General features: G+C 34.3%; 6 protein-coding genes across 6 annotated transcripts; 3 read left to right on the top strand and 3 right to left on the bottom strand.

The window, feature by feature from the left end:
* Positions 1 to 3,488: 3,488 nt before the first annotated feature.
* On the bottom strand, positions 3,489 to 10,888 carry LOC109152715 (MND1-interacting protein 1-like). The gene is made up of 4 exons (XM_019300366.1): positions 9,656 to 10,888; positions 6,890 to 7,335; positions 4,073 to 4,075; positions 3,489 to 3,522 (listed from the first exon to the last, which is right to left on the bottom strand). Exons 1-4 carry the CDS (start codon positions 10,397 to 10,399, stop codon positions 3,489 to 3,491), a joined length of 1,227 nt encoding a protein of 408 aa, XP_019155911.1. The 5' UTR covers positions 10,400 to 10,888.
* On the top strand, positions 3,679 to 14,547 carry LOC109153062. The gene is made up of 10 exons (XM_019300813.1): positions 3,679 to 3,819; positions 11,804 to 11,942; positions 12,054 to 12,152; positions 12,675 to 12,720; positions 13,034 to 13,082; positions 13,156 to 13,251; positions 13,384 to 13,437; positions 13,520 to 13,585; positions 14,046 to 14,124; positions 14,219 to 14,547. Exons 2-10 carry the CDS (start codon positions 11,856 to 11,858, stop codon positions 14,294 to 14,296), a joined length of 654 nt encoding a protein of 217 aa, XP_019156358.1. The 5' UTR covers positions 3,679 to 3,819; positions 11,804 to 11,855; the 3' UTR covers positions 14,297 to 14,547.
* An 89-nt stretch (positions 14,548 to 14,636) lies between these two features.
* LOC109153063 lies at positions 14,637 to 17,223 on the bottom strand. Its single transcript, XM_019300814.1, has 2 exons — positions 16,716 to 17,223; positions 14,637 to 15,087 (listed from the first exon to the last, which is right to left on the bottom strand). Exons 1-2 carry the CDS (start codon positions 16,962 to 16,964, stop codon positions 14,857 to 14,859), a joined length of 480 nt encoding a protein of 159 aa, XP_019156359.1. The 5' UTR covers positions 16,965 to 17,223; the 3' UTR covers positions 14,637 to 14,856.
* Positions 17,224 to 22,970: 5,747 nt separating this feature from the next.
* LOC109153345 (AP-2 complex subunit mu-like) lies at positions 22,971 to 28,337 on the top strand. The gene is made up of 14 exons (XM_019301252.1): positions 22,971 to 23,139; positions 23,226 to 23,414; positions 23,904 to 24,081; positions 24,593 to 24,683; positions 25,052 to 25,146; positions 25,303 to 25,392; positions 25,483 to 25,531; positions 25,620 to 25,758; positions 25,936 to 26,052; positions 26,464 to 26,554; positions 26,672 to 26,814; positions 27,716 to 27,830; positions 27,958 to 28,002; positions 28,087 to 28,337. The coding sequence occupies exons 2-14, from the start codon at positions 23,332 to 23,334 to the stop codon at positions 28,165 to 28,167; spliced, it is 1,317 nt and encodes a 438-aa protein (XP_019156797.1). The 5' UTR covers positions 22,971 to 23,139; positions 23,226 to 23,331; the 3' UTR covers positions 28,168 to 28,337.
* Positions 28,338 to 29,822: 1,485 nt separating this feature from the next.
* LOC109152666 (AT-hook motif nuclear-localized protein 8) lies at positions 29,823 to 33,856 on the top strand. The gene is made up of 5 exons (XM_019300314.1): positions 29,823 to 30,593; positions 30,782 to 30,834; positions 32,409 to 32,540; positions 32,930 to 33,091; positions 33,235 to 33,856. Exons 1-5 carry the CDS (start codon positions 30,059 to 30,061, stop codon positions 33,538 to 33,540), a joined length of 1,188 nt encoding a protein of 395 aa, XP_019155859.1. The 5' UTR covers positions 29,823 to 30,058; the 3' UTR covers positions 33,541 to 33,856.
* Positions 33,857 to 38,586: 4,730 nt separating this feature from the next.
* On the bottom strand, positions 38,587 to 39,888 carry LOC109152639 (AT-hook motif nuclear-localized protein 23-like). Its single transcript, XM_019300281.1, has one exon. The coding sequence runs from the start codon at positions 39,628 to 39,630 to the stop codon at positions 38,893 to 38,895; it is 738 nt and encodes a 245-aa protein (XP_019155826.1). The 5' UTR covers positions 39,631 to 39,888; the 3' UTR covers positions 38,587 to 38,892.
* Between the last annotated feature and the right edge of the window lie 32,201 nt (positions 39,889 to 72,089).

Consider the following 72,089-nt stretch of genomic DNA (forward strand, 5'->3'; position numbering starts at 1 on the left):
TTCATAATTTATGAATGTCCGAAACTCCGAAATTATGAATGTAATGAAAATTCATAATCTCATAACAGAAAATTCATAATCGCATAACAGAAAATTCATAATCTCATAACAGAAAATTCATAATCTCATAACAGAAAATTCATAATCTCAGGGTTCCAAAGTGAATGTGTAGGCATGGTTCCAAAGTGAATGTGTAGGCAGTCACGTAATTAAAAAAAAAAAAAAAAAAAAAAAAAAAGATAACGGTGCACTAACACCGTTGGAACCGTGTTCACCATGAATGGTGAACACGGTTCCATGGCATAACGTCTGATTTATTAAAATTGCAAACCAAAATTGCCTATTCTAGTTCAAAATCAGTAAGTTCTGATTCTGAACCGAAATAATAATAATAATAATAATAATAATAATAAAGTGCAAACACAAAATTATTTTTATTTTTCAGTTTAACTTAAATATTTGATATAACCATTTAAAAAAGGAAAAAGGGTCAAATAGACCCTTGAACTATAGGCAAAAGAGCAATTAGGCCCTTCAACTTTAAAAAGGTGCAATTAAGCCCTTCAACTTGTTATTTTGAGTCAAATAAGTCCAATAACAAGTTTTTCACCTGGAATAACCGGTCAAAAAATTCCGGCGACATTTCCGATCAAAAATCCGGTGACAACAAATTTTTTAAAAAAAAAAAACTGCCGGAGAAGGCTTGGTCGCCTTCTCCATTGGAGAGGACGCTGGTCGTCCTCTCCAGTGGAGAGGGCGACCAGACTGGGTGCCCTCTCCACTGGAGAGGGCGACCGGACTGGTCGTCCTCTCCAGTGGAGAAGGCGACCAGATCTGGCCGCCCTCTCCAGTGGAGAGGGCGACCGGACTGGCCGCCCTCTCCAATGGAGAAGGCGACCAGGCCTTCTCCACCGGAGAAGACAACGGTTGTTTTCTCTGGCAGTTTTTTTTTTTTTTTAAAAAAAATTTGTTGTCGCCGAAATATTTTGACCGGTTATTTCAGGTGAAAAACTTGTTATTGGACTTATTTGACTCAAAATAATAAGTTGAAGGGTTTAATTGCATCTTTTTAAAGTTGAAGGGCCTAATTACTCTTTTGCCTATAGTTCAAGGGTCTATTTGACCCTTTTATAGAATGAACAAATTCTTTTAAAAAATTTAATTGTAAAATTCGGATTATTTTCAAAATAGGAAATAGATTTAATAAAAAGGTTTGAACCAACCGTCAAACCGGAACCTTCTTAAAAGGTCTCGGTTCCAATTTTATCAGAATCGTGAATCAGCAATTTGGAACCGAAACCAAACCGCGATCTTATTTAATTATGATAATACTTAGACAAAAGCTAATTGTGTGTACAAAACCTGACATGTGTTGAACCGTGCCCATTCACTTTGCAAAGTTATATCACCAATTAACATGGATAGAAATTAATAAGTGACAAATGTATCTTAGGCTATAGGTGTCTATAAGTTAACTTCTTGTAACTTGTACTAAAGAGTTAACTTTACCTTTCAAAAACTCATGAGAGACAACTTTGTATGAGATATAAAAGAAGGAAATATTACAATATACGCATTTGACCTTCACAACCAATCACATACTTTATTGTTGCACAAAATTCATTTGAGTGTTATCACTTTGAATCGTACTAAGAAGATTCTATTTGACGAGCTTAATCAAGAGGCAGTAACAAAAATATAATTGAATTTACTGAGATATTTATCACCCTAATCTGCACATAATTTGCACATTCCTCCAGTCCTTTCTCTGCCTCTCAAGATCCTTGGTTTGATAGATCAAACTCACAATAATCTCATCTTCTTTATCCATCTGGGGATGCCCATGCTCTGTACTCTCATCAAGATTTAAATCACCAAATCTACTTAACACATAGTTGACAACATCTTGGGTTTTTGAATTCTGAGATTCGGAATACCCAGAACCAGAAGGCAAAAGGCTTGAGAGTTGAGGCTGCCTGTGAATGATTTTGTATATTTTTGTAGTTTGACCTAAATCCAACATCAAAAGTTGCAACATTCTTCTTCAACAATGAATTCATTAAAGGACTAGGAACCTCTTCGAGCATTCAACCTCAGGCAGCCTCTTTGAACCGTCGTTCTTTCTCTGCTTGTGTGAGAGCTACCTCCTTGGCTGCCTGTTCCTTGCACCACTTTTCCTGTCAGCTTAGGCTGCACAGGATTTGCACAAAATATGCACAAAATCAACTTAAAATCACCAAAACAAGCAAGTCACAACAACTATAAGAAAATCACGAGAAAACTAAAGAGTATATAAAGCTAAATTGGCACGGTCCGCTTCACCACTTGCTTTACGGAGAGCATTCTCCATTTCTGTGAGCTTCTTCATGAAATTGTCTTCAATGGTCTACTTACCCTTCTTCACACTTTGGGTCTCCTCCATATCCATCCCCAGCATCTTAAGCTCAGTTAAGTCATTGATAAATTTTCTTGCAGCTTGAATTGCTTTTTGATGTGCCCATTCGTCCTGCTTCTTTCTCTGCCTCTCAAGATCCTTGATTTGATGGATCAAACTCACGATACTCTCATCTTCTTTATCCATCTGGGGATGTCCATGCTCTGTACGCTCATCAAGATGTAAATAAGGAAATCTACTTAACACATTGTTGACAACATCTTGGTTTTCTGAGTTCTAGGATTCGGAATACCCAGAAGGTAAAAGGCTTGAGGTTGCCTGTGACTGATTTTGTATATTTCTCCTGTAGTTTAACCTAAATCCAGCATCCAAAGTTGCAACATTCCTCTTCAAGAGTGATTTCATTGAAGGACTGAGATTAAACCTCTTCGAGCATTCAACCACAGGCAGCCTCTTTGAATCGTCGTTCTTCCACTGTTCCTTGCACCACTTTTCCTGTCAAACAGAAACAGATAGAAAATTTACTTAGATATTTGTCAGCTTAGGCTGCACAGAATTTGCACAGAATGTGCACAAAATCAACTTAAAATCACCAAAACAGGCAAGTCACAGCAACTATAAAAAAATCACGAGAAAACTAAAGAGTATATAAAGCTGAATTGGCACGGTCCGCTTCACCACTTGCTTTACGGAGAACATTCTCCATTTCTGTGAGCTTCTTCATGAAATTGTCCTCCATGGTCTGCTTACCCTTCTTCACACTTTGGGTCTCCTCCCTATCCATCCTCAGAATCTTAAGCTCAGTTAAGTCATTGATAAATTTTCTTGCAGCTTGAATTGCTTTTTGATGTGCCCATTCCTCCTGCTCCTTTCTCTGCCTCTCAAGATCTTTGATTTGATGGATCAAACTCACAATAATCTCATCTTCTTTATCCATCTGGGGGTGCTCATGCTCTGTACTCTCATCAAGATGTAAATAACAAAATCTACTTAACACATAGGCTTGAAGCGGCCTGTGACTGATTTTGTATATTTTTATAGTTTGACCTAAATCCAACATCCAAAGTCGCAACATTCTTCTTCAAGAGTGAATTCATTGAAGCTGCCTGTTTCTTGCACCACTTTTCCTGTCAAACAGAAACAGGTACAAAACTTACTGAGATATTTATCAGCTTAGGCCGCACAGAATTTGCACAGGTAAAAGTGATAATATAATAACTTGATGTAGTAAATAGGCAAACTGGCAGAATAAGGCTTTTTTTTTAGTACTAGGGACGTTTAAATAAAAGAATCATGTTTCACATGTTCGACCGTTCATTTCGGGATAAGATGACAATGTTTGTTGTACTTAAAAGTTATACCTAACAACTCTTGTGAGGGAATACAAGAATAGTAAGGATGTTGATGAAATCATGAAAGTAGAAATAAACTATGCTAGAAATTTGTATTGGTTTAATTTATCTCTAAAAAATTACTCCTTTTTTCCCTTGAATTGGGATTCATGTCTTCGGCTCTGAGGTTCACGGCGCCACGGTCACTGCTACACTATGCAGCTTCTCATCCTCTTCCTCGTAATCAGGCAAGAGTCTCTTCCTTGGTCTGCAATTACCTAGCTTTCTTTTCCTGTTTTCACATTACATTTGCAACAAACTAATAAGCAACCTTCCTTCGAATTACATGCTCAGAAAGCTGGCATTCCCGGCACAGTCAACACTAGTTGGAAGAAGCTGTTGTATGGGAATCATTTGCAGGCTTCGCTGCTATGTAGACATTGATAACAGTGTAAAGTTTTCAATTTTTTGACTGTTCTTGAGTTAGTTTGTTTAGGGTCGATTTCAATTGTGCTTTCTTCAGATCAACAAGAAGCAGGGAACGATGTTAGGAGGTCATGCCAAAGACACGAATTCTCTATTCAATAGGGAGTCCTTAAATCAACATACGAATATAGGATACCCTTCATGTTTACAAACACCATAAACAAACAAAACCAGGATCAAACCGATCAAAGAATAACCTAAATGTCACATTTTACCAACTAAATCAATTAGCATATATAACTTACTTCTGGCAAAAAACCAAAACTTTTTATCAAGGTTAAAGGTCCGAAAAAGAGCGCGGTTGGAAGGCTTCTCAGAATTCCAAACAAAAATGATTTTAGATGTTAGCAAAACAAAATTTCCAATTTCACGCCCTAACATCTTCATCCTAGCTTGTCTTCCTAAAAGACATTCAGTATTCCAAACAAAAATGATTTTAGATGTTAGCAAAACAAAATTCCCAATTTCACGCCCTAACATCTTCATCCTAGCTTGTCTTCCTAAAAGACATTCAGTTAATTCCTAGTTTTTTGGTAAATAACGGTTAGCTGATAACTGTTTAGGTTAGCTAATAATTAATAATTGGTTGATTATAGAAAAGTGTTTGGTAAATTAGTTGTTTATTGTTGACTGATTGCATGTAAAATGATATTTAAGAGCATGGATGTATTATGTTGTTTTAAGCTTTAAATATACATTTATAAATAATTTACATTTATAAATTGTTGTTATTATTATTACATAGTTTTTGTTTTATTAAGAATTAAGAATAACATAATAATAAAATAAGTTAATAAAAATAAAATAAGCATATTTTTCAAGATAAAATAAGCATAAAGTAGTTAATAATAATTAAAGATACCAATTAATGCAATTATGTTTAAAAAAAAAAAAAAAAAGTAACTCATAAATCTACACATAAGTTCACATCCTACTCGAAGGCATCAAACCATACTTGGTTTCTAAATCTACACATAAATACATAATTGGCGAAATGTATCCGGATTCATTCTAAATGCATTAAAACACCCTTTTTCATTACCATGTAGTAATTCTTACATCCACCTTTCTCCTGTTAAATAAGATGTCATGCATGGCTCCTTGTAGATATGATTCAAATAATACACACACATAGCCGGTCGTACAAGCCACCAAATCCCAAAAGTCATCTTCTTCTTCCAAGTACTCATTAATTAGGAGAATTTTCTTAATTTGTGTATCAATATTGTCCATACCTACACACAAACAAATATATGTGTTAATGGGGAAGCACAGTACCTAAACTACCACTCCAAATTGTAGTTTATAACAATGCAGTACAAACACATAATAGAACCACATAAATTGCCTTTTGCAGAAATTCCTTATTGCAGAAAATGGGGAAAATCACACCAAATGGTGGTGAAGGATGATCCCTTCCAGCAATACTCGCACCAAATTCCATAGGCAATGGGGAAAATCAAACTTGGAAGGTATTTGCGGGCACATCAGGCGTATCACTTCCCATGGTAAAAACTCATTCAAATATAGCATTTACATAAACGCATATCACTTCCCATGGTAAAAGCTCATTCAAATATAGCATTTACATAAATGCATATCAAATTCCCATGGTAAAAGCTCATTCAAATATAGCATTTACATAAGCACATATCACTTCCCATGGTAAAAGCTCATTCAAATATAGCAGCTTAAGATATATATTCTACTCACAATCTAATATCTATTTTGACAACTTATACACCAGAAATAGAAAAAAATTTGCACAGCACAGTAAATGCAGTGTAGCTTAAAGCTTTTTAAACTCTACACAACACATCAAAGATATGATCTTTTTACCTTACCTGTAAGTAAAAATGTGAGCTTTTGCTTTCCTTGTAGTAGGTAAAAATGGCAGCTTTAGTTTAAAAGAGCAGAATTCTATACAATGCCCACAAAGGCGAAATCCCTCGCCCCAAAAGCCCCCGCACCCCAACCCAATAGGGTTGTGAAGGGGTAAATCACGGTGACTCACTGCAGCCTGGCCCATCTGAAACTCCCACGCTGGAGTCACCAGGCCCGGCCCATTAGGCAAGAGGACCACAAGAAGCCACCCTCTTGCATTGAAGCCAATTAGACTCGATCCTGTGCCCCCGTGCACCACTCAAGAACTAACTGAGCTCGGGGAACCAACTAAGATATCCATGCGGGTAGCAGAATTCTATACTATGACTGACGAGAATCATGAGATAAAGCTAAGGTTACCTCTACTGAGTTCACTGTGATTACATGCAGTGTGAAACCAACTCCTGCAGAGCCTGCAATTGAGAAGCAACCAAAAAAATTTAAATATATGTAATAATAAAAAAATAATAATTATAATAATATGTAAAGGTGGTGAATTTAGGATAATCTTGAATAGAACTAACTGAGATATTTATCAGCTTAGGCCGCACAGAATTTGCACAGAATATGCACAGGTAGAAGTGAAAATATAATACTTCATGTAGTAAATAGGCAAACGGGGCAGAACAAAGCTTTCTTTTTAGTATTAGGGACATGTTTAAATACAAGAATCAGTAATAACAATGTAAAGTTTTCAATTTTTTGACTGTTCTTGAGTTAGTTTTTCGAGGGTCGATTTCAATTATGCTTTCTTCAGATCAACAAGAAGCAAGCAAGGATGCTAGGAGGTCACGCAAAGACACGAATTCTCTGTTCAATAGGGACGCAACAGCATGGACATGCAGCTCTGCCCTTCTTCCCGTAGCTCTTGTTGCAGTTGGCACACACAACTAGGTGACCACAGGGGAGAAAGACAACAGACACTTCATCCTTCAAGCAGAGAACGCATTCCCTATCACACCCAACTTCCTTCTCTGCAGAATTCTCCAGGTTGTCTAATTCATGCATCAACCTGGCGACGTCTCCATGGGCATTCATCTCGGATGATTTCGGCATTGGAAGATCTTGTTCAAGGCGTTGGATGTCATCTTTCTGCCTCTGGAAGTCCATTTCTGCCTTGAGGCGCAGAGCCTCCAGCTTCCTTTTGTTACCAGTCTCGGCAGCCTCTTTGAACTTCTGTTCTTCCTCTACTTGGGTCCGGGCTACCTCCTTGGCTTCCTGTTCCTTGCACCACTCTTCCTGTCAAACAGAAACAGTACAAAATTTACTGAGATATTTATCAGCTTAGGCCGCACAGAATTGGCACAGAATTGGCACAGGTAGAAGTGATAATATAATACTTCAAGACACAGATGATAGATGATAGATCAAGAACTTAGGACTAAGGAAAGCACTAAACAAAGATGAACAGAATAATTGATTCCAAACAGCAAACCAAGCCCAAAGCAAATTCAGTTGAGTTTATAGTTCAATGAATATCAGTCATTCATCACAAGATGAGAAAATGTAGAACCAAATCAACTAAAAATCACCCAAACAGGCAGGTCACAGCAACTATCAGAAAATCACAAGGCTAAAGAGTATATAAAGCAAGTGGGATATAGGCACTGAATTCAATAAGTTGAACAAGAATGTGAGCCCAGTTCAAATTAAAAATTACAGCAGAAACATAATAAATAATCAAGCAGATAAAGAAGCAATTTGGCTCACAAGTATGGAGAGAGAGAGTTATTTTCCAGAAATTGTGGATAATTACTGCAGAAGAATGGTACTATATTAAAGCTAAAGAGTTGACTACAAGATATAGAAAATTTGATTTATAGGTATATCTTGAGCAAACCTAGAAGAAGAATAGAAATAAATCTTCAAACATTAAATTTTCATAAACAATTTAGTGAAATGGTATAAAAGAACTCATACCAAAGTATAACAACCTCATTCTCAAAAGTGCAACATTAACGTCGCATTCACATAGAGTTTTTGCGATTTGCGAAGAGAAGATGCGCTGGAAAGGTTTTTTTTTTTCTTTTCTTTTTAAGAAGAAAAAAAAAAAAAAAAAAAAAAATCGACCCGATTTAACACCGGGTCGAGACCAGGTTAATCGTTCCAAGCAAGGCAAGCTCATTAGGCGTCTGGTCTCCACCGACCGGACGCCTAGGCGACGCCTTGATAACCATGATCTAGAGTTTTGAAGACATGGCATATTGACACAAAAATTTATTGTCTATGCTAGCATTTTGAAAATGAGACAGATTGACACACAAATTTATTTTATACGCTAGCTTTTAAACCTCAACATATTGACACAAAAACTTATTGTATATGCTTCATAAACAATTTAGTGAAATGGTATTTAAAAAAAAAAAAAAAAAAAAAAAAAAAACAAACAAACAAACAAAACTCACGCCAAAGTATAACAACCTCATTCTCAAAAGTGCAACATTAACAGCGCATTCACATAGAGCGACATTAATGCCACATTCTCTAATTTTAGAATTAAATATATATCTAGAGTTATGAAGATGCAACATATTGACACAAAATTTATTGTTTATGCTAGCATTTCAAAACATGACATATTGACACAATAATTTATTGTATATGCTAGCTTTGAAAACCTAACATATTGACACAAAAACTTATTGTATGATGCTAGAATTTTGAAAACGTGACATATTGAATGTTTATGCGAGCATTCTGAAAACGTGACAGATTGACACAAAAATTTATTGTATATGCTAGCATTTTGAAAACGTAACAAATTGACACAGAATGTGCATTCGGTGTGGTTGTCATTTTAAATTTAATTTAGAATGTGGTTGTCATGTTTTCTTCAATGTTGCAAAAGTCGCACCTAGGTGCTAGGCGGTGACTGGCCGCCTAAAATTTTGGCATAACCGATGTTCTAGGCGGCCTAGGCGGGCGTTTAGGTTGCCGGTTAACTATTTTTCCTTGTTTTTTTAAATGGGTTATTTCGCTCAAATCGACACCGTTTTTAGTGAAATAATCCTAAATTGTTCAAATCGGTCACAAAACCCCAAAAAAAAAAAAAATGTAATATGCAACCTTGGTTTTCTTACATTTATTTTTCAAACTACTTTTATATATAAACAATTTGAAAAGATTAATATTTTTGGAATTCTTCAAAAGAAAAGCAAGGTGGCATGATTTCTAGATCCTACTCTGTTTCCCCTTTGCTTGAATCTTCGTAAGATGTTGTTCAAAGAATAGTAATGACTATCATGAATTAGCATCTCTGAATATCAAATAATGCAATAAGATGAACTAGCAGCAAGCATTCTATGATAAACACACATTACCAAAAGTAATTGTTCAAGCAAATGTAAATTGGTTAGGTTGCATTGTTGCAAAGGATTTAAATCTGAATAGAGCCTAAAATAAGCAGTTGGTCTTTACAAGGAATTCTGGTAGCTTATGCTAATCACCCAGTTGATTAAAATATTTACTTATTTAGATGTAGTTTACACTTTAAGCACTTGGGATAAATGGAACATGAAATTTTTAGAGTTGGCATGCAGCCATATAGTTAAAAACAAACCTCAGCTTTCTTTTGATCTGCCTCACCCTGAGCCAGCTGCTCTGCAAAGTCTGAAAACTTCTGTTTCTCAGCTGCAATATCCTCCTGAAGTTTAGATTTTTGTTTCTCCAAAGCTGAAATCCTTTTCATCCATTTCTTCTCCCTCTTCGCAGCCTCCATAGAAGCTGCTGCAGATTCTGATGCACTCAGTTTACATGCTTCGATTTCTGCTTTAATTTCTGCATTCTCAGTCTCATGCTTTCTCACAGCAGATTTGACACGGTCCACTTCACAACTTGCTTTACGGAGAACACTCTCCACTTCTGTGAGCTTGTCCTCGATGGTATGCTTACCCTTCTTCAGACTTTGGGTCTCCTCCAATTCCATCCTCAGCATCTCAAGCTCAGTTAAGTCATCCATTAATTTTCTTGCAGCTTGAACTGTTTTTTGATGTGCCCATTCCTCCTGCTCCTTTCTCTGCCTCTCAAGATCCTTGATTTGATGGATCAAACTCACAATACTTTCATCGTCTTTATCCATCTGGGGATGCCCATCCCCATGCTCTGTACGCTCATCAAGATGTAAATAAGGAAATCTACTTAACACATCGTTGACAACATCTTGGTTTTCTGAATTCTGGGATTCGGAATACACAGAAGGCAAAAGGCTTGAGGTTGCCTCTGACTGATTTTGTATATTTCTCATGTAGCTTAACCTAAATCCAGCATCCAAAGTTGCAACATTCCTCTTCAAGAGTGATTTCATTACAGGACTAAAATTGAACTTCTTCGGGCATTCAACCTTCCCCGGCACAGTAACCCCACCCACTGCTATCAAGCCCAACGCTGGGAGTCAGGCTAGGGTTTGTGTTCTGGGCAGAATCATGACCTCCCATAAAACAACTCAAAGGCTTGATCCCGGATTCCATGATGGACTTAGATAGCGGAGCCCTTTCTACAGCATTGCCTGTGTTGTTATTGCTGCTCCCTTCCTCCGGTTCGGGTTTCGCCGATCGGTTCCTCCGATTGGCACTGATATGCTTCTCTCTTTTACACCCCATTCCGATTCTAGATACAGACTGAAAATTCAAAGCGAAAACTGAACAAACACAAAACTAACCAACAAAAACAAACTCAATTTACACGAATTTATACGTTTTCTACTCTAATCTTCGAATGAATCGCATAGAACTATTCAGAATTCAGAAATGAGATGATCACATAGAAACGGAGATCAACTTACATATATCGCCGGTGAGAGCAGAAGATAGCTACTGAGAAGAAACGAAAACTGAGAGAGAAAGAGCGCGAGAGAGAGTAAAATGAAAGTTGGATTCCGATTGTCAATAATCGCACATTCGCACTGTCCGTTACGTGTTTTACGGAAGGATAGTTGGGCTTGATGGGCTTGGGTTCATTTGGGCCTGTCTGGGGAGTGAAAATGGACCTTGTCTCCTATTGGGCTTGTTGATATTACTTATGGTTTGCTATTTCTAAGTAACATAAATATATAACTAGAAATGATAATTCAATACTTCAAATTTATTATTTTAAAAATAAAAAAGTTTGATTCAAATAACTCCGCTAGTTTTATAGTATCTGTTTAATAAACTTTATTAACCTACTGAAACACAAAGAACCAATAACGCCTCCACTGAAACTCGAACTCACAACCTTCCAAATGGAAGTCCAACCCGGTAATGTCACTCCGCTAGTTATAGATATAGCAAAATAATTATGTTTGAGACATGCGTTATGTTACGTGCACTAAAAAGATAATATAAAATCAACATCAAATTGAACAGTATTAAGAAGTCGTGACGATACTTGGACAAAAGCGTGTCATTTGTTATGCAAAGTCGTATTATCAATTGACATTGACATGGATTAACGAGTTTTTGTATTATAGGTTATAACTGTCTATAATTCACCTCCATTTATGATGAAAAGAAGTTACTTTTAACCTAAAAACGATAATATAAGGGACAATGTGCTGAACCACCACACTAATCATATTGATTAAAAACAAACAAGAGAGAATTCTAAATACAATAATCATGTTCTAATTCCTGGTACGAAGTTTGTTGTACTTATAAATTTAAACCTAACAACTCTTGTGCCAGTAGAAATATTTATAACCTAACAACTCTTGTGCCAGTAGAAAATAGAAATAAACTCTGCTAAAAAGATTGATTTTTTTTTTTTTTCTTGAATTGGGATTCATGTCTTCAGCTCCGTGGCTCACGGCGCCACGGTCACCGCTCCGGTATGCAGCTTCTCCTCATCTCCTTCTTCTTCCTCGTAACCAGGCAAGACTCTCTTCCCTGCTATGCAATTATCTTGTTTCCTTTTCTGTTTAATTTTCGCAGTATTTTTGTTACAAGATAGTAAATAGTCTTTCATTGGAATTACATGCTCAGAAAGATGGCATTCCCGGCGCAGTCGACGCTCGCCGGAAGAAGCTGTTGTATGGGAATCATCCGCCGCGGCTTCGCTGCTCCGTCGACAGTGATAACAATGTAAAGTTCTCAACTTTTTGGTTGTTCTTGAGTTATTGTTTTGAGGGTCGATTTCATTTGTAGATTTTGTTAATACCAACTTTTGGGTTTTGTTATTGGTGAAATGTCTTTGATTTGCTTATTTGTAATTGAATATGAAGTTATGAACTGGGCATATGATCAATGCAGCTGTGGTTTATACTTTATAGTATGATGATAACATCAAGGAAGCTAAATTGTTGGAGTTTGATAAGTGTAAAAACTACCCACATTGCCTTCGGATAAGAACACGAGATAATTAATCAAAATCACAGGTTTTTCGGCTTGTTCCCATTTGATTTTGGATTGGATGTTTAGATGTATTGGTCGAATAGACTGTCGAGATGTTGTATAAGAGAATAGCTAGGATCCTTGATTATGATCCTGGAGAGCTTCTCTGTCATTAAGATGTTCTAAATTTGTTTCGTTTCAAGATTTTCTCTTCTTCTATAGCTTCTTGTATGTTTTAACACGGCTAACGTATCTCTTATTATGCAAGGTAAGGCTAATGGACCGCCAGAATCTCAGCATAGCTTGCAAGAACAGGAAGGTATTTGAGTGGGAATATTCACGGGATGATAGTGATGCGTATTTTCACATTGACGACTTCTACTAAACCTTAAAGATATGGCCCTGTTTGGTAAAATGGCTGTTAGTTGTTAGCTGATTGTGTTAATTAGAGGGTATAAATAGTTGATAACATTAGCTGATTGTAGAAAAGTGTTTGGTAAATTACCTGTTAGCTGTTTGGTATAATTTCTTTTATCAAAAAGCTAATTGAAAAAGTTGTTTGGAGTAGCTTTTTCAATTTTAGCCTTTTGGAGCTGTAAAAAGCTAATTAACCTTCTTTATGTATTTCTCAGGTGCAGCAGATGCCGGAAATAATCTTGGAGGATCGCTTTCAGTTAAAGAGTATGTAATGTTTCTCGCAATCCTTTGTAAGTTACATACTTGAGATATAATCGTTGTCTATTACGCTTCTCAGGATTGTGAAGAAATTGAGAAGATACGGCATTTCAGGAGTATTATCATACGGGCTACTGAATACTGCCTACTATCTTACGACATTCCTCGTGGTGTGGTATGAGTGTATGACCAATGCAAATAAATGGAAAGATTATGCTTATCTCCGTTTTTCTGTGAAAATCTATAATCCACCGATCCATTATAACAAACATCTATTTGAGACTCGTTGATTTTGCTATCCTTTTAGGATTTATGTCGCTCCTGCACCTGTCAAAATGGGCTATTTGGCTACTGTTAAAAGGCAATTGTTTCGCTTTTTTTGTTTTGTTTTTCAACATTTACATTACCTACAAGAGATCTAACTAGTAACGTGTCTTGTGCAGATTCTTTAAAATATTGGCTATGGTGTGGGCCGGTAGCCAAGTCACCAAACTTGCTAGAGCAGGAGGGTGAGCTATTGAACTTTTTCATAATTAGCAGTGGATTATGATTCTTGTCCTCGTTCTACAGTAATTTAAATTATTTTCACCTTTTTTCAAGGCACCTAGAGATTTTTTAAACATATATTGAAAAAGTTTTAAACTTTTTATACTTTTTAGAGTATAAAGTGCTAATCAGCACGGTGTCGATCTATACTGGGTACAACTTTGTATTGCTATTTTGGGTGTACCAAGTACTGTCAACACTTGTTCCCGCAGTATATAGTCCAACCAGGCATACCATGGATGGTTTTAACGGTACAAATCGGTATGATACTGATCGACACCTTAGAAATTCCCAAAAAATATATACAATTCTTAGAAATTCCCAAAAAATGTGCCTTTCAGAAAGTGTTAACTTATCCATTAGAGTATAGACTGCTTGCTGGCTCTGTTTGAAGGTTGACTTTGGACTCGCGCTTTACTGCAGGGCGTTAGCTCTTGCTCCGTTTGTGGACAGGGGATTGGCGTGGTTTACCGCCAAGTTTGGGTTTAAGTCACAAGGGAAGGTTAATGAATTTAGAGTTCCTAAACTGCAGTTTTATTCGTTATGAATACCACACGCTTTCCCTAATCTGTTGTATCGGCCGTTTTATTTTTCAGGCTTTCATGGCTGTCGTTGGGTTTTGCTTTGCGTTGGCTGTGATAGTATTTCTCATGGTGACGTTGCTGTGGGCATAACGCTTCTCGGCCGTTGATCTATGGAGGTTCTCGGATCTCCATTGCTGTTTGTGGTGGAGATCTTTTGGATGGTTTTCGGCTTCAGTCGAGTTGCAAGATGAGGATGTGCATGTAGCAAGAAATCATGAAATCATTAATGTTTCTCACTTGAGAGTACTATAAAACATTGTAGTTTTGGTTCATAGAAAAGAAGCTTTTACCATTCATTTGACAGGGCAACTTAGGTTGATTTACTTCCTTATGATTCTTTACTGGCTAGAGTCATAATGCGAGTTTCACCCAAAATAAACTTTCGGTAACAGTGATGGGCTTTCCCGTAAATCAAATCGAATATATGTAATGGGTAACAAACAGTCCAAAACACAACATCACTAGTAAACAAATCTGTAGCTTTGTATACATTGGAAGTTTTCAAGAGTACAATTGTGCTGTTCAATGAAAAGGTTTTCATGTTCAAACACCAGCTCAATTCTTTTGAAGGATTCACCCTTTTACAAAACAGACAGTTCCAGATATAAGCGACTGCAGAGACCCATTGCAAGTTTCTCAGTACAAGTTCTTCAGATCTCTAGTCGGCCTTGATGCTCAACACAAAGTTGAATTTTACCAGCAGATGAGAGTACCTGGTTCCTTATCTTAGCCGGCCTAGTCTGGTATTTCACTTCAAACCTCGGGATTTTTCTATTCTGCTCTTCGATGCTAAGCTTCTCAGGCAAAACCTCGCTAATGAACTCATCTGCCACATCTCCATCTTCATCAACCCTGAGACGCTTGGCATACCATCTCAAGCCCTACGCCAAGAGATATGTAGAGAAAATATTTATGGGGTCAATGAAACATAACATTAATAGAACTGCATATACCAATCTAGTGAATCTACGACTAGTGTGACTAGATGAACTCAGCTATAATGGATGAAATTGTCAGTAAGTTTCATCATTCATATTATCAAAAAAAAAAAAAAACATTTGTGATGTAAGAACCTCATCATACATGATCACTAGATTTTAATACGGAGCATCTATTAAACATATTTAACATGTGCAGTACATGTTTTGCCCTAATTTGTATAAACAACATAGTCGAATTAATAAAATGCAAAAAACTCTTAAAGAAGAATACAGATAGTAGAATGTGGCACTGGTATCTCCTAATTTGTCAAAAGTGTTTGCTTAGAGCAAAAAAGAAAGGTGATTGATGGGCTGCACTTCGCTCAAGCAAAGCACCAGAAAATGATAAACTGAGCACACTTAACTGAGCTTCTGGGCCAAAGCAAGAGCAAAAGGCAACACTGGAGCAAGCTTTTTATTAAATAATAATAATAATAATAATAATAAAAATTAAGTGGGTTAACAGTAAAAGCTCCAAAATAAGGGCAAGAATTGGTTTACAGAAAAGAAATTGCTTCATTTTTTTAGCCATGAGCCTCATCATCTTCATCTCCAAAATTGAGAACTCCATTAGTGCTAGAAGTTAGGAACATATATCTCACAAATACCTTTACCAAAACATATAGTGCCCTAAACCTAACTATTATAGTATTATTCGATACAAGCCTACATTTGCCCGTCAGTGAATTCCATGGTTCTAGCACTATTTGTAACTATCACTTCCTTCTTATTACAAAGTATATCATATCTACTTATCTATCTTCTATCCAGGGTTCTATCTTCCATGTTCTTATAATGACATTATAAAGATCATGAACCTTCATATTATAGCTATTACTTGATTTCCATGAAGAAATGAGGGCAATGCAGAATCATGACTTTATATTCAGCTACGCACCAAATTTAAGGATGTTTGTCTCCCCTTAAAGAATCCAGAATTCAGGGAAATTGATTTCAGATTTCTTTTACCCATGTCATCCAGTGAAGGCATGAAATCTACATTGCTACTGTAAATGGTATTTCTGGAAGCCATGTGAGACACGGTAGAACAACTAAAAAAAATTTGCCGGGAGTTTATAACTCAAGATCAACGAGTCAACGCCACAAACATTTCAGCAAATTTGCAAAAGATTGATTTTAAAACACTGAAGACATTATCATTTCAAAATGTTGTCCAATTATATAATTTAGCAGGATCTTAAATTTAGCTAAATAATACTTCCTAATACATTCGACTTACATTTGTAAATTTGAATTACATATTTACATGGATTATGCTCAAGCTAAAATTCAATTCTTCAAGCAAAAAGAATGATCATGAAAGCCAAGCATAAAGGAAAAACATGATCAAATACACTGAATAACCAATTATTTTGCAGGGATACTGTATGCAACAGGATTAGAGTTAATAAAGTACTCCCTAATGCACTAATACAAACATAATAATAACTATATGCAACCAAACCGGACATCAAAAAGGCACATTTCCTTTTTCTAAGAAAAGGATCGATTGATCTATCTAATTTTACCTGAACGCCTCCGTCGCCGGAATTGCAGGGGAGAAGGACAGGTCCAGGCGTAGGTCTATCGACTTGCACTTGAATTGGGACACTGAAGCCTTTGCGATGCAGGTGCCGAGCTTGAGCCGCTGCCACCGCCGCCGCCACTGCCGAAGACGACGCTAGATTCGCATCAGCGTCTCCGTTTTCTTCGTGCACTTCCTGACCTTCTTCCCTCGAAAACCCTAGAATTCCAGCGAGCCTCCTGAACAGCCCCATCTCTCTCTACACATGTATATCGGCCAGGCTAGATATAGCAGAAACTAATAACAGACGGAGATTAGAGAATCGGAGACAGACTGAAGCCGTCTGCCGCCGTCGTCGACGTGTTGTATACTGCCGGAGATAGGTACCGGAAAAAAGAAATCAGTAATCTCTTTCCTTAATAAGAATGAAAATGCAGATGAGATTTAACGGCGAATGGTTTTATATTAGCCGAAGTCTACACGGATGGTGTAATGAATAATGATGGTGAGTACTGAGTTAGCGAGTTCTGGCACCAACCCCGAGTCCCGACTCAGTTAAAGCGAGTCATTTGTGGCAAATTATTGTGTGGAACATGGTCCACATAGTGTTATATGAACCATAAAAGAAAATACATTTTTAATAGGGAAAATGGCACTTTTTTCCTCTAAGTTATATACTTATAGCACTTTCCCCCCCCCCCCCAATTATTTATGTAAGCACATTAGCCTCCTCAATTATTTTAAAAGTGGTGGTTTTTTCTCCAAATATATTAAATTGACATTTCTACCCTTAAAGTAAACATTTTATTTATTTTACTTCTCCAACAAATTATTGCGTATATGTAGCGATTACCACGGTTCGGTTCGAACTGAACCAGACACTATAGCAATCGAATTAAAAATTTTCAGTTATGATTCAGATCTAGAACCCAATATTTTGATTTCAATTTATTAAATTTAAGAATTTAAAAAAAAAAAAAAAAACTGGATTATGAACCGTGAAACGGCAGTTCTGGATCCAGTTCGCGATTTTGAACCGTCTTTATTTTAAAATTTTATTTTTTATTTTAAAATAGTCTAAATTCAACAATAAATGTATTTTATTTTTTCAGTTTGGAATATGAACCGGTCATTCCGGTTCGCGATTTTAATAAACTCTAAATATCGCGTTTTGATTATAAATTGTAATTGGAATATTTTGGTTTGGTTGCTATAGTATCTGTTCGGTTTGAACCAAATTATAGTAATAATTTGTTGGAAAATAAAAATAAATGAAATATTTATTTTAAGGGTAAATATGTCCATTTAACATTTCAGGGGGAAAAAAGAGCCACTTAAATAATTGAGGGGGAAAAAGTGCTATAAGTATATAACTTAAAGGGAAAAAGTGTTATTTTCCCTTGTACATTATTTTAAATAATGTACTTTATATTTAATATACTAAATATATATTATTTGTATACTAAATATACGTTATTTTATATTATATCAAATATAATTCACGCACTTGTGTGAACCATGAACTACACAATCATTATTCGTCTTTTGTTATCATGACATATTTGGCATTTTAGGATTCAATGATTCATTGTATTATATATCATGATCCAAGGAATATGGAAAAATATATTATTATAAAAGAACAAGATAGCAAATCACATAATAAGATATTATTTATATGATAATTAAATTTTTGTATCCATTATACTTTTGCTATAAATAAGATCTTATAATATAGGTCTTGACATTATTGTTGGGTAATATGGTTGTAAAATCCCAAAATAATAATAATTCTACGGAAGGATTAATATTATATGGGAAAATAGAAAGACAGGGAAGGAAAAGGTTGAGTGTTTGGGTAAAGGATTTAGCACGAGTTCGAACACAAGTTTCTTTTCCTTAAAACCTTATTTGCTACCTCCCACAAGTGCTAGGAGCGTTGTAGCCTAGGTTTCCCAGGATAAAACGTGCTACGACTCTCTGTTTAAGCACCTAAACAAAGAGCCCGACAAACAAAGCAAAGCTGGAACACAGATTGGCTGAAAGAAGAGAGTAGAAGCAGAAGTTTTGAGATGAAAAGTTACTGGAATTCCTTTGTTTCTCACTATATAAAATGCTACTGCTTCTACCTAAGTTACTGGAATTCCTTTGTTTCTCACTATATAAAATGCTACTGCTTCTATCTCTCTTTATATAGGGATGTTAACACCAATTGTGTAACACCTGTAACGGTCACCACTAAGTAGGATTAAACTCAAAATTAAAAAATTAGAATTAAAACAGTATTAATTCCGTAACAGATGAGAGTAGGTGCCATACCGAAGTTAGGCATAACTTAGCCCGTAAGGCCAGCCCATTTCCGGACGACATCCGTGCCCGCGCACGCGAGCCTCGGGCTTAGGTGCAACAGGCTGAATTTCCCGTTGGGGTGCAACCCGAGAGTGCACTACTCTCGTGGTCACAGTTGCACGAGAGTAGGTGCCATAGGCATAACTTAGCCCGTAAGGCTTCCGGACGACATCCGTGCCCGCTCGGGCTTGATTTCAAGCCTTTTTGATGTCTTCTAGTTGGATTTTGATTTCCCCCCCCCCCCCCCCCGCGCGCGCGCGAGAGAGCCTCTATGCTATACAATTCTACAAGCTTGAAAATAGCTCATGTATATAAGGGGGACAAATCTTGTTTCCAAACCAATGTGGGACAAAGTCCTACATTTTCCCTTCATTTCCTAACTTAAATGGGTCTACTTTGAGAATCAATATCTCATTCACCCATTATCCGTTTTGAGCGTACAATATATCAATCTCTTCTTCTTACTACGAAGAATCCGAATCCACTTTGACCCGACCCAAATCGAAAGTGGACCCCACTGATAATTGTACCACAAAATAGCCACTTAATATGTCATTTTATGCCATTTTAAGCTAATTTTTCCAACAATTATTTGAATTGAGGTAGTTACGTCATTTCAATTATTCTGATTGCATGTCCACTCCTTTACGAATTAGGGTTACTCAATTAAAGAAAGTTAGGTGATTTAATGTCATGTTACTGTGTAAACAAGCTTGTAGATTGATCCAATTTCATTCTTCACTGGTTGCCAGAGCTATCAAAGCTAAGTATTACCCAATTTTCACCTTTCTTGAAGCCTGCGGTACTAATCCTTCTTTTATATGGAGCAGTTTGCAAGTCACTCAAGATATTTTGAGAAGGCATAGTAAATGGAGAATTGGCAATGACCAAAGTATTAATATTTGGAGAGATAATTGGCCCCCAAATAAAGTTAATCCAATACTTACATAAGTTTTTTTTTTTCTTTTTTTTCTTTTTAATAAAGGTGGCTACTATCTATTCACTTATGCTTAATCAAATCCAAGAGTGAGATATTGATGTCATAAAGGATATATTCAACCCTAGAGATACTCAGGTGATCACAATCACTCCTCTCCCTAAGTCTAGAAAAGTTAATAAGTTGATATGAGAATCGAAAGAGATGTGAATGTTTATTGTAAAAAAAAAAAATGTTATAGAGCAATTATAGGGGAAGAAGGTGATGAGAACAAAAAAGGAATGGGCCATTCTACGAAAGATTAAGGTTCTTCCTAGGGTTAAAATCTTTATGTGGCAAGCATGTTCCTTAATTAAGTTTACCTCCTGCTGATATGATATTCTCATTAGAAAAGGAGTGAATTGTAGTAGTTTATATGCTCTATATATGTGATTCTCATATGAAAATTGCCAATCATGTATTATTGGAATGTTCAGTGGCTGTTTCATATTTCAATCACGGGGTTCAGAATTGTTTTTGTTGAGGGTGTGATTCAAATATTCAAAAACTTGTCAAAGGACCAATGCAATTTATTTATGATGATTTGCTAGTTTTGTTGGCATTCTTGAAATGAGATGATATGGAACCATACTCTAATGTGTCTCAGGACTGTTGTGGGAAAATCAAAAGCTTATCTCAATGAGTGAAAAATGGTTAATGAAAATAATGACAACAATGAAGATCTAAATTTGCATTTTATTGATAGATGGATTCAAATCAAATACCGGGTGGATGAAATTGAATGGGGATGTTGAAGGACAAAGGATGAGTTTCGGTTGGATCCTTAGGGATGCCAAATGTCAATGGTGAATTTGTAGCAACTACTTCCATGCCCTATAGGGGTGTATTCACGGTGAAGGAAACGAAACCTATGGTGCTTTGAGAAGCAATTAGATGCTGAAACAACATGTCTATGTTAAACAGTCCATATTAAAGTTGATGTCTTATCTTTCATTCACGGATTACAATACACTAATCTAACTCTCAAGCTTTGATTTAATGTTATAAGATGTAAAAAACGTGTTAGTAGAATTACCTAATGTTTTTATCTCGTTTGCTAAGCAATCAACGAATAAGATCGCCCACTTGTGAGCTTGATCGGAAATCCCTTTCTATATCTAGTCATAGGGAGTGGCCGGGTCTCTCACTCTCTTTTATTTTCGATGCTTTGATTTTGGAAGCTAATTGAATGAAGGAGTTTTATTTGTCGACAAAATAATAATAAAGTGAGTCTTGTTGTAAATAAATATATGTGGATGTTATTATATTATGAGTCTATGATAATACTTCTTCATCCTTTATTATATTGTAGTTATACTATAACTCTATATATCTGGTATATATTGCGATTGAAGGATGATTAATAAAGAATTTTGATGTTTTCTCTCTGTATATATTGTTTTATTCGTTCACTTTATCGTATATTGTTATATATGTTCACGTGAGGATACATCCATTTCCCTACAAGTTATTATCATGACATATTTGACTTTTTAGGATTCATAGAATTAGATACCATGATCCAAGGAATAGAAAAATTATTATTATTGTTATTATAACATAAGATAATGATCACATAATAAGATATTATTATTTATACGATAACTATATATTTGTATTCATTATACTTTTGCTCTAAATAAGATCATCTAATATAGTACTCGAACTATTTGAATATGGGTAGTTACATCGGTTCAACTCTACTACATGCATACTCCTCTACGAAGTAGGGTTACTTAGTTATAACGTGTCTTTTATTATCATGGCATATTTGACATTTTAGGATTCATGGAATTAGATACCATGATCTAAGGGAGAAGGCAACCAAACGACATCGGTGATTGTTTCACTCGCATTTTTTACTGAAATATGGTCGAAATCTAACTAGAGGTTCACCAGAACCCTAAAGACCTGTAATTACAGGTCACCAAGATTTTTAGGCCTTAATGTTCTAAAAGGGAAAAGGGTCAAATAGACCCTCCAACTATATATTAGCCCCTTGAACTAAACAAACCTTCAATTAAACCCTTTAACTTGTTAAAAATGTGCAATTACCATTTTTAACAAGTTATCAAAAAGTAACAAGTTAATTTTGCTTGCTTGGCAATTATGTGGAATTTCATTTATTTTTATTTTTTTTTAAAAAAGCTTAAATAAAAGTTGTCGGATTCACATATTGCATGTCACCGGATTCTTCCGTTCGTAGTTGCCGGCGGTGGATGAATTCGTCCATTCCGTTCGATTACTCCGTCCGTCCGTCTGACTTTTCCGATCAAACTCATTCGTCCGTTCGTAGATATTCGTCTGTTTGACTACTCCGCCTATCCATCTGTTATATTAAACAAGAAGCTCGCTGACTTCTCTTCTCCGTTCATGGAAAAGCCAACGAGCTTCTCCGTCCAAATCTGGACGGAGAAGCTTGCTGGCTTCTCCATGAACGGAGCTTCTCTGTAAGCTCCGTTCATGGAGAAGCCATGGCAGCAGGCTGGGCAAGCTGCCTGCCTGCTATGGCGTTTTTTTTTTTTAAATATATATATATTTTATAATATAATTAATTTACTTAAAAAAATAAATTTAAAATATTAATTGACGTGACATCTTAGGTGGAATCTTACGTGGCAGGTGACTTGAAGGTAACATGCTATTATAGGTCAAATATGTTAATTGCACTATTTCAACTAGTTTAAGGGTTTAATTGAAAATTTTTTTAGTTCGAGAGGTTAATTGCACTTTAATATACAATTGGAGGGTCTATTTGACCTTTATTCCGTTCTAAAATAATAAGTTTAAAGACTTATTTATAACATTTAAAAATTTAAAAGTCTAATTGACTTATTGAGTAATGCTTATGATTCTATATTTGATCATTTTTCCAAAAATAAATAAATCACGTTAAAAAGACTCGCGCAATTGACCGACCAAGCTGGGTTACAGGTGCTGACTGTTGAGGTGCACCGGGCAAGCATAATTAGTGCCAGACAGTTGCAATCTCTAGCTGGAAAACCGACGAGAAGGCGATTTGCAAGTCTCGCCGGCGGCGTCTTTTTGTCCCTCGGTCTAGGAATTACTCCGTAGAGTGCAGCATTACAGCGGCGGAAGAGAGGTAGGCTGACCGGGAACTGAGCAGGCAACGCCTGTGGAAGAATTTTTCACACCATTTCTGATTTTTTGTTTTCTCTATGTTATCAGGTCCACACTGTAAGCCCTAGATCTCGCTTGGGTTGAATCCGCCCCGTTCGAGGTTCTTCCGATTTGGTGGTTGCTGTTCCGATACCGGATCCGCTGAGCTGCAGCCATGCCCGTGGCAGCTTCAGCTATATACTTTCTGAATCTCCGAGGCGATGTCCTCATCAATCGCCTCTACCGTGACGACGTCGGGTATGCTCTCTGTCTCCTCCTTCCGTCCATCGTAGCTGTGTGCGATATTTCTAATGTAAAAAAAAAAAACAATAGTTCTGATTGTTGTTTGGGGAATTCAGGAGAAAATAGCATATAAAAGTGCTGAATGCTGATAGTGAGATACTCAATAGTTGTTTGTATGAGGATGAAAGGAAGAATCATTCTTCAATTTGCCTTAGTTGTGCATTTCTGCTTGGTTATAGACATGTAGATCCTTCTCTCAGTTTTAATATTGAGAGGATCAGTTGGGATGAGAGCTGATTTCTGAAACAACCAATACGTGTCTCAGTTTTAATATTGATGGCTTGATGAAATAATGGTTTGATGAAATAAAGTGGGTGAATATGTTTTAACTGAAAGTGAAGTCGGAATTTGAGAAGATGAGTGATGGTTCTTAACGAATAGTCTACTTCTCTGTTTCACCATAACCTGTGATTTTTACACTGTATGTTTGTTTGAATTAATCAGGGGTAATATGGTGGATGCCTTCCGAATGCAAATAATGCAGACAAAAGAGCTTGGAACTTGTCCTGTACGTCAGATAGGAGGCTGCTCTTTCTTGTATATGAGAATTAGCAATGTCTATATTGTGATTGTTGTCAGCAGTAATGCTAATGCTGCTTGTGCATTCAAGTTTGTTGTTGAGGTAAGTAAAGTAGCCGCTACTTGATGCTTATGCTTTTAGGATGTTCTGCTTGCTTATCTAATTTCTAAGTTATTTTTGGTAGATTGAACTAGAATGCTATCACTCAGAGGAGATTACATTGGCTATCAACTATGCCAGCTTGCATGGATATGCTATTTAGAGAACTTTCAAACCCTAGCATTTTGACACTAATAATGTAATGTTGTATCTCTTATAAAATGGTGTGAAAAGTGTGCACCAATTCATACTAGAATTTTTTTTTTCACTATAAACATCATGTGATAGAGTTTCTAATTAAATTGAACTATACACTATGTTGTAAATCTGAACAGGATGCCTGCATGTATTATTCTAGTTTTCCTAGGTTGAGGTATTGCAAACTTATGCTTGTCGGAGTGATTACATGGTTAATGGTCATGAGGTTTTTATGGTAAATGTAAATAGAGGGAAGTTGTATTCATCAACATCATATTTGAGTGTTTGACTTATGTTCTATCTAAATTTTGTGCAGGCAGTTTCCCTGTTCAAATCATATTTTGGTGGAGCTTTCGATGAAGATGCTATTCGCAATAATTTTGTTTTAATCTATGAACTATTGGATGGTATGCCATTTGGAATCTCATATATGTTTGGACATTTTCATCTGAGTGAAACATATAAAGGTTTTGTTTAGCAATTATGGTCATATATGCCCTTTTTGTGCTTTAATTAGTGACTTCATTACTGCTCTCGTATTTACTGCATCTAGTACTTGGCAATCTGCCATGCTATTGTGATCTAATAGGTAATGAATTGATTCATATCAAGCCTCAAGGATTTTGTTACCATTGGAATAATCTCACTTGACCATACTTGTGAACTGGAAAGATGAATATGTCTAAATAGAAAATAGTTGATTTTCCTCATAAGCAACTTCACTTTAGGAAAGACTGATTAAATATTTTCCTGAAATTGGTACTATTATTTGCAGAAATAATGGACTTCGGTTACCCCCAGAACCTTTCGCCTGAAATTTTGAAGCTCTACATCACACAGGAAGGTGTGCGGTCCCCATTTTCATCTAAGGTTTGTTATTTTATTTACACTTTTCTTTTATTTATATGAATGAAAATATTTGATAGCTGAAATGACTGTGATAGTTTGTTAGTTTGCCAATGAAAAAATGAATATTTTTGGGATGTTGTACTATTGTGAAATTTTTTTAACAAACAAACCTAACAGGCTGTTGATAGACCTGTCCCTAATGCTACATTACAAGTCACTGGTGCTGTTGGCTGGAGAAGAGAGGGTCTTGTATACAAGAAGAACGAGGTGGACTTTACATTTTCTTTTTAGAACTTTATTTAATTGCTTTACCCCCAGAACAAGAAATAATTCTAGTATCATGGTTACTGTTGGCAGGTGTTTCTGGATATTGTGGAAAGTGTCAATCTTCTCATGTCTTCTAAAGGTAAACAGAAAATTACTCTGTAACTCCTCTAGCTCAGTGACTCAGTGCTTTTTGTTTCTGGCTTTTGACAAGAGGTTTTAATTTGTAGGTAGTGTTTTGCGTTGTGATGTTACTGGAAAAATTCTCATGAAATGCTTCCTTTCTGGGATGCCTGATCTGAAGTTGGGCTTGAATGATAAAATTGGCCTTGAAAAAGAGTCACAGCTCAAGTCCCGCCCTAGTAAGAGGTAATTTATACAGGCTCACCTTTAAAAAAAAAAAATTAAATAATTTTTTCATATTGTGTTCCTCAGTTCTTGTGCCAAGTCTCTCAAATTCTCCACTATTATCATATTTTAGGCCTTTGGCCTCTGCTTAATTGGTTATCATATTTTCTTGCTAATAAACAATATTGCCTCATGCAGTGGAAAAACTATTGAGCTTGATGATGTTACTTTCCACCAATGTGTAAACTTGACACGATTTAATTCAGAGAAGACTGTAAGCTTTGTTCCTCCTGATGGTGAATTTGAACTGATGAAGTAAGTTGCAATTATTTGAATATATGTTCTCTGTTATCCTTAGGAGTAATAAACTACCCTGTCTGCTAGTGTGGGTGTGGGGGGTTGTGGAAATTGGGATCAAGCAAGTGGGCTAAATTGGTACTCATTTTTAGAACAGTACAATGCAGATCTTTGTAAAATTGTCATTTTTAGTCACTTTGGTGTTGAATTGGATTGAATATGAGTTTTAGCTACTTTTAGAAATAAATTGTGGAGTTTTTCACAAAGTACTAATTTATCAAATAATTAAATAATATGAGATTAGATTTGGTGGTGGTTCCATTGTCATGTGGCTTGTGCTCTTGGCAAACGCAGACAGAAGCTCTCAATTCTAAATTTGTTTCGTTGTGATTTCTTAAAGCACTAGTGTTCTGATGTCTTTCTTTACAGGTATCGAATTACTGAAGGTGTGAATCTTCCATTCCGTGTATTACCAACTATCAAGGAGTTGGGTCGCACACGCATGGAAGTTAATGTGAAGGTTTGTCACTTTGTCATCATTTTCTTGGAATGTGGCAGCATATATCATTTGACATTTGATATAATCTTTAATTTTTTCTACTCTCTCTCTCGCCCACATAAATAAATATATTATCAGGTTAAGAGTGTTTTTGGAGCAAAGATGTTTGCACTTGGTGTTGTCATTAAAATTCCAGTACCAAAGCAAACAGCAAAAACAAATTTCCAGGTGACATCAGGAAAAGCAAAGTACAATCCCTCCATTGACTGTTTGGTCTGGAAGTGAGTTTCTTTATTGTTGTCAATGTTTCTTCTCTTTTTTAACATCATTATTGGACATCCTTGATTAGAACCTGTTTTTAGAAAGCCGGACTTTCCATGTCTCTACCAGGTTGAGATATCTCTGATAGTTCTAAACTTGAATACTTGATTTGATGCATATCAGTAGTGTTGTTGACACACCCAACATGGGTTAAGGGCTGTTTCATGTTGTATCTGGCCTCAGTAACAACTTCTAAAGACACTTCCACTTCTGTCAATTATCTCTCCTGTATCAATTATAACCTCAATATTTTCTTTTTTTGGGGGTGGCGAGGGAAACTCGCAGCCACTACCCTTGTGACCCTAGCCGGCAAAGGATCACAAAGGGTAAACCAGACTAAGTTGCCTATAGCTAACCGGCTCAAACCAAGAAGGCAAATAGGCTGATAGTCTGCTCCCGACCAACTTGGTTGGGTTTGCCCCCTATTATATTACTACCGGGTGTGAGTGTGCTTGCATATCAGCATATGTGCAAAAAAGCCAAGTGTAGTTTCATAATTTGCAGTGAGGCATGTCTGACTTCATAAACAGGAATATAGTTTTTCTTGCTTTCCTTTTGCTTATGCCAGTAGCTTAAAAGGAAAAAACAATGTTAAAATGCCAAAAAAGGGAGATATCTCATACCCCCTTTCAGGAATTCAAATCTAATTCATGATCCAAAGTCTATATTTTTGTTTCTAAAATAACACACCTTAGTAAGTAAATGTAATGATTCAGCATAGTTTGGTAAGATTCTTTGCTATTATGGTTCAGTTGTGGGTTGATTTTATACCTTTGAAGAGGAATGCCGCAGTATTCCACTTTCCACAACATTACTTAGATTATCGTTGTTACCGACTTATAAATGTGCCTTCTGGTGCAGGATACGAAAATTTCCTGGACAGACTGAACCAACATTAAGTGCAGAGGTGGAGTTGATTTCAACGATTACAGAGAAGAAATCCTGGACTCGACCTCCAATTCAGATGGAATTTCAGGTGAATATCCATACATCTCAGAACTATCCTTAAATCATTACTTGCTATGAACTCAAAATTCTAAGCACAGTACAAAACTGTGAACCCTTTCTTGGAGAAGCAACAACTAAAACTCCGTTCTTTGCAGGTTCCCATGTTTACAGCCTCTGGATTACGTGTTCGTTTCCTCAAGGTATAGTTGGCAAACCTATCAAATTCCTTCTTAGCGTAACATGCACCCTTCCTTTCTGGATAATGCGTTCTGTTTCCTCTGTAGGTGTGGGAGAAGAGCGGCTATAACACAGTCGAGTGGGTGCGTTATATTACTAAAGCTGGTTCTTACGAGATTAGGTGCTAGGAGAGTTGAAATGCGGTACAGGACGACGATATTTTATTGCAACTGACACAATCTTTTTAAAAAACCATACAAAGCCACCAAGGTGCAACTTCTTCATTGTGCTTTGTTTTGGGGTTTTAGACAATACTGGCATTGTTAATCTTGTAAAGCTAGTTTAACTTGGATTGAAACTTCATTGTGTCTTAGCTGATATTTGAAATGTAATATTGAGTTCTGTTATGATATTTTATAAACATGCCAAATACCTTGTAATATGATAACATAAAAAAAATGTTTTATAAATATGTTTGTAAATAATATATATATTTTAGTCAAGTGTACAGAACATGAACGGACACAACTGTATTGAATGCTTAATGCTAATCAAATTGATTTTAAACTTGTCCACAAAATAAGAAATTTCCTTAGTCCTCAGGCTTTCACACCTAGATTCGATAAAATAATAGAGGAATAAATTACTGTGCGTGTTCCGTGCTTAGAAAAAATTCACCACATTAATTTTAAATTTGTCATTATTATTATCAAATGTTCACTATAATCATATAAATTTCAAACTTATCATTATTATTAACGAACTTTTATACCACATATTGTACGAGATGCTAAGCATATGACTTTCAAACTTGTCATTATTACTAACAAACTTTCTCGCCACGAATGACTTATCTGCTCATATTAATTAGTACTTGTGCGTTATAACTAATACCTACATATTTATCTATACCACTATCACTATCTTTATCGTGCTCATACTAACTTGTGCGTTACAATTACTACCTACATATTTATCTTTACCACTATCTCTATCTTTATCGTCGCCATTATCTACTTTGACAGTTTGACCCACCGATATACATATCCCATTTTCTACGCTACCTCAATTAATGTTTTCCGTTACGTTATTTATTACATGCGTCAATATTTTTATATGAAAAATAATTTACTTCAAACAATTTCATATTCTATACGTAATCAATACTTAATTCAGGCAATTCGTTAGCTTTATCATTGAAAATTAAAATTAATTTCAGAAATAGTCATTTGCCTTTATTGATTTTTATCTTCTGACTTTCAATTTGCCAATAAAGGGTTCATTGACTAATGAATTTTATCAATTTTTATCTTCAACATTCAATTTGATCGTAAATAGTCCATTAACTATTGATTTTGTTTCAAATTTAGTCATCCGGTTAAATATTTATTTAGTAAACATTAAATTTAAGGTAAGAATGTAAAAATTAGCTAGAACAATCACATCACAAGATTTGAAAAAAACAAAATGATATAATCCCATCAACTTTGGACGAATAATTTTTACATTATTATCCTTAAGTTTAATGTTTACTAAAAAAAAAAAATTAATCGATAAACCAAATTTAGAACAAAATCAGTATTCATGGATTATTTATAATTAAATTGAAAATAATGATAAAAATTATTAAATATCAATAATAAAAACATCCTTATACGGGAAAAAAAAATTGTTACTAAATTTTAAAATTTTTACTTATACGCCAATACGCCAATTAGAACATGTAACTAAAATTTTTAATTTGTTCAAAATTTCAAAAATTACAAATTCATTGGTAGGTGCAAAAGGCGTAGCGTGCACCTAATCTTAGCACATCAGAGCCCAGTTTTTTCTCTCTCTTCTTTCCCCTCATTTCATCATCTTTCGGTCCTGCTTTTCTTTCTTTCTTTCCCACTGTAACTCATTTCAGTGTTCTCTCTCTCTCTCTCTCTCTCTCTCTCTTACTGGTAAACAGACATCCCCAGTCTCTTACCCACCAGCAGCATTGCTTCTATACATAGCAGAAAACCCTTTCACTTTCATAGCTTTCATCTCTGAACTTCCAGAGAGCTTAAAGCAGAAGAAGGAAGAAAGAAAGAAATGGATTCTCAAGATTCCTCACTGACCCACCACCACTTGCACCACCACCACCAGCCGCCGCAATTCCGCGGCGGCGAGCACGCGCCGCCGCGGTCCATGATGATGTCTGCGCCGCCGCCTCCGCCTCCGCAGCAGCAGCCCAACTACGCCATGCCCGGAAGCAACGGCGGCGGCGGGATGATGCAGCAGCAGCAGCAGCAGAGCAGGGTGTTTCCGTTCAATTCCATGGTGGGTCCCAAGGCGGGGCCCCCGCCGGCGGATTGCTCCGGCGGGGCGTCTCCTAGGGCTTCCGGGTTCAGCATTGAGCCGGCGGTGGCGAAGAAGAAGAGAGGGCGGCCCAGGAAGTACTCGCCGGACGGTAACATCGCGTTGGGGCTCTCTCCTTCTCCTGTCACCCCGGTTTCCTCCGTCGCTGCTCCCGACTCCGCCGTCGTCGCTGCTACCGCCGCCGGCGCCACTCCTTCGTCGGAAACACAAGCCAAGAAGATCCGGGGAAGGCCTCCGGGCTCTATAAAGAAACAGCTTGATGCTCTTGGTATATCCGTCATCTTTTTTCCCTTAAACTTCTGTGCATCATTTGTCTCTTTCCAATTTCTATTCAAGATTATCCTAAACTAAATTCACCACCTTTATATATTATTAATAATTAATGATAGTAATAATAATAATATTATTATTATTATATACATATATTTAAATTGTTTAGTTGCTTCTGAATTGCAGGCTCTGCAGGAGTTGGTTTCACGCCGCATGTAATCACAGTGAACCCAGGAGAGGTATAACCTTAGCTTTATTTCATGATTCTCATCAATCATATTATTACCCGGATGAGTAGCTTAGTTGGTTTCCGAGCTCAGTTCAGTTAGTTCTTGAGTGGTGCAAGGGGGTACGGGATCGAGTCTAGTTGGCTCCAATGTGGGAGTTTTTACCGTCTTGTGGGGTGGCTCATTGTGGTCCTCTTGCCTAATGGGCCGGGCCTGGTGACTCCCGTGTGGGAGTTTTGATGGGCCTAGCCTCAGTGAGTCACCGTGATTTACCCCTTCACAATCCTATTGGGGTGTGGGGGCTTTTGGGGCGAGGGATTTTGTCTTTGCGAGCATTGTATAGAATTCTGCTACCCGCATGGGTAGCTTGGTTCCCGAGCTCAGTTAGTTCTTGAGTGGTGCACGGGGGCATAGGATCGAGTCTAGTTGGATCCAATGTGGGAGTTTCGCCCTCTTGTGGGGTGGCTCATTGTGGTCCTCGTGCCTAATGGGCCGGGCCTGGTGACTCCCGTGTGGGAGTTTCAGATGGGCCAGGCCGTGGTGAGTCACCGTGATTTACGCCTTCACAATCGTATTGGGTTGGGGTGTGTGGGCTTTTGGGGCAAGGGATTTCGCCTTTGTGGGCATTGTATAGAATTCTACTACCCGCATGGGTAGCTTAGTTGGTTCCCGAGCTCAGTCAGTTCTTGAGTGGTGCATGGGGGCATAGGATCGAGTCTAGTTGGCTCCAATGTGGGAGTTTCACCCTCTTGTGGGGTGACTCTTTTTGGTCCTCCTGCCTAATGGGCCGGGCCTAGTGACTCCCATGTGGGAGTTTCAGATGGGCCAGGCTGTGAAGAGTCACCCTGATTTACCCCTTCACAATCCTATTGAGTTGGGGTGTGGGGGCTTTTGGGGCTAGGGATTTCGCCTTTGTGGGCATTGTATAGAATTCTGCTCTTTTAAACTAAAGCTGCCATTTTTACATACAAGGAACGCAAAAGCTCACATTTTTACTTACAGGTAAGCTAAAAAGATCATTTCTTTGATGTGTTGTGTAGAGTTTAAAAAGCTTTAAGCTACACTGCAGGTAAGGTAAAAAGATCACATTTTTACCATGTGAAATGATATGCGTTTATGTAAACGCTATATTTGAATGAGTTTTTACCATGGGAAGTGATATTCACTTATGTAAATGCTATATTTGAATGAGTTTTTACCATGGGAAGTGATATTCGCTTATGTAAATGCTGCTGTGATATGCATTGATGAAGATGGTTACTTTATTCTTTGTTGAGCTAAAAATGGTAATGTAATTATACAGAATGTTACATCTAAAATCGTTTTTGTTTGGGAGTCTGAGAAGCCTTCCAACCGGGCTCTCTTTCAGACCTTTAACCTTGATAAAAAGTTTCGGTTATCTGCCAGAAAGAAGTAAGCTATATATGCTATAATGCTAATTGATTTAGTTGGTAAAAGGTCACATTTAGGTTATTCTTTGATCGGTTTGGTCCTGGTTTTGTTGGTTTATGGTGTGTCTGTCAATACGAAGGGTATCCTATACTCCTATGTTGATTTAAGGTAATACGTTTTTGTTTTTGTTGCAGGATATAGCTCAAAAGATAATGGCGTTTTCGCAGCAAGGACCAAGAACAGTTTGCATTCTATCTGCAAATGGCGCTATTTCCAACGTTACCCTTCGCCAACCCGCAACCTGCGGTGGCACAGTGACTTTAGAGGTTCGTTCACTTGTTGCAATATCAATGTTACACGATCTGATACTAGATTCTGGTTAGTGCACTTAATATCCCGATCTATAGTTTTTAGTTGGAGCCATCTGCTAGATGCTTCGTTTAATGCATTTAATATGCTCTTCTTGACCATGCTTAATGTACCTTTTTTTAAAAAAAATTGGACAAGAAAGGTAATCACATAGCGGGATTTCATCTGGGAGGATAAATCCCCCCTTCCTAAAACGATTCTTGTACTTAATATGCCATTCTAAAGTACATTATTTTGGCGGCATATTATGCCAATTGGTTTGGGGGTTAGCTTGGGCTTTGAACTAAATTGAAACCCCTATATGCCTATCCTTACCTCTAAACCGAGTTAAATTCCTCGAATGCAGGGCCGGTTTGAGATCATCTCTTTATCGGGTTCGTTCTTGCTATCTGAAAGCAATGGCAGCCGCAGTAGATCAGGCGGGCTGAGCGTGTCGCTGGCTGGGGGAGATGGTAAAGTCGTGGGCGGTGGAGTTTCTGGAATGCTCACCGCAGCTTCACCAGTACAGGTACTCCCTATTTTTTTTATGTGGGTCCCAATACAAGTGTCTATATCAAGATTTTGTGTGTGAGAGTAATAGTTGAGAGTTTAAAGTAGGAGTACACATAGTATTTTCCTTAAAAAAGGCAGGTTGAACAATTTGTCTTGCAGGTGGTTGTGGGGAGCTTCATTGCAGATGGCAAAAGGCCAAAGCAGAAGCAATCCCCGACGCCAGCACCACCACCACCGCCACCCCCATCGAACATGCTGAACTTTGGCGGCCCGGGGGCTGCAGGGGCCAGCAGCCCTCTCTCGGAGGGCCCCTCGAGCGAGTCTGAAGAGGAAAACAGCAGGAGCCCCCCGCACCACCCCCACCATGGATCCTTGCCATACAGCAACGCGGGCCAACCCGTGCAGCCAATGCCAATGTATGCCAACATGGGGTGGCCTAACTCCGCCTCCAAAATGCTTCCTTGATGAACTGAACAGCTCCGATCCCCTCTGCCATCTGACAAGCTCGTTCTCTATCTCTCGCTCTCGAGATTCCTGCAAAGGCTAACAGGCGACACCGTCTTCCCCTTCCCCAGTTCACCCCTTTTCTATTCCTTAGTTTAATGGCCTCTTTCTGCATTTCTGCAGATTGAAACATGGCATCAGAGCCATGGAGTAGTAGCTTAATTAGTTGAGATATGATGTGGTTTAGTACTGTAATATGATGACTGCTAAACTTGAATTTTTATTGTGTAGCCTGCAATAGTGTTGTAGAAGTAATGTAATGATTTGTTGTTAACCAGACATGAGAAAGATGTTGGTGGATGGATGAACAAACGCGCCGCCGCAGCTCCCAACCGGACTGCGGTGGTTGTTGGCCCACTTGGCCCAATCTCATGTCTAGACTTGTGGGCTTAACCTGCCAAACTACAGCTGCTGAATACTAGTTACAAGTTACAACAATGATGAATGCAAAATTTAGGAGAATATACTTAGTAATTTAGAGGGAGAGAAACCAGCTTAGTTTGGTGAGTGGCTGTGCGCTCTCATTCTTTAAGAGAGGTCGAGAGTTTGAATCCCCTCTGGTATAGAAAAATTAGGTCAGCATTTTGTCCCTTGATTGGGTTGATCCGTTGCGAATGAGGATTATTCTGAGTATGGTACAGGTTTAAATGTGTCTCTTACAGTTAGGGCCGGTTCAGAGCACCTCATGGCCTGACCAAAAAATTAGAGGGAAAGAAATTGATGGGGTATAGACCCAATGGGCTTGGGCCCAAGAGAAGAGGAAGAAATGGGCTAGAGGTTGGGATTGCCGTAATAGGCCCAAAAAGGGATGAAAGGGAATCTACCTTGTGGGCCATGGGTAGGCCCAGAGGAAAATGCAGCCGAGTGAGGAGCCGAGTCCGGGGAGTCGGCACAGACAACGGTAGGCATGAACGAGAGTCGGCCCAACAGATGACCGTTGCCACTTAAAGAGCGCCTTTAATGAGAAGTTAACTCAGCCGTTGGAAGGACCAGTAACGGCGACACAACGGTCCTTAGCTTTGATAGCCCGACACAACGGCCCTTAGCTTTGATAGCCCATTATTTCGCATTTAAGTTTGTATTTAAATTAGCAAGGGGTGGCCACCTATAAAGAGGCTCCCCGGAGAATGTAAAAGCAAGTCTCGAAAATCAGGAAAAGTCACCGGAAAGCTAACACCAAATCTAAGCAAATATAACAGAGTCCCCAGCTATCTCTCTTAAAACCAATCGAAATATTATAGACCTTGTAGAGATAGTGTTAACGGTAATTTTTTCCCACATAAAAACAAATATTGAACACAATTTTTATTTTTCTCCATATTTCTAAAAATTAAAAATAGTAAAATTTCCATTCACTAAACACACTAGCTTTTGTGTATCTTGTCTTCTTCTACTAATGTACCTATATCTATAACCAAATCATCATGTAATAAATTAATTAGTAACAAAATACACTAAAACAATAGTTATATATATTCGTTATATATACACACACACACACACACACACACACACATATATATATATATATATATATATATATATATATATATATATATATATATGTATGTATGCATATATTCACTAGTACATGCATGCATATATTCACTAGTACATGCAGAAACTACCCTAAAACACGGTCTATACGCATATGTTGTATAAGAAAGTGACACCTAAATTTAGTAACAAAATACACCAAAACATTAATGTTCATATATGTTTTTTTTTAGATGATGAAGAAAACTCATAATCACGTACTATTTGAAAGTATGCACTAGGGGTGAAGCTGGAAAACTCAAGTTGGGGGCCGATGTGATAGAAAAAATTTATAATGTTAGTCGACATTATAACTAATGGTACCATATCATTATATATGTCATACATTATTGTAATTATTATTGATAATGATTTCTAATTATCCTATGTGTAATAAAGTATGAAATACATAATTATATGATTACAATCGGCGACTGTCAATCATTATTTATTACTTTAAAATTTTTTCACATAACACAAAATAGGAGTATATAATAATAAAAATAACAACTTTAACAACGAACTTCACATCTGTGACCAACTGAGCTGCTCATGCAAGTATAAATGAATATATTATGTGAGTTATATTGATAGATACTACATTGTAACAGAATCAATAGTACTTTAAAAAAAATAGAATGCTATATTCAAACTCTCTAACTTGTTATAAGATTACCATTTTAAAATCAACAAGTATTCTTCAAGCTAAGCATTTCATTTTAGAAAGATGACAATGCAAGATTGATCATATACTTACACGGGTCCGACCTTACAAACTTTTACCTTTACGTTATATATATATATATATATATATATATATATATATATATATATATATATATATATATATATATATATATATATATATACCTCTCAAATTAATCGAATGTCAACCAAAAATAGTATATAAAAATTAATTTTTATATATAATCTTGAGTGGGATGATCGAACATTATTATGCTTTGAGGCCGGAATCGCAGGTCATGAGAATTTGTTTCATCAGACTGCACTAAGGATCTCATCTATAATATATATGTATGTATGTATATATGTATATATTTATACACTGCACACACAGATATAGCCATTTTCTTTTTCATCCATATCTACACAAGCATAATCTTACTTAAAGTGGAGAATATATAAAGAGATTACAGAACTTAAAGCACACTGTACAGCTTAATTAATTAGCAGAAATGCAGCTTTATCTTTTTTTTTTTGGTTGAAACCCGAAACCTATAGCCACTATCTAAAGAGATGCAAGGAGTAAATTTCATTATGTAATAGTTATAAAAGAAATGTAAATCGCATTAGGAAGACCCTATGTGACTTGGTTAGCTTGGTCGACCGAACCTTTGTTGGCAAGAATTGATCTTTCAAGTATGAGAATCTTGTTTCACTACTTGGCTACCCTTTACGAGACAATATAGCTTTGTTTATTTCGGGTGAAGAGAGAAACTCATCCACAACCACTACTCAAGAATAGTGTTGTAAAAATCGACCTAGGCACTAGGCGCCCCTAGGTCGAGGCGATTTAAGCCCGAGGCGGCTTTTAATCGGCTGATCGACTAACTGGCCGATTAGGCACCCTAGGAGCTGACTCGGCTGAGTTGGCGCTCAACTAGGGCAAGTGATTATTTTTTGCCTACTCGGCTAATCCTCTTCTATATTTCTCCAGCCATGTACTCAACTAATCATCTAAGATATGCAGTTGACTAGTTTGAGGGATTATAACAGTCTAACAACTCCTAATCTTGAGTGGGACAAGTGCAGACGATATACTTGGATTACTAGGCTTCCCAAGTGGAGACGATATACTTGAATTACTAGGCTTCCTAGGCGGCGCCTAGGGACTCTAGGCACTAGATGCCCCCAGGCGCCCGATTAGAGCCTAGCGCATTCTGCAACATTTCTCGAGAGTGTGCATTAAGTAAACCTCACTGTGTAATAGCTCGCAAACAACACAATAGAGATGAACTATACTAGAAATTAAAGTTCTCAGTGATAGTTTAATCAACCAACAAGAAGATATTGACAAGAATCTAACTTATGAAGTATAATTATACTACTCCACTGGGCCAATTCGGCCCCTTTCTGGGCAATGAAGCTTTGTGTTCTCATCAAGAAAAGTTAACCGAACAGATAATCTGATGTTTTTTATGCAATATATTTTACTGATTTTAATGCATACAATAGGGGGGAAGTAACTGATGTTGGAAGAAAGGCATAACAAATTATCTAATAAGTATTTAATAAATAATAAATCTGGATAAATAGTTAAATACGTACTGGATATATAAATAAATAGCTGCATTATCTCCTAGGTACGAGAGTGTACTAGGTACTGTACTTATATAGTAGTATATCAACAATGTCATGAATTAAGTGTCCATTATGCCACATTCCATCTTACAAATTGTGGGTAGGTCACCAATTCAGAGAATATATATATGGTAAAATTACTAAATATCTACTCCATAGCATGTATATTACTATAGAAAGTTGGTTTAAACCAGGCCACATCTAATATGATCATTAATGATGTTAATCAGTCAATATTGTATAAGATATCTTACTAAAATACATCGAGTGGGAGCAGGCGCGATAAATGGAGAGATTGTCATTGCAAATTAAGAATACAACTATTTTTTTTTAAGCGTATATGATATCAGATATGAACTGTATCGTTGGTCATTAGTATTGTAAAATTTTTCTAGTATATAAGATTAAATAATACTATATGATATGAGTTGCATCGATAGTGATTAATATTATATCATAAAGTTTTGAACCACAAAGAAGTAAATCAGCTTAAGAATCTTATTATTATCAAACTAATAATCTAACTCGGTTAGGGCTGCACCTCAATATAGTGTATCTTGATGAGATAGAATGAGAATAGGTGCCGGGTGTAATATATATATATATATATATATATATATATATATAGGTACTGATAAAACTAAGAACACAACCATTTTTTCTGCAGTGTTAGCTGAGGGAAAGAAGCATTGTTTTCAGCAAATTAAAGGTCCAGAATGGAGGGATCAATTTCCCAAAACATTAAATTAAACAAAACAAATCTCATCACCTATCTATCCTTAAACCAACAAATTAAATACAAACATTATTTTTCGTTAAACCCCAACACTACATTCCAATTCACACACCCCTTAGCTTCAATTCATCCAACAATTCAACATCCTTTTTCTTCAAAAACCCTTCAATCTAAGACACCCGAAAACTTTTAAAACGTCACATAACGTTACATCTTATACTTGGGTGCAAGAATACGCCTGAAAACTTCTACATGTTACACAATACTGTATTTTATACTTGACGAATGCGAGGTATTAATTAACCTACCCTCTTTGGTTACATTTTATATATAGTTCAATATATACTTTCTTTAATTACAAAATATTAGGGAGTATATATAAATTAATAAATAAAAGATAAAAATGCAAGAAGTGGAAATTGAATAATTAATGTACAGTAGCATTTCCATTTGGAGTTGAATGTTCAAACCATTTCCTTAAAGAGAAAGTCCCATAAAGAACACTGCAGCTACCACTATTTCCAGAAGTTGAAATTAAGAATTACAAAACCGAAACACAAAACAGTTACAAAAAACCCAAAAAAAATGAAAAAGAGAGAGAGAGAGAAGATGATGGTGATGAATATGGTGCACGTTACTGATGAACTTTCTGACCTGAAGATATGAATATTGGAGCTGAGATTCCTATTTCTTGCCGGAGATTCTTCAACGGTTATTTGTTACACTCCGAAGGGTGGCATATTAGGCATAGGGAGATTGAAGAAGGGAAGGCCGGTGGAAGGGTCGGGAAATGGGTTGTTATAGACGGCACCTCCGGCGGCGGAGGCTGCGCCTCCGCCGCCGCCGCCGTTGTCGACGTTAGAGGTTTCGTCCTCCTCTAACGGCAGTCTTTCGTAGGCAACATTGGTGAAGGAGGCGGCGATAACGATGACGGGGCCGGCGGCCGTTAACTCGCCGACGACACTCCCGCCGACCAAATGCCCTTGCCCGCCGGCCAGGAAAATAGTGAGGCTGGTGGCCCCCGGCGGCGCTGGCGGCGGCAAGAACGAGCCGGAGAGCGACAGTATCTCAAACCTCCCATGCAGCGTCACCACCGACCCCGCCGCCGTCGGCTGCCGCAGCGTCACGTTCGTCACCGTCCCGCTGCCGCTCAGCACGCAGATCCCGCGCTGCCGCCGCCGCGCATACCCCGCCACGCAGTCGAACACGTCGCACCCACTCCCCACCTCCAAGATGTGAGCTCGGAGCGTATTAGCGCTCTCCCTCGTGATTATCACCGGCGGCTTCGCCTTATTCTTGGACCCCGCCGGCCTTCCCCTCGGCCGCCGCGGCACAATATCTCCCCCTCCGCCGCCGCCGCCGTCATCTTTACTTTCCGGCAGGGTTTGCAGGTTGAAGTCTGGGTGGTGAAGCTGGTGATGAACATAAGACGCAGCGCTTAAATCTAAACCCGCCATGCCAACAACATCAAGAAATTAAAAACCCAACCAAAAAAATTGTTTTAAAAAGATTATATATATTTGTTTAGACTAGTGGGGGAGAAAATGGAAATATTTATTGGAAAAAGGAGCTAAGAACCCTAGATTACTTGTGTGGCTGGGGATTTGAGTGCAGAGAAAGGGAAGGAAGAAAGGAAGAAGAAGAAAGAGAGAGAGAGAGAGGGAAGGGAAAGAGAAGGAGACAAGGACACCAAAATGCAGTCATTTCTCTCACCTTAAAAAAACTTTGATTAATATAGGCATAATAGAATAGAAAAAAAATGGGTAAATTAATGTTGTTAATTCAATTTAATCCTTGGCCTTTTATATTTAACCTAAATAGGTGCGGATTGAGAATTGACAAAATTAGTTTCATTTCATAAGGTGCATGCCGTTACTTCTATGATAAGGTAATGTGTCTATTACTATATAAACAGAAAAAGCGGTGGTATGCAGCAACAACACTACTTTGGAAGAGTTATATCCTGAATAAGAGTCAATCGAGAGTTGATTAAATTAGTCTAATCTCACAATGTGCGGTTGTTTCTATGATAAGGTATTGTGTCTACTACTATAAATGAAAAAGAACGATGATATGTTGTATGCAGCAACACTTTTGAAAGAGTAATTCCAATTGAAGCCGTTCAACAATCAATTAGATTAGTCACATCTTTTGGTAAATGACTGTTAGCTGATAGTTGTTAGCTTATTGGGTTAATTAAAGGTATAACTAACTGATACCATTAGCTGATTGTAGAAATGTGTTTGGTAAATTAGCTGTTAACTGATAGCTGTTTGGTATAATTTTTTTCTCAAAAAGATAATTGAAAAAGTTGCTTTGAGCATCTTTTTAAATTTTAGTATTTTAAAGTTATAAAAAGCTAATTAACCAAACACTTATATTAATTTTTCAACCAAATTAAAAAACTAATAGTAGTCAAATAAATTAAAATTAATCTATAGACTAACTATTTTACCAAACCCGTCCATAGTATTATTATTTAGGGTTGAAAGTTGAAACCCATTCAATCTTGTACTTACAATTTGTAAAAAGTAACTTTTTAAAATGCAATATAATAATTCTCTAATATATATGTATTAAAATAAATCATTGCAACGTTGAAAAATAATTGTTAATTGTATGCCCTTATCTAACATTATTTTTAGAAAATTGATAAAGTAATATAGTTTTTTAATTTTTATATTACATATAGTGATGCAATAGGCTTAAATTAGAAAATGCATATGTAGCCGTAGGTGTTGATGACTAATTAAGTTTGTACATATCATCTGATTTTCCGAAATATGTTTTGCCCATCTCAGCAAGACGCCAAGACTTAACTATTTGTCAAAAAAGAGTGTATATTTATTAATTTGTCCTTAAAAATAATAATAATAATAATAATAATAATAATAATAATAATAATAATAATAACACTTAAGTGAAGGCGTAAATTTAGTTTCTTAATTATATTTCTCCCGCAATACAGTTAACGCCATATTTCGATGACAGGACACTGAATTTGAACTTTCAAACCAGTATTCAACCCAAATATATACTTATTGTAGTACGTAGAACTTGGATTAAAATTTCTGTGGTTGGGGTAGATGATTTAGTACGAAATTGATGACTTAATTTAGGGGTTAATTAATACAATCATGCATGGTTCCATGGAGAAATTAACGTTGACCTATCTTTTGAATTATAATTAGCTGAAATTAATAAAACGTGAGGTGAGGGAGATGCAACCTAACTTTTAATTATTAAATTATTTAATAAATTAATAATTAAATTATAAAATATACTTAATGGTGGGGTTGATAAGCAAGTGGTTAATGGTGGAGCGGCGGGTGGAGCCCACTTTTGTCGTCTCTCCACCACCGTGGACGGCCCTCTCCGCCGTTTAACCCCACCTTGCTGACTGGCTTAATTGGAGTTTACTGCTAATTAATAGTTATTTAAATTAAATTAATCATCATTACTATTTACCTTATTCAAACACACCCATACTTTTGTGTTCAACAGACATCCAACATCTGTTCTTGAACTACAATAAATATATTGTTGTTTGTACAAAGTGGATAACATTTTGTATAAATCAGCAATTATTGGTTCAAGTTTCAACTAATAAATAATGTATTACATGTAAATGTTATTTTAATGTTTTTTTTTTTTTTGTTTGCAATAAAATATACGAGTATATTTTACTGTTCATACAAATTAAATTTTAAAATATAAAAATGACATTTTTCATCTCAATATTATAAGAAAATAACATTTTTCATTCCTTAATTATACTCTAGGGGCGTTTGATAAATAGTTGTTAGCTAATTGGTTAGTGAGTTTGATTAGTTGATAACATTAGCTGATTGTAGAAAAATGTTTGGTAAATTAACTGTTAGTTGATAGCTGATTGCATACAAAATGGCTTTATGAAAAGGTTGATTCAAAAAACTGCTTTGAGCAGTTTTTTAAATTTTAGTGTTTTGGAACAATAAGCTGTTACAAAAAGCTAATTAATCAAACATTAATGTTGATTGTTTAATAAGTCAAATAACTAATAGTGGTCAAACAAGCCAAAATTGATTGATAGACTACTTATTTTACCAAATAAGGCCTCATTTTTTGTTCCTTAATTGTCTTCAAAGTGACATTTTCATCCCCAAGTTTTATGGGACAAAAATGTCATTTTTTTCTTTAAAATATTGATTAAAATTATATTCTTGTAGTATGAGAATTCCTATTAAAAATGTCATTTTTTATTAATAAGTATATCCACAACAACTAAACTATATGCCATGTTTGTCTCGTTATTGGGATTAATAAGTATATCCACAATAACTAATAACTACCCTTTTGTGCTTCATTATTTTGGTATCAAAATTAAAGCCTTAATTAATTAATCATTCATAAAACTAATATTACTTTATATATAAACATATCTAGGATTTAACATGATTATATGAATGTAGTAAATGACTTGAACCCTAACAAAGTAACAAGATTATGAATCTCGTACATGTCTTGAACCCTAACAAGATTGAGTTATTCTTATATATTACAAATTTATATAATGTATTCTTGTAATGTGTGGGGTATATTATACTACATTATGTTGATTAACTCAAAGTTGAATTATTGTTAAATTTAGTATATAGTGTTGGGTGTAGGGTCAAAGGGCCAAATCCGAATTGCTACGCAAATATAAAAAAAAAATGATATTGCACTTCTGTTACTAGTTATAACTTTTGGTGTAGTGATAAATTGTCAATTTTAACATCCTCTCAGGTGAAGTAAACTACATTAAAAAGAATCTGTGCGGCGGGCTCAACCTTAGATGATGCTGGCAAGAATCGAACTTGAGACCTTTAGGTACGAGAGTACCACTACACCAACTATACAACCTATTTTCACCTGCTCTGATACCAACTAACAGGATCAAACACTTACCATTACGCTAAAAGTTATATCTAACATCAAAACAACAACTTTATTTTCTTAATTACTTACATAACGCTCAGTCAATATCACGTTTTGATAGCATGATGCTGAATTTGGCTCTCCAAGCCGCCGCGGTTTCAATTGGTTAAGAAAAGAACATGAGTAATAAAACATCATTAGTAATGTTTTATGAAAATAAAGTCTATCTTGAAGTATTAAAATCTTTGAAAGGTTATATATCTCACTTTTTTATTTGTATTTTTTTAAGGTTATCAAGCTTTCATCTGAAGCTTAGTCTGAGGTATAATGAATGAAGCAACATGAAGTTTGTCGCCATGTCGGTAGTGTTCCTTAGGCAAACAGGAGGCAACTTTCCTTTATAATTCATATCACTACCATTATTTAACCTAAAGGAAGAAGTATAGACTAATTTAATACCATTTAAAGGCTTAAAGCTATGCTTACATCTGTAAAGAAGAAAGAAAACAGAAATATATTATTGTTGGAGTTAATATCCTTGCCTTATTGAGTATGACTTATTAGGTTACGACATTTTAGTCATTTGAGTTTGATAAGGTTGCGTTATTCGAAGTTATAAGTCATTCAGTCATTTATAAGATAAATTGTCTCCAATAATTCAATATAGTCCTGAGGGTTGAGGTTATCTAGGTTCAAACTTCTGGTTTGGATCAGACAAAATAGATTATTATTATTGCCTGTTTTGAGATTATTTGTTATAATTTCTCATTATCATATCTGGTTATTAGTATTTAACTCGTATATCACCTGATCGATCACTTGATCTTTAATCCATGTTGCTATTATATGATAATTTATGCTAGGATTACCGTGTACATAAATACTAATAAAGACTTTGTGTGACAGATTTGGCCAAAAGGGTATTGTAAAAAATTAAATTTATGACTTTTTGTTACGAAAATCATTCTCCACCCAATTGACTGTACTACCCTTTCGGGCATACAATCACTGCTGGAAATTATGGAATTTTCGACCACCTGAAAGTGATCTTATATCAAGTCGAAAGTAAAAAGTGGTCGGAAATAGCAACAAAGGTTTTTCCGGATACCAAAAGTGGTCAGAACAAGGCTTTCGACTTGATTTAAGATCATTTTCAGGTGGTCGAAAATTCCATAATTTCCAACCGTGAATCATGTTTGAATATATGAATGTGTGGTCCGATGTATGTAGAGCATTGGAGCTTCAGAATCATTGGTGTTGTCTGATTAGTACAATGCAGATCAGATCCTGGACAGTTATATATGTGTGCAATTAGCTTAGCAAAAGATTAGGTATTAGCTTAATTGTGTTCCTAATATAATTATTAATTGCATTTAAGATTTTTGTTCCTCATTGGCCATCGAAATATGAGTTGTTTTATTGGTCCCCTTGTCTAAGAATTATTGCTGCCTTGAACGTGATTATCCATATTCTCATCTCTATCCATATTCATTAATTATATCCATAATTGGATGTCAAAATGCTTATAATTATATTCCATGGTACCAAGTTGCTCCCCTATGTAAGAGGTGGTGGATTCGAGTCTCAGTAGAGACAATTATGGGATACCCTTTCGCTTATAATTAAAAAAATGCTTATAATTAATAAGTTAATAGAGAAACTCTACTATATCGATTAAAGGTGTAAGTCTAATCATACGTAAGTTACTGGATCGATTTGAGTAATGAACTTTATCATACCAATCAAATAAAAAAATTATATATCACAACTGAAAATTATGGAATTTCGACCACTTAAAAGTGATCTTAAATCAAGTCGAAAGCAAAAAGTGGTCGGAAATAGCAACAAAGGTTTTTCCAGATACCAAAAGTGGTCAGAACAAGGCTTTCGATTTGATTTAAGATCATTTTAGGTGGTTGGAAATTCCATAATTTCCAGCACTGTATATACATATTATAAACATGTTATAATTGATATATACTATTTACTTCTGTTATAATTTTGGTTGTACTATTATAATTTTATGTAAAATATAAAAGAAATATTTGTTAAGCATATCTGAGTTGAGTTCTATCTCAAAAAATTAAAAGTTTTGATGAGTTTAACTCTATTACACTCTTAATATTATGGTGTCTTTTTTTTACCATGTATAATTAACAATTATCCCATATTATTTTATACAACTCAAAATCATACAATTGTACTCAGTTCAAAAGATATTAATTCTGATTTTTTTAAAAAGATCTTTTACTTGAAAAGAAAAGTCATATGAGTCATGAAAAAGATGAAAAAATACAAGAAAATTTTTTCTTGGCAACTTGGGTACAAGTTGAATGTGAGTATGACTTAGGGGCGGTATGAAAATGAAAACAAAGAAATACATGTCTACCCACCAATGGATAGACATTATCCTTCTTAGCTTACTCTTATAAAGTTGACTTCCACAATAGTTTAGTTTGTTCAAACTATACATCAACCACTTGGATATTTAACCCCCCCCCCCCCCCGCCCCCTCCCAAAAAAAAAAAAAAAAAGAAAAAAAAAAACCACTTGCAACGGATTGAAGCAAAAGGGGTTTAGTTTTTCTTAAATAAGATGTTGAATTAGACTATTTCAGAGGAAGTAATTAATACGAATAGTGTTTCCTTCAAACGAAATTAGATATCACGCTATCAAAATTTTAAAAAATTTATGGTACTTTCCAACCACTGTTACAAACCTATTATACCATTTCTAAAATAGGAGAGGTCAGTGAGATTTTTCATCTGACAAAAAAAAAACGGTCAAAGAAAATTTCTATTTGTTCATTAAATGTGAAATTGTGGACCGTAAATTATTATTTGAAAATGTCAGGATTAAGCAGTTACCAATACACAATAAGTTATAGCTAGTAACTAAAACATAATTTATTATTATGTTAAAAATTATACCTAATAACAAATATATATATTTATTTATTTTTTCCTTTGTTTTTGAATTGATAATTATCGATAAACCTTTCAAAATTCCAGAAATTTGGATCATTTTTGAATTCCAAAAGTATAAAAATTGAGCTGGTCAGAGTCCATCCACCAGCTTCATGAACAGAGAAGTTAAATGAAAATTGGACTTCCAGCCAACCATTTTGAATTTTCGTCCACTTTCAGATAAACATAAATTTATATTTTTTGAAATCCGTTAATATGTAATAATCTACCAAGAGGGTATTGATAAAAATCAAACTCGTAATCTTTTAGAACGAAAATATGTTCCACCTCTTCATCACATCTCTTTTGAGCTTAAAATTGAAAGTTTATTAATAATTTAAATAATCTTTACTATTTTTTTCCAAGACAATATATATGACATGTCTTGTTAGATTGCATCGTAAAAATTCGGTAGTGAAAAGATTTTTGGATAGAAAAGAAAAATCTAAGACAAGATATATATTCAGTGGTCTTTTGGAAGTTGGAGTGGGCATTTCTTGTTTGTGGGGTATTTATTTGGAAAAGGACAAAATAGTTGGTAACTTGTATATATAAGAAATATAATAACACTCGTGGTACATGAGAATCAATATATAATTAGAATACTTCCGATGATCAATTGTTGGACCAATTAGACTAGAAGTTGTTCTCAAATATTCATAACTTTTGAACTTTGATATCATAAGTTTGAACAGATAAAACAATACCTGTTATAGATTCAAGTAGCAATGAAAATTTCGTACTCGATATTCAATTATGTTTGTGTTAAACGGGTTTTGAGTTATAAGATACTAAAAACACATCTGGTTGCCGTCTTTCTGGCTCCTAGGTTAGGCGGCCATAATATTTTGTTATGTTCTAGCGCTATTACGCCAGAATAAAAGGTCTGGGCATACCTTAATTTCTTTGAGCTATATTACACGTCTAACGTGATACGAGATGATGAGTAATTGAGCATACTTATTTGCAGTGTTTTTGGAAAAAAAAAAAGGCAAAGAAAGAAGATATGGAACAGAGAATCCAAAATGTCAAATCCAAAAGCAGATAATCAGAAACCCACGGCCACGGCATTTCCTCATCAGCCAAGCCAAGCAGCCTACGACACCTTTAGTACATTACCTTAATTTCTCTGTCTTGTCCAATTCTCAAAGTCTTTCTTCTACTGCCATGACTTTTCTTTCTTGCTTTCTTTTCTTCCTTAATTTCTTCATCCCATTCTTAAAGATACAAAACCCAGATTTTCCAATCTGCAGGTCAGTGTGAAAGTTAATTGGCAGCAGTCATTTATTGTAAAACCTAATCTGGATATGCATGTTTGCTGTCTGTCCCACAATGACAGCTTGGTGCAGGTGGGGTTCTTGCCCCTTCCTTTACTCTTTCTTTCAAGTCCCTCTTTTCTCATTGAGTATTTCTCAATATAACCCAATATTCAACATGTGCCAATACCGAAATATTACGGGGTATTGATCTAGTGGATGAAAAGTTTTATTTTAGGACTGGGATTCAACGATAACGTGTGGGTCCAAATCCTACCATGAATATTGATGATTTGGGTTTGGGTTTTTGTAGGGTTCACTTCTTGCCACGAACATGAGAGGTTTGGATTTGGGTTGGCCTCCTTGTGTGTAACAGTGTACAGTTAGGTCCGGTCCTATTGACTTGCTTTCAAGGATAACGTGCGGGTCCAATTCCTAGCACGAATATTAATGATTTGGATTTAGGTTTCTGTGAGGTTCATTTCTTGCCACGAACATGAGAGATTTGGATTTGGGTTGGCTTCTTTGTGTGTAACAGTGTACAGTTAGGCCTGGTCCTATTGACTTGCTTTCAACGATAATGTGTTGGTCCAATTTCTAGCACGAATATTGATGATTTGGGTTTGGGTTTCTGTGGGGTTCATTTCTTGTCACGAGCATGAGAGCTAATTTCGATTTGGATTGGCCTCCTTGTGAGTAACAGTGTACAGTTTCGTGTTAAGTCTCGAAACTAGATTGGTTCAATTTACCTCCGGTGAGCAGGAATGGGTCCATGGCTCATGAGCAGTCTAGGATATGAACCGAAAGGAAGAAAATTTTATGACTTGTAACCCGACACAAAAAATAAAAATATTTTCTAAAAAATGAATCGTTTTTCAAAGAATATTTTTTGAGTTTCTAAATGACTACCAATTCAAATCATGGTATGTCTCTCCTAGAGGTTAAACAACAGAAATGCACTTATTAATTATGTAATATGTGAACATTAAGGTTTGTAGAGATTGTCATTATATTAGTCCAAATATATGAATGGGTCGTATTGGTTTCGTGCACCTAACCTGCTTCTAGTTCCTTGCTGTTTGGTTATCATGGTGGTTGGGAATGGGAAGGATAATTAATTAAACCTAGAAGAAAGGAAAAAAATTAATCTCAAGAAAAACCTTTGACTTTAGGGATTATTAATGAATGATGACATGATCATCATATGAAAACATGTGTTTTTGTTTGGTTTGACATTAATGAATAATGAATACTCCAAGACTACACTTCTACTACTTGGCATTTTAAAAATAAAGTAAAGAAATAAACTTGTGGTTAAGTGGTGTTGGTCTTTAATTTTTGACTTACATTATATAATTAACATAAGTTCAATTTTGAGTTACTAACACTGCATCTTGTGCTCAGATGACATCCGGATTGGACTCTCATATAGGAGATTGTGAGTTCGAGCTTCACAGTCACTACTGGAAACTATTGAATTTCCGACCACCTGAAAGTGATCTAAAATCAAGTCGAAAGCAAAAAGTGGTCGGAAATAGCAACAAAGGTTTTTAAGATCACTTTTAGGTGGTCGGAAATTCCATAATTTCTAGTAGTGAGTGAAGTGTTATTGGCTCTTTGTGCTTCCGTAGGCGTTCAAAAAAAACACTCATTTTTCTATTTTTTTTTCTATGAAATTTAAATTCAATTTATTTTTAATTATTTTCTACTAACCAAACGGTTTGTTAGGGTTTCTAACCAAACATGACCTTTTCCAATTAATGTTTGAATCACTTAAAAAATTAAAAAATCTTTTGTTTACCAAAAAAGGAAAGAAATCATTAAAATACATACATACATTATTTCTATGTGCTATTTTGGCCGGTTTAAAAGAAAAACCGACGAGCGGTGCGGCGGCGGTGGCTCCGTGAGTATGTAGCCGACAAACAACAAGTTGGCCGGCCGGTTGGCCCTCTTGGTGGCCGGTGACCTATTTTGGCAATAATTAGGGCTAGGAATTGAGTTAAGTTCATGGCATCCATGACAAATTGTAGCAAGTGGATGTTTAATTCCAACGTTTTGAGGTGACTACCTTTCATATCTATGAAAATTAAAGAAACATTCAAAGTTTTTGATGTCTTCTCATTATAATTTCTCCGATCTTGGTCTTCTAATTTTTTGTTATTTCTTTAAAGAATAAGGGTCACTTTTAAAATAGTTCACTTTTGTATATATTGTCGGCATGTAAAGTAGCTCATTTTCACATATATTGTCCGCATTATATTGCTGGTCCAATGAGAACTAGTATTTCGGTGCGAATTGCACAATCAGGTATCAGTGATTGCACAACTAGGCATTATAAGTTGCATAATCGTAAGTTCAGGTTAATTATGAAAATGTTATTTTACACTGTGTTTTGATAGTAGTTTTTCAAGTGCACAATCAATTATTACAAGTGTACAATTAGATATCAGTAATTGCACAATCAGACATTATAAATTGTACAAAGTAGTTCTAAAAAATACTTTATAGTGTGTGTGTTAGGGGTCCTATTTACATGCACTTGAGATTTATAGTTTTCATTTTCTTTTTACTTTTAAAAAGAGTTTGATTTTTTCTTTTAAATGCATCAAAAAGAAAATTACAAAAACTCAAACACCATGCTACATAAAATATGAGAAAGCCATCCACTCGCAATGACCCTATTTGGTAAATGATGGTTAGCTGATAGCTGATAGCTGATTAGGTTAATGAGAGGCTATAACTAGTTGATAACATTAGTTGATTGTAGGAATATAATGTGTTTGGTAAATTAGTTGTTAGCTGATAGCTGTTTGATATAATTTTTTTCTTCTTAAAAAGCTAATTGAACAACCTTCTTTGAGCAGCTTTTTGAATTTTAGCATTTTGGAGTTAATTTTTAACCAAATCAAAGAATTAATAATAGTCAAATAAACCAAAATTGACTGATAAACCAATATTTTAACAAAGAGGGCCAATATCTTCAAAGACTAAATATAAATTTTATCCCCTCCCTGAATACTCATAGAATTGATACCACAAACTCTGAACCTCAAATTTGGAAATCATGTAATCCGCACAAGTGTTAACTTTAATGTATATACGAAAAATGGTAATTTATTCTCCTCAATTATCAATATAATGTCACTCTTGAATCATTAGTAGTGCAAATGCTGCCCTCAATTTTCAAAGCGTAATATATATTGTCCCTCCCCTAACAGGAAGAATGAGAAACATTATTGTCAGCGGGAAAAGAACTAACGAAGAAAGAAAAATAAAAGCCCGCACGGGTAGCTCAACTGGTCATAGAGGTGAAACTTTGAAAGAATGACCAGGGATTGAGTCTCACCAGCGGCAGTGTGGGAGCAACCTCTCAAAGTGAGGGGGGCTCCTTGTGCGCAGTGAGCACCGGTCTAGCCTTTGTGATTAATGTTCAGTCACCATGATTTACAACCTCCCACCGCTCTGTCGGGCCTTTAGGGTTGGGGTTCAGCCTTTTGGAAGAAGAAAGAAAAAACCTCTCAAGTCGGGCCTTTAGGGTTGGGGTTCAGCCTTTTGGAAGAAGAAAGAAAAAACCTCTCAAAGTGAGGGGGCAGTGAGCACCGGTCTAGTCTCTAATGTTGTTCAGTTGAGTCACCATGATTTACAACCTCCCACCGCTCTGCTCCCACCGCTCTGTCGGGCCCTTAAGATTGGGGTTCAGCCTTTTGGAAGAAGAAAGAAAAATAAAAGAAAAAAAAACATAATCCTCAAACAGAGAAAACGATGGCTAACTACATTTACACTCCACCGTCTTAAAATATACTCCATATCATTTAATTTTACCGCTTTTCAAAAGGAGTCATGGGTGATACCGAAACCTAGAACACCACCCACCCCACCATTGGAAATGTGGGTGCATGCACATATACATACATAAGCTAGCATTGCATGTTGTGGTTGTTTGGAGTTGGCCTAGGATGCTTACATGGGCAAATTAGGTTTTGTCAGGATGCGATGTGAAATTATTAAGATTGGGGGAAGGGGATCACGTGCGGTCAACGAGTCAGAACACTCGAGCGGATCGGAGAGAAGTGATTTATGAAGCCCACCACAACGTTGTCGGCCACGAGCCTTTTTTTTTTTTTTTTGAGTATTTATTTTCTCTTTGAGCCCTTAAAACTCGGGGGTGACTGTACCTTGTGGGACCCACGCATCACCGACGACTACTTCCCAGCCAACGTCCATCTATGCTACTTGCATTCATAGACCGTTCTAAGGTTATTCACACTTGTGCAATCTTTTCATACTTTTAAGATGTCACATTATAAAGTTTTTAATTATTCATAATTTATTCTTTATCCATGTAATTCTCTCATCTCTTTTAAAAATAACCTTACTATTATATCAATTTATTAAAAAAAAAAGTAATTTTATCAATAAATTAATAATAATAATAAAAAATATAATAACTATCAAAATTGTTATTACGATTCTGACAGAAAAATGCAGTTTTGATAAGTAGAATTACTACACGTAATCACTAAAAAAAAAAAAAAGAATTTCACATAAGCTTTGCAATTGGGAAGAAATCACCGTTGTAGATGGCCTAAGATCATGGTCGATCTTGTTTGTCTATTGGTAATTGTTTATATATAGTCTTAACGATTTTTAATTTATTAACGGATTGTATTAGTCATTAGTATGTAACATTCTGTTTATTTATTTCATAATAATAATTTGTTTGATTAGTTTTAATTAGTATTCAATTTTCATCGATTAATTTGATGTTATCAACCTCTTGAATTGAGTCTTTTATTTATTTTCCAAGTAATGTTTGTTTTTAGGCCAAAAGGCCTATTTAACAAGTATCATAATTTGGATTAATTGCAAAACAAATCATTGAATTGTTGAATTTATTTGAAACAATTTTTTTGCTTCATTTGCATATACAAAGCTCAAATAGCTGGATTTACATTTTTGTCCCATATATTGCTCTCACTTAAAAATAAAATGTATATCTCAAAGATATGTGGGTAATGAATGAATATTTAAAAGAATTTATTTTAATAATGCCACGTTTAAAGGTGAGGGAAATGTTTTTCGTAGTTAAAATTGTCACATCTAGACTCTGTTTGACACATCTAGCTAAAAAGCTAATTGAAAGTCAAAAATTGAAAAGTTAGTAGCTAATAAGCTAACTAATTAAAGTGTTTGGTAGAATTAATTGTTCAATTAGCTTATAAGTGTAAAACGATATAAAAAGATAAACTAAGATATTAGGATTTTGATTAATGAATGGTAGAATGTGTCATTTTAGTAAATTAATAAAGATAAAAAAGAAAAAAAGTTTAAAAGTTAGGAGATTATTTTGAAACGCTACTTGGGATAGCGTTTCAAAATAAGTTATTTGCCCTGTTTGGTAAATGGCTGTTAGCTGTTAGCTGATTGAATTAATTAGAGCGTATAACTAGTCGATAACATTAGCTGATTATATAAAGATGTTTGGTAAATTAGCTGTTAGCTGATAGTTGTTTGGTATAGCTTATTTGTAGTTTAAATAAGCTATAAACTCTAGCCATAATCAGAATTTTTGACCACCTAAAATGTTTAGAAATTTTAACTTTTTTTTTTTTTACTAGTCTTTGAATGATTAGAAATAAACGTTTTTTAACTATGAAATTCATCAATTACAAAAAATAAAAAATAAAAAATAAAACGTTGCAAGTTCGACTCATCATAGGAGCTACCGTTGGTCACTTGGCCTTCTCGGTTTGAATTGGTTAGTTATGTACAGTACTACAGTCTAAATAAATTTATCTTATTGTGGTCCTTTGTCGGCTAGAGTCACAAGGTGAGAGTACACATTCAAGTAGCAACTGCGAGATTTTTCGTAATTTTTTTTTAAAGAATGAAAATGTTATTATTATCACAATAATGCACAACTAGTGTCACAATTCAAAACTTGTGTCCTTGCGTGTAGAAATCAAAGAGGACAAACAAATGAAGAGGGGACATAATCATCCACAAAAATCTAAGTATGATGCAAACAAAGCTGAAAAGAACAAAAGTAAGAGGCAAATAGAGCCAAAGATGCAACATGTCATGCCCCATTAATGGATTCATTCATGCACTTCATTTTTTTTTCCTTGATTTAGACTATTTAATTGATTGTTGATTTCTACTTGGGATTGAAGATCCTTCCCCCCACCAACTCCCTCTGCATAGCAAGTAGCATCCCTTAATTCCACATCTCCATCACATCACAAAGTACTACTACCACTAGCCACTACTTAATTTGCAGTTTTGTGTCCACATGTTATTATAATTATTTTTATTTGCGGGCAAAAAAAAAAAATTGATAACATAATTCGATTAAGATGTTTAAGTTTAGGTGTACATTACTTAAGAGTAAATACCCAAAATGGTCTCTCGACTAGCTAAATTCATAAATTGGTCATCGATTTTTAATTTCAACCAATTAAGCCTTTAACTTTGCAATTTTAACACAATTTAGTCCTTTGTCTATTTGACCGTTTGTTGACTGCGCTTTTTTTGGATATATATGTAATTTCATGGTCCATCGTATGTTTTTTAAGGTTCCGGTTGCATTTCTAGACTGCACTTATACATTTGAATCCACTGCTGGCTCTGCACCCTATGCCGGAGAGATTATAGCTTTTGATAGATAGATCGCCGAAGTCCCAGGAGTGGCTCTTCGAGAAAGCCGTGACTCCAAGCGATGTGGGCAAGCTGAACCGGCTCAGGATCCCCAAGCAGCAAGCGGAGAAGCACTTCCCCCCTCAGAAACGGAGTTGTCACCTCCAAGAGCGCCCTCTAAGCTGAACCGACTCGTGATCCCCAAGCAGCAAGTAGAGAAGCACTTCCCCCCTCAGAAACGGAGTTGTCACCTCCAAGAGCGCCCTCTAAGCTGAACCGACTCGTGATCCCCAAGCAGCAAGTAGAGAAGCACTTCCCCTTCCGAAACAACGATGTCACCTCCAAGAGTGTTCTCTTGAGCTTTGCACGTGAAACTACGTATATATCCTCAAAGATCGCGGTCAACAAACGGTCAAATAGATGGAGGGCCAAATCGTGTCAAAATTGCAAAGTTAAGGACTTAATTGGTTGAAATTGAAAGTCGATGACCAATTTGTGAATTTAGCTATAGTCAAGGGACCATTTTGAGTATTTACTCATTACTTAATTATACTAAAGCACAAAAATTATATCTAATAATGAATGTATAATTTTATTTCGATGGCATGAATGTTGGGTTCGATTCTCCAATCCGTGGCCCAATAGAACCTTACCAACTATTGGTGAAAATATTTATTTATAGTGGTGAAGTGATCGAGGAACGCTTCGTTGGAATCTTGCCGATGGATTTGATGTGGCGAGCATTGGCTATATACTTTAAGTCGGTTTGATTGCTGATCTGATATATGTATTGGTGGTGGGGAAATTGACTTTATCTTCTTAATAGCACCCGATATAGATGATTTTTCAACCTCAGAGACCAAGAAGAACACATAGTTTAATTTAATTATATTAAGGTGCATGTTTCCTTAGTTGATGATTTTTTTTTTTTCCAATTTTCATAAATTTTGAGAAGAAAAATGGAAACATATTCAAATAGGAAATGGAAAGTATATGGAAATCTTTTTTTTTTTTTTTTTTTTCGAAATTTTCAACTTTGTAAATAAATTTGATTGAAAGATGAAAAAAAAAACTTCTTCCACTTTGAAACTGCGATATGATGCGAGGAATGACACTTTTTTAGTTGTGCATAACTCCTCTTTTTAAGTAAGATCTACTATTTTTGTATTGATCAAATAGTTTATAACTAATCACAAATAATTGATTTCAATTCGAGTTAATACCCAATACTTTTTGAAAGGTTCTACTAAGTTATTAGGGGGAGGATATCTACATAGTATGAAGTTCATGTTTGATTGTAACTAATATAAATTAAGGGGTTCTACCAAGTACCAACCCTGTCTGTTATATACAAATGTCCTCATAAATAATTTTTTTTTTCCAAAATAGTTTTAATGCAAATTGTATATATAGTTTAATTTCGCATAATCGAGTTGATATCTGTACCTTTTATCCGTACCTTGTATAACTTACGAAACAAAATCTCTGATCTCTCGTATTTAAATTCTTTCTTTTATGAGTGTAGATCCCTTTTGGATTCTTTGAAGTTGTGCTACGTTTGCTATATTCATAGAATGCTTAACCACGCAGCCCACGCTCTTGTTATAGCTCTTGGGGTAGCCTCAAGTCGTTCAGTTTAACTCCATCACTCCAAAATTCTAGATATAATTTAGAAAATGAACTATATTTTTACTATTCTTCATTTTTATGATGGTATATTAAAATTTTCAAGTTGCACATTTGTTTATGTAACGTATTTAATCCCATGTTTTAACAATTAAAGATTATTAATACATTAATGTATTCATCAAATTAAATTTGATATATTATTACGGGGTATAATATTATATTTTTTAAAAATACTAGATGTACTCTCAAAAGCATACTTCTAATTTGTACTTCCATTTGTGCAATTTTGAACATAGAACTGTGTGAGTTAGGGTTTAGGGTTCAACCTTTTAGAAGAATGAATATAGAACTTTGTCCAAAGTGGACACGATTTCACAACATAATGATTGCTTTCCAAGGTGCCCGCATGGGTAGCTCAACTGGTTATAGAGGTGAAATTTTGGAAGAATGACCAGGATCGAGTCTCATCAGCGGCAATGTGGGAGTAACCTCTCAAAGTGAGGGGGGCTCCAATCTCATCAGCGGCAATGTGGGAGTAACCTCTCAAAGTGAGGGGGGCTCCAAGTGATTCTCAAAGTAAGGGGGGCTCCAAGTGATTAATGTTCAGTTGAGTCACCATAATTTACATCCTCCCAAATACTCTGTGGGACCCTTAGGGTTGGGGTTCAGCCTTTTGGAAGAATAATATTATTAAAAAGAAAAAAGCAAAAGACAAATGTTGTTGTGGGCTGTTCTAAGGTCACTATCATGTTGGATTACGGCTGTTAACCCAAATTAGAAATTACGGTGTGAAATGAAATAAGGTAAGAGAATAATATTAAATAATTATCGAGATTTATGGCGAAATGAATTAATGTGTGGATTGGATTGTTTGAAATGATTATTTTTGTTACACTTTTTAATATTCGGTGAAACTACGACCATAATAAAAGAATATTTTTAATATATTAAAAGTATATTATTCATGTACTGAATGTATATTATATAAATAATATATTTTTTTTTGAATACCATGTACATTTTTAATATACTAAAAATATATTATTTGTATACTGAATATATATTACTTGATAGTATAATCAACACACCTGTGTGGACCATAGTCCATAAAATAATGATTGTAGGTTCAAATAGTAAAGTCAAGTTAATTATTTTGCTATTGAAACATGGTATTGATTGTAACACGCATAATAATTAATGATTAACGTTATGCATTCACTATTAGTTATAATTTTTATTTATTTTTTTTTGGAAAACCCTGCTATTACTCCCTTTGTCCATTTTACCTATCATGTTTAATTTACTATTTATTGGTCAAACCAACTCTTTCTTCATTACTTATTTTTTTTCAAAATTTTTAATTATTTTTAAAATTAATTTTTTGTGTTTAATAGTACTTTTAATGTAGTTTTAAATATATAAATTATATATATTAATACTAAACTTATTATTATGAAATGTTAAATTAAAAATAACTTAGTCAAGCCTCGTCAACCGAATCAGAACAACAAAATGAGACAGATGGAGTATATAATAGCCTGTAAACTACATAGAAGAGGTAAACCACACTAGATAGAAAAACATTGTGTGACAGGCTCATCCAACACAATGTTAGCAAGAATCAAACTCTTAACTTTTAAGTACGTAAATCATGTTTTATTTACTTAACCACTCCTTTCTGGACACTAGTTATAACTTTTGGTACAATAATAAATGTTTGATATGACATTTCATATTCTTTCAAAGGGCATGAAATCTTTGCTCTTTTCAAATTTTATCGTCTTTAAATGGTGTAAATTTTTGTAATTTCATTTGCTTCTCATGAAAATAAAAAATTAAAAATCCTCAAGATCTACGTGCATTAGTTATATATATAATCTCAAATTCTCAATTGACTTTATGCAAATAATTGAGTTTTAATTGGTTTCTCCTTGTGAATCCTCCGACTGATGATCACATGAATTCATAAGTAATTACACTAATTTGTCGTTGCTTAGCATTTAATATATATTTAACGTTAATTTTTGTTGATTATTACGATGAAAACAGCATCCCCACTACCATTATCGCCTTATTGTCTTGGGATAGAAAATACGTCACCCAACTACCTTCTAATTTATAATTAAATCCGACCTTACCGAGGATTGTTAATTATAACAACATTGCAATTTAATATTAGGTTAACATATACGGGAGCAATCCAGTCAGACAATTAACTTGATAATTATAATGTTTCAAGCTTAATTTCTTGTATAATTTGTTTATTAGTTTTCTTGGTTTGAGCTATTGAGCTATAAACAATCTAGGCTATCATTATTTAAGATAGTATAATACTTATATGTGAAATTGTGATATTATTTAGAATAAAATTGATTGTCACTAATGATAAATATAGTAATACTTAGAATTGAAATTCTAATACTTTTTCTCCCAAAATGTTGAATCTCTAACCATAAGGGTTGCCACTAGGCCTGGCAATTATGGACACGACATGAAACCGAACACAAAAATAACGGGTTAGTGTTTAGCCTTAACGTGTCCCATGTCGTTAACGGGTTGACCCGTTAAGAACCCATTATGTTTCGTGTCTTAACGGGGCAACCCGTCAAACCTATTAAGAACCCGTTTAACCCGTTAATATTATCGTGTTTAACACGAACCCGTTTACACAAACATGTTTATTACCTGCTAAGAACCATTGTCATTTAGGTAAGAACCATTGTCATGAATGATATTACAAAAGATATTATGAACATGACTACATTAGGTCAAGATCCTAGACCAATTGTTGATGCTTAACAATTTGAAATTTGAATTTTTTTGTGTGTTCAATTTTATTCTAAAAACTAGTAGGGTACTCCTTTAATTATGCTTTTTGGATGTTATTTTATCATTTTATGAATGTTATGAATTGAATATTTTTTAGTTTGTTTAATGGATTGAATTGTAGGTTATATTTTTTGTTTATATAACTTAACTTTAAATTTTAGTTTTTTAAATATATTAATAGAAATAGCGGGTTTAAACGGGTTTCGTGTCGACATGACTTGAAACCTGTTAACAAAACGTGTTTATCGTGTCAACCCATTTAACCTGTTAAAAAATCGTGTTCGTGTTAAAAATTTGAACCCGTTAACCAGAACGTGTTGTGCCGTGTTTAGCCTTATTGTGTTCCTGTCGTTATCTTGTCGACTCGTTAATGGACCCGTATACACGAAATTGCCAGGTCTAGTTGCCACCAATATCTACCGAACAAGCTCTGATACTACCTACCACCAAACATGCTCTGACACCATGTTACAAACTTAGATTGGGTTTGGTTAAATACCTACTTCTTGATTTCTAAATACTTACGGTTACCATCTAGAGAAATTCAATTCGTGGCAGCCAAGAGTGGTTGTCTAGGGTGCGGTCGTGAACTTTTTTTGGCAGAAAAAATGGCGACCAAGGAAGCACTAGCTTGGTTAAAGGGCTTGGTCATGGTAGTATCATATAGTAGAATCGATTTGTCTAAATTTTTGTATTGCTTTTAGTATCATGTAATTTAGACTTTTCGTATGTTTTTTTTTTTTCTGGGAAGCTACTGGCTCTATTACATTGTAGTATCTTTTCATATACTTTACACAAAGAACCAATAACACCTCCACTGAGACTCAAACTCATAATCTTTCAAATAAAAGTCCAACCCGGATAGCATTAGACCACATAGCCCTGATGTTTAGCTTTTGATTGATTAATTAGAAATGTAATGTTTCATGAGGAGGGGCCCCACAATTGAGAAATTAAATATTTGTGATTAGGGGCCACCTTAATTGTTTTTTTGTAGATTCCATGGTGTGTGTAATCTTAAAGAAAGGAAAGAGTTAAACAAAATTATTGGGGTGCTAAAACTAAAGATAATGATGGGCACATGTTGATTAGGACCACTATATTGTCGTTTCAACATGTTATGGGGCAAATTATGTAGTGCATCCCGCTTCTTTTTTCCTTTTTTTTTTTTTTTTTGAAAAAAAAAAAAAAAAAACTAGATTTTCTTATTTTGATGGATTATGTTCCAAATCATAAAGTGCTTTGTGGTCCATTGGTATTGGATTGCTCCTTTATATGGGAGGTCTAGGTTTTGAGTCGTATAGGCGTAGTTTGTACGGGTATCCCCTTCCTTATTAATAATAATAAAAAAATTATATTCCAAACCATACAAATATGTTTTAAAATCATAAGATGTAAATCGAACTAATGAATTTTTAGACTCAACATCAAATTACACAATTCTGTATACAAGAGTTAAACTTAGACCTAAATCACCAATGTTTGTGGTAGGAATTATAGACCACTATATTGTGGTTTTAACATGTTCTTGGAAAAATTATGTAATGCATCATTTTAAAAAGAATAATAAAATAATTCATATTATTTTATTTCATTTTAATTTTACTGAACTATGTCATGCACCCTGTAAACATGCCTTTAGGTCGATAATGCGATAAATTGAGTCAATCTTGATTTAAGACTCAACACCAAATTTTAAATTTTTGCATACGTAGAGTACAACCCAAATTCAAACTTCCAATGTTTATGGCATGAATCGAGGACCATTATATTACTGTTTTAGCATTGTATGAGGCAAATTATGTTGTGCATCATTTTTTTTTTTTTTATAACCATATTTGGTGACTTTGCCAACTATATCATAAACCCCATAAACTTGTCCTCAAATTTATGAGGAGATAAATCAAATCAATCTAATTTCGAGACTCAATACCAAATTGTACACTTTTATGTACAAGGAGCCCCACCTAAACTCAAACATTTATGAGCTATTCGGTTGAAAAATTTTTCCTTAAATATGAGAAAAATAGAATTTTCTTCCGTTTGATTCATGATTTTTTTTTCACCGGAAAATGGTTTCCTCAAATATGAGGAAAAAGTTTTCCAAGACTGAACCTTTGTATTTTGTTTTCCATGGACATTGGGAACAAAGTATCACTTGATAGAACTATTTTTCTCTCCTAGAACATTCTTAATTACCTTATGTCAAAATGTGTATAATAATATATTATTATAATAAAATATATAATTATAATATTTTAATTTATGATATTGTAATTTATAAATTACAGAGTATAAGATTTTAATTTAAAAGTCACTATTACTTTTACAATCATTAGCATTCTGTAGGGACATATGGTTTTTATACTCATTATTCCTTATCATTACAAACTCAACCAAACAACAGAATTAATGTTTTTAGTAATTTCTTTTTTTTTTACCAAACAAACAATTAATCCTAGTAATTTTTTTTTTAATGGAGAAACCAAACAGGCCATTACACATAATGTTTGTGACAAATTCCAACCCCACCCTTCTCTTTCCTCAGTTTCAAATTCTCAATCATTAGTGTGTGGACCATATATATTATCAAATAATGTACATTCAGTACACAAATAATGTACTTTTAGTATATTAAAAATGTATATTGTATTTAGAAAAATATATTATTTGAGTACTGAAAATGCATTATTTTGTATAATATACATTTAGTATACGAATAATGTACTTTTAGTATATTAAAAATGTACTTTTTGTTATTATCACCAAGCATTTTGTATAATTTGCCTCAAATATAGGATTTGGCCGGGCAATGAGGAGATGGGTAAAAGCTGTGTTCATGAACAGAGTAAGATTCACTTTCTTTTTAATTTTTCAATACAAAAAGGACATTTCAATATGCGGTTTGAATATTTGTGTTTCTCCTGATCACACACTTAAATCATTTATAGTGAACAATAATCTCTTGATCCAAAGGTTAGAGAAAGATCAAAATTATGTTTCAAATCTCATAAAAGATACTATGGATATGTAGATGGTTTTAGGGCCCAATTCTTATGAAGAAACTCAGGCCCATAGCTATTTTCGGGTAAATTACATCATAGACCGGGGTCTATATTACATTGTGGACCCTGATCTAAAATAACTTTTAGATTATATGTATGTAGTTAACATATTATGTGTCTTCAATTTATTTACAAATAAATAATTTATTAACTGAATATACATAATATGTTAATAGCATACATAATTTTTGGACCTAGAACTGTAATGCAAGGTGGACCCTGATTTATGGTGTAACAATTACATTTTTCAATACAGTAAGACATCAAGCACCTTGTGCTCATTCAGGGCCGGCCCAGAGGGGCGGCAACATGGGCACCCGCCCAGGGCCCAGTGTTGAAAGGGGCCCCCTAATTTGAATTTTTATTTTTTGATAAAGTTAAGAGAAAAAAAAAATGTCTTGCATGAGCAGAGATTTGAACTTATAACTTCAAAATTATTATTTAACATTAAATCCACTTAACCATTACAATCATTTAATATAATAATTCAATTAATAGATACTCCGATCCGTATATATTAGAGAATTTTAAATTAATTTATTATTAAACTTCATATAGGGGCCCAAAGTTTGAATGAGCACTATTCCGGGATTAGTCCAACTGATTTTTTTTTTTTTAAATAAAATTTTTAAAAAATTATATGTTGATATAATTCAAAGTTATCCTTGAATTATTTTCAATTAACACAATCTTTTGTACTATATATAAACATTTATTTTATTATAAGAGAAAGGGGATATAGTGATATACCCACATATACAAGCTACTACACCTCCACTAAGGTTCAAACCCACTACCTCTCACATAAGGGAACAACTTGGTACCATTGAACCACAAGGTCCTTGATTATATATATAGACATTTTAACTTTATATATTAAGGGCTCTTGTTTTTATTTTGCCCCGGGCCTATAAAATGATATGACCGGCCCTGGTGCTCAAATGACATTTTTGTGACTTTCCTTGAGGAAAGGTTACAGGATTGAACCCTGCCCTACTTGAGATGTGCTCTGAGTGAAGCTCGCCGAGCTGCCTTACCTGAGCTCGTGAAGCAAACCTTCTACCAATTTAATTGGTGATCTAATACCTCCCGACTATTAAATTTTTTTTAACTAATAATTAATTTTATCAAACACTTTATTTGTAAATAGTTAATGTTGTCAAAGTAGCGGACACAATCAAATGACACGATTAACATCATATTTATAACTGGTTAATTGCTGAAGGAGGCCAAAATGTTTGTGCACTACACAGTTCAATGGGTAGCATGTGCTTTAGTTTGAATCATGTTTAAAGTTTTTGGACATACAACAATATAGTACTAATATTTAATTGGTTTCATGATCTAAGACAGAACATTATCCTATGAAAAATGTTGTAAAAATGTAAAATCTATCCTTCAACAAATGTACATGTCTCCTTGAGTCAGAGAGGGAGAAGCCATCCTCCTGTTGTGTTTCTGATGTTGGTAAAGGTAGTTAGAAAAGACATGATTGAAACTCCATCGTTGCGAGACTAATTTATATTTAATTTGGATTGCATGACAGACTTTAATTTTTATTATAAAAGGTTTAATTAACATGTGTGAGTCCATTATTATTATTATTTTTTTTTATAAACCAGGCAATACGTATTTGTGTCTCTTTTTATGGAATAATGAGGAGGTTCCAACTTATTAAATTTCATACGGGCCTAACTAGTTCTTATACTAAATTAAAATTTATGCTCCGTCTTAATTAAAAATTTAAATTGATAATTGAACTATATATTTATATGTTCAAGAAAGTCTCATCTATAGTTCTTTAATTAACATGACGCACACATACAAAAGTTTACCTTCCGACATTAGAGTTATCTTATCAACCCATTTATCAATTGTTCCAGACTGTTGGGATAATGTGTGGTTAGAGGTTTGACTGGCCGTGAGCATTGCTTCTTCTCCCACAAGGTTGAAACGCCAACTCCAAGGGTCTCCACACTCCGGCCCGACAGAGCATTTGGGAGGAACTGCAAGCTGATGACATGGGTTCTGTGTGTCTATACTTCCAATGGTGGGTAGCTCAACAAGAATAATGCTTGTTGTGCTGTGGAGAAGCACCATGGCTACTGTTAAAGCATCTTGAAAAAAACGGGATCAAGAGATTAATAACAGAAAATAAAATGAAGAAAAAGAGTTTACATATATAATTTGGCAAAGAGCTTTCGCTCAAACACCTGTCATCTCCCGATAACATATAAGACATACATAACGCTCCAAATCAACCTGAAAAGTGAAAACAATCCAGATTGATGATACATCAATTAGTATCTGAACAAGAACATTGTACAGACATTTGCAATTGTGAGATCGAAGTATCTATTCACCTTCTTGATTTGAGTTAACCAACTATGACACACCTCCAAAAGGTCCAAACAATGGAAAAACTTTGAATGGCAAATAGAAATGTGATACAATCTCATATCAAAATGGGCTTATATAATTTCTACCTATGATAGAATAACTTGAGGAATATATATAGATTGTGGGCTTGAAGGACTATATCTTTTGAGTGGGCTTGTAGCATTGCATCTTTTACAAAGGCCTGCAACCATTTGATAAAAGTTTGTTGGGAACAAATACATACTAAGCTTCGTATATAGAGCATAAACATATAAGATAGTAAATATATAATATGTAAGTAATTACATGTCAATTTTAAATTTTTAGTTGATATGATATATAACATATCCATCAACTCGGTTGGCAAAAAGTTATGGGTTCAAACCTTCGTACAATGAAAAAAAAAAAAACAATAAGATAGTAAATGGATAAATAATATTATCTAATGTTAGGTGCCTTCACTACAATTTGGAGTAGGGTACTATGCTGTACAATATTGTAAAAATGATCAAACAATATAGTCAGACCTCGTAATATAATTATTATTATAATATAACTTATAAAACACATGTATATACTATGTAGACGCAAATACAATGATGCCATTTTTTTAGTTGACGAGATTTAAGATTATGCACTCGATAAATTTTGTTCTTGTATAATAACCTGTTTGCAATACAAAAGAGGTAAGCCGGTTATGCACTTTTTGGTTTAATTGACTAACTAATAAACCTTTTCGTATAATTGACTAATAAACCAATGAATGTACTCAATTATAGGATAAACTAATGGTTATTTTGCAAACTTTCCTTAGGCTGTTAACTGTTGTCTTCAATGTGACAAAATACTTTATTATTATTGTTGTTGTTGTTCTTGTTATTTTTGATAACTAGTATTTGCATCCGTGCGATGCACGGAATGAATTTGTTGTAATATATTAATAATATATGAATCAATATATAATTATTTAAATTAGAACATCAAATATAATATAGTACAATTAAAGATATGATTCAGATCATTTATATATTTTGATGTTATCATTGCTTGAATTTGTGCAAATAATTGCTCAAATTAATAGGCTAATAGCTATATTTAGATGTACACATGCGGTGCTATATTTTGAAGATTTTATTTATCATTATTTAGTATTTTCATAAATTAGGCAAATGTGCTCGTTCTCTGACAACTCAGTTATAGAAATAAATTGCTATCATTATTCACTTGTATTTGGAAGATATATTTTTTTGTCAAGATATATATCAATTTTTTCATTTAAAAAAAAAAACTTAATATCACCGATTATATTTACACATTATTGAAACCTCTTTGTAGACGATATTGGTAGTGGCAACACAATCTTGTTCATATTCGTCTATAGCTAACACTTTCAATCCATCAAGACGGGTTACCTAGGTGAAAATATATAATGGTAGAATATCACTTAATTAGTTATCATTTTATATTTTCAGTTAATTAGTAATATCAGATTCATTTTTAGTCAATTATTTTTTTTTTATATTTTTTCAGTCAATTAGTCAATTAGAATATCAAATGCAATGATATTTTTACCTAATTTTCGTTCCATTTTTGTTTGATGATGTAGATATTATTATTGAAATATTTCCATTCCATTTTTAATTTACCTTTACTATTGTTTAAAATATGCATTTACTATTGATAATGTAGAATATTATTATTGAAATATTTTCCTTCAATTTTTAATTAAAATGCAATGATCTGACCATTTCTTTATTTTTTTGTGTCAATTATGGATCATTTTTTATTTTCAATCAATTATTAATTAAAAACTAAAACAACACATACATTTTGAGTTAATCTTTTCCAAACCCCACTAATAATAAATAAATAATAAAAAACTAAAAAAAAAAAAAAAAAAAAAAAAAAAACAAAGCTAAAGTTTCTTAAATAAGAACATTTTGACTTTTCAATACTTGCCACATTGATGGACAAACAATTATGTTTGTATCTCTTATATAGAAGAGCTCAATAGCTCCTCTTTTCAAACATTTTCAACGTGGGATCAAAATGATCCCACATCATTTACAAAGGGAGCCCGTGGCTCCCCTTTATCTTCTTCGTCTTTTTTTTTTTCTTTTTTAATTTTAATTTTATTTTGTATTTAGTTTTGTTTGGATTATTATTGTTATTAGTATTTTCACCCGTGCGATGCAGGGAATGAATTTGTTGTAATATATTAAGAATATTTGGATCGATATATAATTATTTAAATTATAAGATCAAATATTATATAGTGCAATTGAAAGTATGGTTTGGATCCTTTGTGTTTTTATGTTATCATTGCTTGAATTTGAGCAAATAATTGCTCAAATTAATAGCTAATGTGTAGATGTACGCATGCGGTGTTGTAGCTTTGGAGATTTTATTTATCATTGTTCAGTATTTTTATAAATTAGGCAAATGTGCTCGTTCTTTAGCAACTCAGTTATATGAATGAATTGGTATCCTAATTCATTTGTATGAAAAATATATTTTTTTGTCTAGATATATAGCAATTTTGCCATTAAAAAAACATAATATCACCGATTGTATTTACACATTATTGAAACATCTTTATAGACAACATTGGTAATAGCAACACAATCTTGTCCATCTTCGTCTAGAGCTAACACCTTCAGTCCATCAGGATGGTGACTCGGGTGAAAATATATAATGGTAGAATATTAGTCAATTAGTGATCCTTTTATATTTTAAGTCAATTAGTAATATCAGATTCATTTTAGCCAATTTTTTTATTTTATTTTCAGTCAATTAGACTATTAGATGCAGTGATATTTTTACCTAATTTCCGTTCCATTTTTAAATGATGTATAATATTTTTATTGAAATATTTCTGTTATATTTTTAATTTACCTTTATATTGTTTAAACTTTAAAATATGAATTTCCTATTGATGATGTAGAATAATATTGAAATATTTTCGTCTAATTTTTAATTTTTGTTCTTTTTTTTAATTAAAATGCAATGATCATGACAATTTCTTTTTTTTTTTTTATTCTAGTCAATTAGTCAATTAGAAATATTATTGTTACCAATTAAGCTTTATTAATTTTTTTACTATTTAATTAATATTCATATTAATTTGGGCGGGAATGTTGAAAATGAGGATTTTACTTTTATTAATAGTATATATAGATTAATTTCAATTTTAAATTATTGGTTCACATATTTGAATTATTTATTTTTTTCATTAATTATTTGCATGATAAACATTAATGATATTGCAATAATTAATTTATGATATTTATCAAAGTGTATCTTTTTTAAAAATAAAAACTTTCACATGTTTATGGGTTGAAAATTTTTTAAATTATTTTTGTTTTAAAATATTTTCCAGCAACCAAAACGCTCCATTAATTTCTCCCATCAAAAACTGATAAAGAAAAATTATTTTATTAAGGAAATTAAAACTAATTAAATTAAATATAATCATGATATATTTATTTGTAACTGTATATTAATTTTATTTTGAAATCATTGGTTCACATATTTGAATTATTTATTTTTTCTTTAATTATTCTCATTGTAAACATAAATGATATTGAAATAATTAATTTATGATATTGATCAAATTGTATCTTTTTGGTTTAATTGACTAACTAATAAACCTTTTCGTATAATTGACTAATAAACCAATGAATGTACTCAATTATAGGATAAACTAATGGTTATTTTGCAAACTTTCCTTAGGCTGTTAACTGTTGTCTTCAATGTGACAAAATACTTTATTATTATTGTTGTTGTTGTTCTTGTTATTTTTGATAATTAACTCAGATTTTCTCGCTTCACCAAACTATATCCTGAACCCTATAAAACTGCCCCAAAACACTTGAAGATGGTAGTACGTCTCAAGTTGTTCAAATGATTCTAGGTTCCCTCGCCATATGTACACTTCTAAACACAAGATATATTCACCACTACTGATTGGTCAAAGTCGTACAATGACTCTTCGGAATTTCAATGGAGTTCGAACGTTATCTTGCCATTGCAAACAAAACTAAGGGGCTGTATTCAATTCCAACTTTTAAAGAGTTTTAAAGTGATGGATTTTAAATAATTTTCATAGAATTTTTCTAGACTTTTCCTAAAATCTTTTAAACTTTCATCAACTTTGTAAGAATCTGTAAAAATATATAGGATAAACATTTACAAATTTTTAAAAACTTTATTATATTAAAAAGTCTACCAAAGTTATTAAAACTCTAAATGGAATACACTTTACAAAAATTTCATAACTTCTATTAATACATTATTTATAATTTTCTTACAAAAAATAGTATAACATATAATATATTTTTAATGGGAGGAGATAATTTTTTTTTTAATTTATAACAAAGGCTTTTAACTTGGCTAAAAAAAAAAAATGAATACATAAATGAATAAATTTTATACATTCCCAATCACCTCTTAAAAAACAATATCCTATCCGTTAAGCTAGAATTTTACTTTCTTTAATATCATGAAATTATATTTCTAGTTGATCTAAAGGTGAGAATTATTTTTCACATCTTAAATTCCCAAAAAAATTTGATCTTGGTATCAAACGCCCTCTAATAAATTCAAATTGTTAGGTTCTCGCAAATGTGCAAGTGATCAAACTAGCCTGCATACCTATTCTAACTAAAAATATGAACTCAATATACATTAAATGAGTTTAATAAGTATGGTAAATCAACTAGTATAAGACCAAAAATGTGCCTACAAGATACCATAGCAAAACCTAGTTGTCATTTGCAACAATAATAAAATTTCTACTACGACTTTTTTTTTTTTTTTTTTTTTTTTTTTTTTTTAGATAGGTGTAAAAATAAAAAGATAAAAATCAAAAGTATTTGAGTATTTATGAATGTTTTGAAGTGTACTATAAATTTTGATAGGAATAAATGAAAAGTTTGTCTAGTCTAGACAGAGAAACAAAGTATGTAGAAAAAGTTGAAAAATTTGTAAAAATCGTAATTGAATGCATTCTAAAATATTAATTAATCGATCACTTAAGCTATTAAAAATCTACCAGGACTATGTGGTCTAATGGTATCCGGGTTGGACTTCCATTTGGAAGATTGTGATTTCGAGCCTCGGTGGAAGCGTTATTGGCTCTTTGTGTTTCAGTAGGTTGAGAAAGTATATGAACAGATACTACATTGTAATAGAGCTAGTAGCATTCAAAAAAAAAAAAAAAAAAAAAGCTATTAAAAATCTAGCTAATTAAAAGTAGGAATATTCTTTATTTCCAGCCATATATGTATGTATATATTCAGAAAATGGAGACTTGCGCTCAATTCTCATTGGGTACGTAACGTACAACGTTACTCACTAGAATATCTTTAAGATTATTATAAGGATGTTTAATTTAATCTAGTATAACTTATTATAAGTAGTTGTAGTCGGTGTGTCTGAGTGGTTGTTGAATAAATTAATATACATTGAATGGATAAAATAAGGGGGAAAAAAAAATTGGCATAGTATACCTTTATGCATGTCCTGGAAACTGGTGGCATGTCAACGAAATTTACAAGGGAATTAAAAAGAATTTGAGTAAGATTGTTTCTCCTAGGCCAGGCCGATGAAGACGACGTAGATATCTATGTTGTATTAATTAACAATTGAAGTATTATAGGATGCATGGTTAATGGTTTATTTTATATACTATACGAGAATTATGCTGCACTCACTAATTCACATTGATAGGAAATATGTCTTGGTCTACGGTCTTTTCTGTATCTAAGATTTGGTCGGGTATGAATCGCTTATAAACTCGGATCATTTTCCGATCAGAACCGACCAGAGTACAGTGTCTGCCGACTCGATCTGAAGGGTAATTGACTCGTGGGCTTGGTGAGTTAACGCCTAACCTTCCTATGCTCGGTTCTGACTTGATTGATCGTCCGCGCGAGACCCGAGCATGAATACTTAGCATCCAGACAGGTCCCAATAAGCAATTAGCTAGTCAGATATACAACCTTACACGTATATGTTTTTTCTTAGTCGATCCGATTACCGAGTGCATGGAGGGCACGTGACGCTCATGCTGGTCTCTCGGCATGTGTCCCTTCAAATCCCCTATTGAGGTTGGTAGTTGCTTGGAGGAGGAGTGTTGAGTGGAGGCTTAGAAGGTCAAGTCCAGGTATTCTACCATTAAAACGCAACACAAATTGCTATACAAGTATAAAAAAAATTAATAAAGATTCGTATTTACTATTAATTATAATTTTTGGCATGTGTGATATCATCCTGACATATAGGTGATGATTAGTGATTTAATTTTAAGGAATTAAATAAACAAGATTATTGAAGATGATTAGGCCAGGTTAAGGGTAAATGGACAAAAGTACCCAACAAATAGGATATGGTAAGAAACTACCGATAAAATTTTCGTAACAGTCTACGTCGGACTAATTAGGTTTGAGGCATTTCACACGTACGTACAATATAATTTGATGGGAGATAGTTTAATTTTTAATTATAATTAAAAAATTGCTCATTAAAATTAAGGAATAATGACAAAGAAGTACCTTATTAGTTTGTACATCATGCTTGTAAGATATTACTCCATAATTTATGTCAAATCACGCGTTTATCACTATGCTAAATGGCAAAAGTAGTGTGGATTCGAGTCCAAGTCTCCGCTCAACAATCACCTTCCAGCAATCAATTGTATATTTTGTGACAAGATGCTAGACTCATGTTGACGATTTTACTAGTTCTAAAGATTATGTTGACATTTTAAATATTTACTTGAAAGTTGAAACAGTGATTAATAAGCTAGCATAATGTTAGATTTTTCTTATAATAACATAAGCAAACGGTAGTTAGTTGGTGCAGTAAATATACTGTATGTTTTGACAGCAGAGTTAAATTGTTTGCAATGTAAACAATACAATAATTAACGTACTAGCTAGGATTTTTTTTGTTTGTTTTTGTTTTGGTGACGAAAACTAGGATTTGACAAAATAATAAAGCTGGGGGTATACTTATTCAAAGTTAATAACAAAAAAAAAAAAAAAAAAAAAAAAAAAAAAGTAACCGGTTGGCATGAGTGATTGTGCACTAGGTTGAGTGTTCAAAAATTCTTCTCGTATGAAAAAATCGAGTTGAATACAATACGAATTTAAAGGATATCATCAAAATCAAGGAACTGAGTTTATCGAATGTACACTTTCAAATAGTGATTACAAGCTCGTTACAAAATAATAATAATAATAATAATAATAATAATAATAATAATAATAATAATAATAATAAATTAATTAATTAATTAGTAAAATTTTTTAAAAAAATAAAATTTTTACTTGAATGAAAAGACATTAATAACCTTATTGCATTTTCTTCTTTTCCGAAAAGGTTGAATCCCCAACACCAAGGGCCTCCACACCTCGGTCCGACAGAACATTTGGAAGGATGTAAATCACGGTGACTCAATAGCTTAGCAGACAGTGTCAAATGCTAGTGTGCACAAGGGATCTGCCCACTTTAAATATAATTCTCACACTGTAACCACCGAAATTCCAACCTTATTACGTTTTCGACCATTCCAAAATTTCATTTTTTGACCACCATATTGTAGTGGATGAAAAGACTTTCATCACCAAAAGCTGGTTATATTTTTTACAACCATCATATCAAAAGGTAGTAGTTATTTCTGATCACTAGCAAAAAATCGTTGGAAATAGAGATCACTTTTCGACCATCTTAGATGTTAATCGAAAAGTCTAAAAATTTAGCTAATTAATATCCATCTTTTTTCTCTAGTAGTTTAAAAATGAGATCAATTCTGACTGATATATTGTCATTATCTTCTAAACTTTATTTTAACTAATTAATCACATCATTTTGCATATAAATACACCCTCAATTTGCTTCCTTATAATGACAAACATGCTGGCCAAAATAGAAGCTTCATTACCATTACGGCATAACCAATAACCACAGACTTAATATCATTAATTCTTTCATAATATTTTTTGCAAAGTATTACATAGGAGTAGTATAGTTTACCTAATACACACCCTCAAGTAATAATGATTGCGGATTCCTCAATTATACAAATCAAAAATATCATTAATTTGTTACATTTGATTAACCTAGTCGAGAATAACATGCCAACACGTACTCTAGGTGAAACTCGTCTAGAATTTTTCTGTTTGAGTTAAGATTATTCATAGCTGGAAATTATGGAATTTCTGACCACCTGAAAGTGATCTTAAATCAAGTC

Source organism: Ipomoea nil, unplaced genomic scaffold, assembly GCF_001879475.1.
Source record: "Ipomoea nil cultivar Tokyo-kokei standard unplaced genomic scaffold, Asagao_1.1 scaffold2480, whole genome shotgun sequence".
Classification (NCBI taxonomy): Eukaryota; Viridiplantae; Streptophyta; class Magnoliopsida; order Solanales; family Convolvulaceae; genus Ipomoea; species Ipomoea nil.

Bases quoted from the DNA above. Each gene is read 5' to 3' on its own strand.
- LOC109152715 (XM_019300366.1), bottom strand. From the start codon at position 10,399: ATGAAATCACTCTTGAAGAGGAATGTTGCAACTTTGGATGCTGGATTT. The intron at 7,336-9,655 runs GTTTGTTTTTAA...TCTGTTTGACAG, and splicing joins CAGATCAAAAGAAAGCTGAG to GAAGAGTGGTGCAAGGAACA.
- LOC109153062 (XM_019300813.1), top strand. From the start codon at position 11,856: ATGTCTTCAGCTCCGTGGCTCACGGCGCCACGGTCACCGCTCCGGTAT. The intron at 13,438-13,519 runs GCAATTGTTTCG...TGTCTTGTGCAG, and splicing joins TATTTGGCTACTGTTAAAAG to ATTCTTTAAAATATTGGCTA. The intron at 13,586-14,045 runs GTGAGCTATTGA...GCTTTACTGCAG, and splicing joins AAACTTGCTAGAGCAGGAGG to GGCGTTAGCTCTTGCTCCGT.
- LOC109153063 (XM_019300814.1), bottom strand. From the start codon at position 16,964: ATGGGGCTGTTCAGGAGGCTCGCTGGAATTCTAGGGTTTTCGAGGGAA. The intron at 15,088-16,715 runs GTAAAATTAGAT...CTCTTGGCGTAG, and splicing joins CCGGCGACGGAGGCGTTCAG to GGCTTGAGATGGTATGCCAA.
- LOC109153345 (XM_019301252.1), top strand. From the start codon at position 23,332: ATGCCCGTGGCAGCTTCAGCTATATACTTTCTGAATCTCCGAGGCGAT. The intron at 26,815-27,715 runs GTGAGTTTCTTT...CTTCTGGTGCAG, and splicing joins ATTGACTGTTTGGTCTGGAA to GATACGAAAATTTCCTGGAC. The intron at 27,831-27,957 runs GTGAATATCCAT...CGTTCTTTGCAG, and splicing joins CAATTCAGATGGAATTTCAG to GTTCCCATGTTTACAGCCTC.
- LOC109152666 (XM_019300314.1), top strand. From the start codon at position 30,059: ATGGATTCTCAAGATTCCTCACTGACCCACCACCACTTGCACCACCAC. The intron at 30,594-30,781 runs GTATATCCGTCA...TCTGAATTGCAG, and splicing joins GAAACAGCTTGATGCTCTTG to GCTCTGCAGGAGTTGGTTTC. The intron at 33,092-33,234 runs GTACTCCCTATT...TTTGTCTTGCAG, and splicing joins CCGCAGCTTCACCAGTACAG to GTGGTTGTGGGGAGCTTCAT.
- LOC109152639 (XM_019300281.1), bottom strand. From the start codon at position 39,630: ATGGCGGGTTTAGATTTAAGCGCTGCGTCTTATGTTCATCACCAGCTT.